This window comes from Adiantum capillus-veneris, chromosome 2, assembly GCF_014529385.1.
Source record: "Adiantum capillus-veneris isolate H3 chromosome 2, ASM1452938v2, whole genome shotgun sequence".
In the NCBI taxonomy this organism is placed as follows: domain Eukaryota; kingdom Viridiplantae; phylum Streptophyta; class Polypodiopsida; order Polypodiales; family Pteridaceae; genus Adiantum; species Adiantum capillus-veneris.
In genome coordinates, this window is record NC_140932.1 from 77,040,548 (window position 1) to 77,112,636 (window position 72,089).

The following is a 72,089-nucleotide window of genomic DNA, read 5'->3' on the forward strand; positions in this document are numbered from 1 at the left end:
ATCATCTCTTGTTTTAGCCGATTCTCCTATTTTCAACAACATTGAAAACTGGTACTAGTGCCTCCAAAAAATTATTTGAAAGCTGCTATCAATGGTTGGAAAAATTGATTCCAATGCATTTCAACAATGTAGGCCACAATATGGGTTGGTCTAAATTCAACAATGTTCAAATACTTGCTCTTGAGAGAGGTAAAGTTGTAATGTTTATATTGCAATCAAATTCACCTATGGATTTAAGAAACTCACATTGTATTTAGATTCTGATATTGTAGATCCATGTGTTCACTTTTGATCTGCAGAAGGTATAGTGCAAAAGTTAATAATGTGGAATTTCATGCCTACAATATTTGTAAACTCAAGCCCTAGTGAGATATATTTAGTCACTTTATGGCTCAATTGCAAACCAAGAACCAACCAAGCCAAGATGGACATTCAAGTGTGGAACCAAATCTCAACAATCAAGAATCTATTGAGAGTGTCTGCTAAACTTACAGTTGCAAAGAAAGGTGTTGCAAATGGAAGGCAAGACGAAGGGGCAAAAAGACGGAGCAATAGAGTGGTAGTGAGAGAGAGAGCCTAGCTCTGTTTCCCATGTACGAAACATTTAAGTACACCACTCATATGCTAAGCGAGTGGGCTCATGTAATTGATTAAGGAAATACAATTTTTACCATCTTATTGTGTCATCTCTTTACTTGCACTAAACTTTGTCATTGTTTTGACGTTACTTTATGTTGTCATTCAAATAGTGGTTAACCATGTGCACTTGTCTTGAACTACTATTGTTTCTCTCATTTTTTAGGCCCCACAAAATTTTGTGATGAGAATCAAGTTAGCCAATAACTTTTGTAGTTGATACATTCTTGTACATAATTGGATATCAATATCGGCTGGTGAAAGGATGGTCAAAAGGCACCATAAAACAAAGGAAAGATCATTATTCATATTTCTAAATAAAGGGCATCTAAATCTAAAATGTGAACATGAAACATATAGTTGCTAATAGTACAATCAACCTTTATAGAAATTAGGAAGAGAATGGGATATAGAAGGGCCTCTTATTTGGAATTTTAAGTAAGTACTTAAAAGTTAATGAATCTTTGAACAAATTTCAGAATGGTGGGGGAGGTGATGGACTTTTAGGACATATGCACAGAAGTTCCTTGGATCAAGTTAGTGGCTTAGACCACGCAGGTCATGGTAGATTTTGGTAATCTCACCATACTTATGTATACAATATGAAATATTCATGAAAGTATAGTAAGTACTTAAAACTTAATGAATCTTTGACCAAATTTCAAAATGGTGGGGGAGGTGGTGGACTTTAGAACATATGCACAAAAGTTCCTTGGATCAAGTTAGTGGCTTAGACCACGCAGGTCATGGTAGATTTTGGTAATCTCACCATAACTTATGTATACGATATGAAATATTCATGGAAGTATAGTTTTAATATAAGACATATTTAGGAATTTTGGAAATTATTCAAGTCCCATTTTTTATATTGGTACTAAAAAACTTAGTATTTTTGTGTATTTGCAAGTACTCTCTATGTCCCATTTAAATATATCCCTTGGTACATATCTATAAGGGTGTGTGTATCTAAAGACATAGGTACAGACATCAGTTGTAGGGACATCAAAAGTATGGCACTAAACTTTATTTTTATTTTACAACATTCCTCATGTGAAAAAAGTGATGTAAATCAATAGCTCAGTTTTGAGACATTCAAGTTAAAGCTTTGGCTTTATCAACAACAAAAACACTTTAGAATACTAAAAAATGATTTTTAGAATTGAAGGACCTCAAAAGAGTGTGGTGTTTAGAAACACCAAGATATGAAATAAAACCTATTGGCATATTAACATGATATCCAGGTATTTTACAACTCATCCTTAAAAAAGATAAAATTCCATACGAAACATATGTCAAGCGGCTCAGACTGCAAATGAGAAAAAGATAAAATTCCATAAAAAATACTATGTCAAGAGGCTCAATGACTAAAAATGGGAAAAAGATAAAATTCCATTAAGAAATACTCTATCAAAAGGCTCAATGGCCACAAATACATCCTCAAACGTTGCGATTTCTCATTCATTGCTCCAATAAAATACTCTGTCAAGAGGCCTATTTATTAAACCTCTTAATTATGATATTTTCAAGGTATAATCCCTTATTCTTCATAATCTATAATTTTTGTTGTTATTTATAATACTTTTTTGTTACAATGCTCATGAGGCTAGCCTCACATGGTGGTGTTACACTAATATATGGAGGCAAGGATAAGACTTAAGTTTGAGCCTACAAATCAAATGTCAATCCCTTGTTATGTACAAAAACATTATGAGTCTCACCTAACATATGCCAAGTGGCTACACTAGAAAATGGAATTTTGAACGCCACTTGGAACTTCTTGGCTAGGAGTCCATGACAAGGACTTTAGTGGTTGAGGCATATACACTAATGTTTTACTAGCTGTCTTGGTTAGGCTTCAACTTATGTTTGAGCCTCAATGGTGTTTGTTGATAATGTTATTCTTGTCTCACCAAAACCAAAAAATTTAGCCCTTAATATATTTCTATAATAGCTACATCATTAATCTAGCCATGATCTATGGATGGCACTCTAAATAGAAAATCCATGATTTGTGATAACTTTACCCTAATTAATGAGGCTCAAACTCAAGTTTGATCCTCCCATTTGTGTTAATGGTAGATGTGGATAGATGACACCTCATAAAAAATGATTGCAAGATAAAATCTTAGGAAAAAAACTCTTCGAATAATATCACCACATTAAAAAAATCACAAAATATTGTACAAAAATATATCTACAAAATTCCTTTAGAGAAAGGCACAAGATAGTTTAACTAAAATAGTCTTCCAAGGACCCTAAGTTTCACAATTGAACAATTCAATCCACTTTTCTACCTTTCACACTTTGAGAGTTTGTTGGTGCATGAGAATAACATGCATCATAAACATGGTATTACAAATACTCTCAAAAGCATTTCCACCTTTTTCATTAGCTACAATGTTTTGACGGGCTCTATCATCCTCTTGTGCATCCTCATCACCTACACCACGATCCTCATTAACTCTAACATTGTCTTTTTTTTGCACACTCAATCTCCACAATTGAACTAATTTCTCCAACATTGTCACCCCCTCCCGCCACCCCTCCCCGCATGGTCAAAATCGGAAGCTTCTTTGACGTTGCTATGATCAGTATTGTCTATATTATCATTGTATTCATTTTCATCACCATAACCTCCAGTTCTTTGTTGCTTGTTGATGTCAAGATGGCTCTGAGATCCACTTTTTCTACATCATCCAACTCCCTTGTTTGTCTTATAGTGATTCTTGACTTTCTCCACACCACCGTTGCAAGAACAAATCACTCTCCAAATGAACAACGCTCATTGAGATGCTAACTCCATTGCTTCAAAATCATCTTTACATAGAGCCATGGACCTTTTCTTCTTTAAAAGATTTTCTCCAACACAACTCCACCACAAAAAAACTAAATTAAATGTGGCTTTGGTTAGGACAAAACCGTGTAATAAGGCCATCATGAAGCTTTTATCAATAAATTCTTGATTCTTGCACTAGAGTCTGAGAAAAAGACTCTTTTTGTAAGAGCCTATTTAATCACCTCAATTGTACAACCTTGAAAATAAAAAGAGCAATCATTTAAATCTCCACATTTCCATCCATCAAAGAGCCATCTCTTGTTGTTTGCATATTCAATATGGACCTTAGTTGACTAGCTAGAAATCCTTTCCACAAACATTTTGATATTGATGAAATCAATGAAAAAGACTAACACATATTCATATTGTGCATTCAATGTGTTTAGATTGAATGCCAAGTTTGCAAGAATATTTTGTAAAGAGATGCTTTTTCATACCATGCAAATCCAAGACTACCAATTAAAACGGTACATGCTCTGCATTACAAAAGTCTTTGATCTCCCTCATATCAAAGCCCACCCCCTTGATTTTCCAAGAAATTATTCCCATATTAGCTCTATAAATGGTGATTGAAGAGAGTTACTAAACTTTTTGAAAGTGATGGAGTCTTCTTTGCTCTATTGAGGGAGTTCTTGGCATAGTACTGGCTATATGTCCTCATTTGATTGTCCTCATGCTCTATCATCTCGTACTTATCACAAACTTATTTCAAGGATAACTTTTACCTTGTTAGATCAAAAAATAATGAGAGTATTGCTTCTTTCAACTTGATCTATTTTTAGCTTCCAAGCCATCTCTCCATGTCCATTGTATGAGGGGTATGCTTGCCCTTATTTAGCGAGATGGTTTTTTCTAAGCTTCCATTTTTTAGTTCAAGAACTTCACTTCTCTCAAGGCTGAATAATGTAAGTGCTAGGAGGAAACTCATATGATACATCCTGAGGGTTATAACCAACCTAATTTTTTACGCTATGTAGAAAATCATATGACATGTCATAAAGGTTATAAGAATTCTTTTTCCAATAATGACTTTGAATGAATAAATTCATATGACACATCCTAAAGGTTATGAGCACCCTACTAGCATTATTGCACCAGTCGAATTTATCCACCCTTCATAGTTAGAAATTTATGATTTTCATTGGAACCTTCCTCAATGGTTTCTACATTTGTATTTGGTAGAAATCCTTGAGCATATTGTTTCAAGATCTTGACCCAATTTTTCCATACATCCTCATCACATAAAAGCAAATGAAAATTGGTTTTGAAAAATCTCTTTTGAACTATGTGCTTCATGGTCTCAACAAAGGCCTACAAAATTGCAAATTCCAACATTCATTATGACAAGGCATGCTATGATTTATCTTAGCTTCCTTTCAGTACATGAACTTGTGAAGTTGAGGCTAAAAGTTAGGGTCAGGTCTCAAAATTGATTTTTTTGTTGATATTCTCACATACATCTATGCAAAGTCCAAAATACACGGGCATATCTCAGTGAGGCTCAAACTTTAGTTCGAGCCTTGCTTGATAGTGTTAGAGCCTCGTATACAAGTGAGGCTCAAGCTTAAGCTCAAGCCCCGCTTTGAAGTTCTAAATGAGCTCATGGAGGGCATGCTTGAGCCTTTGTTACACTCCTTCTTACAAGTACATATTGCTGATTCATATTTTCAAAGAATTGAACAAGTACCTTCCAAGATTCAAAGTCCTTCGTGGTTTGGTTTGACATCAGGTGGTGGTTTAGAAGGATGACCATTTGCCTTCCATTGTGCTAATAGTTTCATCAGTTGTTGGTCAAGAAATGGATCCTTTTGCATTGACTTTGCAATAGATAGATTGACATGAGATATCTTTGGTGGGCAATTGAGAATAATCTTTAATCATCAATATTTGAATTGTTGAAGCGATTGAGGGTAACCTTCGCAACTTTTTTGGCCCTGCAAACATTTTGCAACACTAATGGAGTGATATATAGAGATGATCCAATAGTATAACATTGTGAACATCCTCTTTGGCAAGTTTGTGAAAGGAAAATTTGGTAGATGGATCAATGGATTTTGACTTGGTAGCATCAAAATGTAGCATTTTTTACTTGGTTCTTGAATGAAATATTAAGTCAACCAAGTCAAGAACCAACATCTCTTGATGTTGCAAGTGCAATCCTACTATGACTTTCCTTGTCTTCTCCACAAATTTCCCCTATTGATTTCTTTCCATATACAACCTTTGATGGTAAGCTCAAGGCCCGCTTTGCATGTTTCAGTGCCTTCACTAGGTCATCCACATAATCCACACATGAGGATTCTTGATTAGTAAAGTTGGAGATCTTCAATCCTAAATTTACAATAGAATTTTCTTTTCCTAGTTTTCTACCATTCATGTCTACTACATGAAAACTCCCACCAATGATTAACAAAACTTGTTTGCCTTTGTGGTCTCTTCAACACAAGTAGTACATTACATGCAATCATGGAATTGATATTGCATCCACATCATCTTTGACACCCACAAAAATCCCCATTTCTCCATATTTCCTATCACCTTCCATCAAATTCAGATGGATGTCACCTTTGTAGTTTGCATCCATATCGTAGGTATCCGAAACCACCTCACTCCTTCTTTTGTTAATTCAAATGTCTTATTAACCTTTATTTTTGAAGCATTCCAAGAGCATCATGTGTGAAGAATTGGGCACCCTACTCTAGTATAGTTGGTACATTGAAAGCATGCATTCCTAAAATTTAAAAAAAAAATAAAAACTAAGCAAGAAGAACGCGTTTAAATTTAAACAATACTAATAAACTAGCATATGCAAGCAAGGCTCAAACTTAAGTTTGAGCCAATAGGTGTTGTGTTATGCCCTTGCTAGCCACAAGGATGCCAGAAGGGTAGCCTTGCAAGATAGTTCTACAATATCATATGCAGGCGAGGCTCCAACTTGAGTTTGAGCTTAAAAGTGAAGCTTTATGCCCTTGGTAGCCAGAAGGATGTCATGACTCATGAGGCTAGCCTTGCATGATAGTGCTACAATAGCATATGGAGTGGAAACTCAAAATTATATTTGAGCTTGAAGGTGATGTTCTATATGCCCTTTGTAGCCATAAGAATGCCTTGAGGCCACCCTTAGATGCTACTGCCACACTAGCATATGTAGTTTGAGCATAAAGATGTTGTTCTATGCCCTTGATAGCCACAAGGATGCCATAAGGTTAGCCTTGCATGATAGTGATACACTAGCATATGAAGGTGATGCTCTTGCCGTTGGTAGCCACAAGGGTGTCATGAGGCTAGCCTTGCACCCTAGTGCTACACTAGCATATGTCAATGAGGCTCAAACTTAAGTTTGAGCTTAAAGGTGTTGTTCCATGCCCTTTAGGTTTGATTCTCGTGCCCTTGGTAGCCACAAGGATATCATGAGGCCCTCCTCTTAGATGCTAGCCATACAATAGCATATGCACTTGAGGCTCAAACTTACAGGTGTGGTTCTATGCCCTTGGTAGCCACAATGATTTCATGAGGCTAGCTTTACATGATAGTGTTGTACTAGCATATTCCCTTGGTAGCCACAAGGATATCATAGCAACTATTGAGGCTTAAACTTAAGTTCAAACCCAAAGGTGTTGTTCCATGCCCTTGTTGGTAGCCAGAAGGATGCCGCGAGGCTATGTCCTTGCATATTATTGCTACACTAATATATACATATAAGGATCATTCTTAAGTTTGAGTCTCTTGCCCTTGGTAGTCACAAGGACACCATGAGGCCCTTGCTTTGAATGCCAGCCATATAATAGCATATGCACTTGAGGCTCAAAATTAAAGGTGTTGTTCTATGACCCTGGTAGCCACAACACTTTCATGAGACTAGCCTTACATGATATTGTTGTACTAGCATATTTCCCTTGGTAGCCACAAGGATATCATGAGGCTAGCTTTGCACCCTAGTGATACACTAGCATATGCAATCGAGGCTTGAACTTACATTTGAGCCTAAAGGTGTTTGTCTATGCCCTTGGTAGCCACACGGGTGTCCTGAGGCTGGTCTTACACCCTAGTACTACACTCGCATATACCTTGGTAGCCACAACGATGTCAGGAGACTAGCCTTACATGATAGTGTTGTACTAGCATTTTTCCCTTGGTAGCAACAAGGAGATCATGAGGCTAGATTTGCACCCTAGTGCTAGAATAGCATATGTAGTTGAGGCTCAAACTTAAGTTCGAGCTTAAAGGTGTTTTTCTATGCCCTTGGTAGCCACACGGGTGTCATGAGGCTAGCCTTGCACCCTAGTGCTACCCTCGCATATGCCGACGATGAGGCTCAAACTTAAGTTTGAGCCTAAAGATGTTGTTCTATGCGCTTGGTAGCCACAAGGATTCCATGAGGCTATGGAATTGCACAATAGTGCTACACCTCGTGCTACACTAACATATACATATCAGGCTCGAGCTTAAGTTCGAGTCTCTTGCCCCAGGTAGCCACACGGATATCATGAGGCCCTTGCCTTAGATGCTACCATATAATAGCATATGCACTTGAGGCTCAAAATTATAGGTTTTTTTCTATGAACTTGGTAGCCACAACGATGTCATGAGGCTAGCTTTACATGATAGTGTTGTACTCGCATACTGCCCTTGGTAGCCACAAGGATATAATGAGACTAGCTTTGCACCCTAGTGCTACACTAGCATATTCACACGAGGCTTGAAATTAAGTTTGAGCCTAACGGTGTTCTTCTATGGCCTTGGTAACCACAAGTGTTTATGAGGCTAGCCTAGCACCCTATTGCTACACTAGCAACAACTAATGAAGCTTAAAATTTAAGTTTGAGCCTAAAGGTGTTGTTCCATGCCCTTGGTAGCCACAAAAATGCCATGAGGCTATGGCCTTGCACATCGTATGTAGGCAAGGCTCAAACTTAAGTTCGAGCCTCTTTCCATTGATAGCCACAAGGATGTCATGAGGCTGTGGCGGCTGTGGCCTTGCATATAGTAGTGCTACACTAGCATACGTAGGAAAGGCTCGAACTTAAGCTCAAGCCTCTTTCCATTGGTAGCCACAAGGATTAATGTGGCTAGCGTTGCACAGTGTTGTTACACTAGCATATGCAGTTGAGACTCGAACTAAAGTTCGATCATGAAGGTGTTAATCTATACCCTCAATAACCCGAAGGATGTCATGAGGCTAGCCTTGCACCTCAATGCTATACTAGCATATGTAGGCAAGGCTTGAACTTAAGTTTCACCCTAAAGGTGTTGTTCTATGCCCTTAGTAGTAGCCACAAGAATGTCATGAGGTTAGCCTTGCATGGTAGCCTCTTGACATTGATAGCCAGGTGTTGCTTTGTGTCCTTAGTAGTAGCCTGAACGATGTCATGAAGTTAGCCTTGCACGATAGTGCTACAGGCAAATTCCAAACTTAGTTCGAGTCTCTTGCCATTTGTAACCACAAGAATGTCATGAGGCTAGCCTACACTAGCATATGCAGTTGAGGCTCGAAATAAAGTTCGAGTCTAAATATATTATTTTATGCCCTTGGTATCCACAAGGATGTCATGAAGCTAGTCTTGCACCCTAGTTCTATAGTAGCATATTCAAAAGAGGCTCGAACTTAAGTTCCAGCCTAAAGGTCCGGTTGCCCTTGGTAGCCACATGCAAGTGAAGCTCAAGCTTATGTTTGGGCCTAAAAGAGAAGTCTCAAGCATGTGCTGGTGTTCACAATGAGTTGAAGAGGCTTGCCTCCTAGACTACACTATTATATGGAGGTGGGGCTTAAAACTAAAGATTAAGTCTCAACCTTTTGCTAGCTACAAGAAGCTCAAGAGACTAGCTACACAGGGGGGGAGAAGAAATATTTGGGAATTTGAGCAAATATGCACAAAAAAGGGAAAAAAAATCTTGTTTCAACACCGATGTAGGATGCATTTTGTGTTTCCCTAAATCTCTTGAATGAAGTTTGGTGTTAAAATAATGTACCCAGAGGTACCTAGTTTGGTTTTTGAAAAACGTACTCAGATACAAGAAGGTTGGTGGTTGAATGATGTACCCATATTTTTCGTTGAAGGGTTGTCTTTATAAATGTATGTGCACCAATGATGCACAAATGTATTTCAAACTCTACTTTGTATTTTCAAGGTCGTAGGTTGAAGGAGTATGAGCGGAAGTGCGACGCGAGAGAGAGTGCGAGAAGAAGAGTACGACGATATGGTGAACTCTCTCTACTGTAATGTGTAGAGCATAGTGAGTTCTTATTAGGTTTTTACAAAAGAATATGTGTACATACCTGGCGGCCCGCCCACTCACCTGGGCGACCACATTGGGCTTTATACCCCAACAACCTCCCACTTAAAGTCCAATGTGGTACTTTAAGTGTGAGAGAAGCTACTATACAAGCTAATATACAAGAGATGTAGAGAAGTGATGTACTACCCTACACCTAACTGCTTGCGAAAATGCGCAAAGCTCTCTGAGGGAAGTCCTTTTGTAAGTAGATCAGTAGGATTTTCTATGGTGTGAACTTTGACAAGCTGAAGTTGCTTATCCTCAAGCATTTCCCCGATGAAATGATACTTCACATCCACATGCTTTGTCTTTGAGTGATAAACTGGATTGCGAGCCAATTGTATAGCACTTTGACTATCACAATATAACACAGGCATCTCTTCTTTGATTCCCAAATCTGTTACTAGTCGATTAAGCCAAATTGATTCTTTGCATGCCTCTGATGTTGCAACATATTCAGCCTCTATAGTAGACTGAGTAACACAATCTTGTAATATAGAACGCCATGATACTGCTCCACCAGCCAATGTAAAGACATACCCTGACGTAGACCTTCGGTTGTCTAAGTCACCTGCATAATCTGAGTCTGTAAAACCCTTTACACTTAGCTCCTGACTCCCATAGCATATACGCATACTCTTTGTAGCTTTCAGGTATCTCAATATTCCTTTCATTGCCTCCCAATGTTTCTTGCCTGGGTTTGACATGTATCTACTTACTACTCCCACTGAAAATGCAATGTCTAGGCGAGTAGCAATAATTGCATACATCAAAGTACCCACTGGAGATGCATACAGAATCTTATCCATTTCAGCCTGTTCTTCCTCAGACAGAGGGCAATCTTGTTTGCTAAGTTTCACATATGGTGGCAATGGAACACTCAATGCCTTTCCCTTCTCCATATTGAAACGTTGCAAAACCTTGTCAATATACTCTGTTTGAGACAACCAAATCAACTTCTTTGATCTGTCTCTTTCAATGCGCATACCAAGTATATGACTTGCCTCACCCATGTCTTTCATGTCAAACGATTTTGCCATCTTTGACTTCAAAGCTGAAATTTCTTCCAAGTGCTTGCCAGCAATCAACATATCATCCACATACAAAATAAGGATCAGCCAACTGCCATCCTTAGCCTTCTTTGTATATAGACAGTGATCGAACTCACTACGTTTGTAGCCTTGAGAAAGCATAAACTTGTGGAACTTATGGTACCATGCCCTCTGTGATTGTTTTAAGCCATAAAGACTCTTTAACAACTGGCATACCCAATCTTCCTTGCCTTTCTCAACAAACCCTTCTGGCTGTTGCATGTAAATTTCCACATCTAAATCACCATGCAAGAACGTTGTCTTGACATCCATTTGGTGCAACACCAAATGTAATATGGCAACCAATGCAAGAAAGCATCTCAATGTAGTCATCTTGACCACCGGAGAGAAGACTTCATCAAAGTCAATGCCTTGTTCTTGCTTAAAGCCCTTGGCAACAAGACTTGCTTTGTACTTTGGCTGACTATCATGAGTGGTGATCTTATACCTGTAAACCCATTTACAAGGTAGAGTCTTTTTGCCCTGTGGTAATTTAACTAGCTTCCATGTCTGGTTTTTATGCAGAGCCGTCATCTCTGACTGCATGGCCAATTGCCAATTCCCGGAGTCCTTCATTTGCACTGCTTCCTTGTAACATGAAGGCTGATTGCAATCAGTCAACATGACATAGTTCATAGATGGAACAAACCTATGAGGAGGTCGCGTGATACGTCCAGATCTACGCACAATAGGTGGCTCAGGCTCAAGCCACAACCTGTGGTTCCACTCTATCCTGCCCTTGCTCCTCTTGAGCCCTGACATTTTGTCTTGCACGTGCAGGTCCATCTTCTTGGAAGACAACTCTTCTAATCTCCTCAACCCTCTCTGGTTTAGAATGATATTTGGATTCATTAAAATGAACATCATTGCTACGGACAACCTTTCTGGATTCGGGATCCCAAAGTCTGTACCCCATCTCACCAGAATTACGATAGCCTAGAAAGATCCACTTTCTACTCTTTGGCTCAAGTTTGTTCCTAAATTTCTTTGGAACGTGAGTATATGCCTCACAGCCAAAGACTCTGAGATGCTTGTATGAGGGCATTTTGTCTGACCATACCATCTCTGGCACTGAATCCTTCTGCAAAACCTTGCTAGGAGATCTATTTACAAGATGAAAAGCTGTTGATACAGCTTCAACCCAAAACCCATTTGGCAGCTGTGCATTAGACAACATACTTCTGACCTTCTCTTGTATGGTCCTATTCATCCTCTTAGCAACACCATTTTGAGGAGGATTGTAAGGAGCAGTAAGTTCACGTTTTATACCTTTTGACTCACAAAAGTCCTGAAAGGCCTTTGAAACATACTCTCCACCATTGTCAATGCATAAGCATTTAAGCTTCTTGCTACTCTGATTCTCCACAAGTGTCACAAACGTTTTGACCACACTAAACGCTTCATCCTTGTGCTTGAGAAATTAAACCCATACTTTCCTCGAGTAATCATCTATAAATGTCATAAAGTAAGAAGCTCCCCCTAGAGATAGGTTAGGCATAGGTCCACACAAATCACTATGAACAAGTGCCAACTGTGTATCTCTTCTACTGCTTCTATGCTTATGTGGCTGCTGTGTTTGCTTACCATACAGGCAATGTTCACAGAATTCAAAATCATTAAATGAAAAGCCAGGTAAATAACCAGAACGAGACAAGATTTCCATTCCCTTCTTGGACATATGTCCTAACCGTCTATGCCACAAAGAAACGTTCGGTTGCTCGGTTACATTGATTACATTTTTAGAGACATTTGATACATAAATCATGTAAAGTCCTCCAGACTTTACTCCATGTGCTACTGTCATAGAACCCTTGGATATCTTCCACATGTTTTGTCCAAAAGTGGTGACGTAGCTAGCATCATCAAGTAAACCTGTGTTGATCAAGCTCTTTGTAATTGCGGGAACATGTCTCACATTCTTCAGCGTGAAAGAAGAGCGATTCTGAAACTTCAATTGAACATCCACAACACCTAAGATCTTACATGTCTGCCCATTGCCTAGGGGAACATGATCTTTAGTGGTCACATAAGAGGTAAACCACTCCTTGTTTGGAGACACATGAAGTGATGCCCTTGAGTCTATAATCCAGTCACTCAGTGCATTTCCATCAGATGCTGTAAGAAGAGCTGAGTCCATTATATTCTTCAAAAAATAGATGTCTCCTGACACTAGACTGTCATCCTCTGCAACAGTGTTTGTCACATTTATTTCTTGAATCTTCACTGAGGACTTGTTCTTCTCACCATGGTCTTCAGCTCTCTCTTTGATTTTTTCTGCTTTTAATTCTCTGTAGTCTCTTTTCATGTGACCCTTCTTGCCACAATGGTAGCATTCTATGTCACTCTTGCCTTTAGCACTGTGGCACTTGCTACGAGACTGATTCCTCTTTCCACCTTTGTACTTTTCTTTGGTCCTTCCCCTAACAACTAAGGCTGTTCCTTTGCCTTTGTCCATTGTCTTTCTATTGGTTTCTTCAGTAAGCAGACTTCCTTCTACACCTGCTATGTTCAAACCATCTGGAGGTGCAGAATTACTCAAAGCTGTGCGAAAAGTGTCCCAACTTTCCGGCAATGTGATCAACAGGAACATAGCTCTAACAGGTTCATCAAACTTGACACCTTGAGCTGACAACTGACTATAGATTGTGTTGAATTCATTCAGATGATTGGACATAGGTGTCCCTTCTTTCATCTTCAAGTCAACAAGCTTCTTAAGCCAGTATACCTATGAGTTGCTCTCATAAAGATCACTCAGCTTTAACCATGCTTGATAAGCCGACATCTCGTCTGCTACATTGAAGTAAACGCTTTCTGCCAAAGTCAGCATAATGGTAGAAAGTGTCAATTCATCCATTTCGCTCCATTCATCTTCGTCCATATCTTCTGGTTTTATCCCCTTGAGCTTTATAGGTTTTATATGCTTCTTCCACAATGGGAAATTGGTTCCATCCAGCTTCTTGATATTGTAAATAGCAGTGTCCTGTGATCCAGCCATAGCTACGCTTCACAGTAGTTTACTTTCCTGGGAAAAATTCGGCAGAGTTTCCCCTGTAAACTGACCTTTGAACCAATATCAACCTGTCAAATGAACCAAGAAAGCTTCAGATTCTGCAGAAATTTTGCCAGAGTCTCCTTTGTAAAATGGCTCTGGTGTACTAAAAAACAAACCAAAAACAGCTCAAAAAACACTGTCTCTCTAACACTATAAGCTGTGGGTAAACCTGTCCTGCACCTGTACTGTCTCTCACTATCCTGCACTGTCCTGTCACTGTCCTGTAAGCATAGACTGCGACAATGCCTCAACGGCAGTAAAGCAAAGATGCAATCCCAACTGTCTAACTCACAATCAATACATCCTAGCTGCCTATCTAAGGGTGCTCGAGGGATCGCTCCAAGACCTGTATCACCGAAAGGATCTCAACATTCGAGAATCCCCCAGCTTAATAAAACCTCACTCGACCCTCAACAAAGGCTGCAATAAATCTGACAGTACATAGACTTCCCACAAAGTCATACATCCACAAATTTCTCACTATATGCTGTAACCACTGCGGCGGTTGTTTGCTGCGTGACTCACAGCCAGCAAACCCTCAACAGACATACATCATCTCTGACTATACATCCCATGTGACATCCCATGTGGAAGTACCTGCAATGTCAGGATGAAATTTGGAATATCAAGCAGCAAACACAAGCTACCTAATGAACTAGTGAATGTCGCCTACCGTCTATGTGTAGATGCGCCCGTGACGTATGTGACACGCCTCCAAGAACTGTGAGCCATCCTTCGATGTGTAGACAGCCACAAATCAACACTCTGGGAGTGTCGATATCCTCAGCACCTGCAGTCGTAGGCCGAAAACCCCAAATTTGCAGAGTCGGATCTGCACCCGCTGAGACCACGTAGTCGAAAATGGCCTGCGCAGAACTTTGTCGAAGCCGAACGGTGGCCGAGGCTCGGGGCCGTGTCTTTGCCTATCGAATTTCACAGCAATCTGAGCTGGTGACTCTAGCCTCCTGCAGTGCTGCCCCGAGCCTCGATCTGAGCTCTAATACCAGTTGAAGGAGTACGAGCGGAAGTGCGACGCGAGAGAGAGTGCGAGAAGAAGAGTACGACGATATGGTGAACTCGCTCTACTGTAATGTGTAGAGCATAGTGAGTTCTTATTAGGTTTTTACAAAAGAATATGTGTACATAACTGGCGGCCCGCCCACTCACCTGGGCGACCACATTGGGCTTTATACCCCAACATAGGTTGTTCTAGACTGTGATAACCTTCTGGCCCTAGGAACTACACATTTTACCTAGCTACTCTTTGATCTTGAGCATTCTTGAAACTAACATTGCACTTGCTTGTCAATCATGCATAGTTTCCCACCATGTGGCTAGTCTTCCCATTCTACAAAAACAGTACAAGAATTGTGAGTATCGAGTTTACACAAACTTACAGAACCAGGCTATATATTTGTAGACATCTTTATCCATGACGGCCTTGAAATCCAAATTTTGATTCTCTTGCTCGAGCTGGAGGCTAAGGTTGAGGTTCAAGTCCAATGATGTATGCTTTAGCTTGAACTCAAGGTTGATGTTCGCGTTCAGCTTGACTCTAGCTCAAACTTGTTAATTGAGGTTCAACTATCACGTTCCAATTCCAAGGCTTCAAGTGGGAATCCAAAGCTACCGCAGCAGTGAGGCCAATCCTGAATTCAAGTGACTTCTATTCTAACTTAAACTAAACTTCAAACAGAAGGTATTGAACGATAAGAACCATGCCATGCTGGCAAAAGTGCACTTTAATTTGAAATTCAAACATAACTCGCGTCAAAGAAGACGGCAGGGGAATGGGGCATGCCGTCCGTTGATCCATGGCTCTGCACTCAACTCCATCTCTCCAAGCGTACATCCGTCCGCACACAGCTCGATGCATGCCCTAGTATCACTCATAGCGATCATCTCCTCCTTCAATCTCCCTCACATGCAAGTGTTGCCAACCTTCTCCCTTTCTCAGTCGAAATGCTGAAATCCTTTTTTCCATACCCGTATGCAATGGAGATGGGTAGTTTGGAACCCCTTCTGAACCGGCACGCAAGAGAAGAGTGTGCGATCAAAGAACTTTTGAGGTTGTGAAAACGGAAAGAAATCTCCATTTTCTTGCTTTGCTCATAGACGGTTAACCGTACACAGGGCATACTGATCTTGGAAAAGCCGAATCATCTGCTCAGCTTGCCGCTTCAGCTCACCGCTAGAGGACCACAGAGACTGGAGAAAGGATCAGCAGGAGGAAGAAAAAAGATAAGAGCTGAACGGGGTGGGGACGTCAAAGTGAAAGGGGAACTACTACTGAGAGCCAAGTTGTATGTTGGAAAAGAGAAGGCCTTGGTTGCAGACAGGGAATAATCACCAAAAGCAAGTCGGGGTGATGATTTAGAAGGTTGTTTGCAGGCTTATATTTATATGAAGTGCATGAAGGAGAAACCGCTAGTGGGTACCATGAGCTGGTGTGCATGAAGGCCAGTATCAAGGGCCGCAGGCTTCAAGGGCGGAGGAGTGCTAGAATAGAAGTCTTGCACTTGTGGAATGCCTCAACACTGGTTTCTCTCTGTCGCCCTTCTTTGCCTACATGCACAAGGGACTTGATCCAAAAACTTGATCCAAAAAAATCTTGGTGAGAACTTAAAAGCTTGACCCCGGCCGATTGGCTCTAAGCTATTGTGCATGGCACTAGGTGTGACTCGTGAGCACTGTGAGGAGCAGGATATCTTTCACAAATTTCTTGACATTGGTGAGGGCACTCAGCTGGGTGAGCAAGGCTATCTTTATCTACCTATAGCAACCCAATCTTAAGTTCAAGCTCCATGTCAATACCTAGCAGCTAAACATAAGTTTAAGCTCTATGCATATATCTAGGTCTAGTAGCTCAATCGAGCAGGCTTCAATCTACCTTGAAGCCCAAGCTCCATGCCTTTATCTACCCTGCATGTTTGAGCTCCATCATCTATGGCTTGAGGTTGTGGTGCATTTGGCGAGTCTGCTGTTTTCACATCTTCGAGACTCAACCAGTGGAGACTCTTCACCGTGACATCTGGCTGGAAATGGTTTGTACATCGAGGGGTCAGTTTGAGACACTTTACAAAAAATCTCACCGCACGCGAGAGTGCCATGAGGCCTTCTTGCAACTATGGCACCTAGGACCTTTCTTCACCATTATTCATGTTGTGCCTGGTTGGAAGTACCGTCCACTTGAGTGGATTTTTCCTCCTCCCGTCTCTTGATGTTGCCATCATTGTACATATTTTTTTCCCCATTGGGAGAGTCTCCCCACATGTTGATGTAGCCCTCTCTAGTAGGGGCAGATTGTAGCCCATTGGGCAGTGTTTCAACTAATGGAAGGATCTTTTTCTTGGATAGGAATACCCAAACTTCCCTGAAGGTGTTCCAAAAGTATTTCCACGCTTTGAGTACGTTAAAGACAATAAGAAAGCTTTGGAGGGATTAAAGAAGTATGGTAGTTGGTGAAAAGAGCACTTGGAGGAGAAATGAGACAAAAGTAAGTATTCTAGGTGTGTCGACCCAATCCTCATGTAATCGGAGAATCTTATGCAAGCTATGCAAACCCTTGGTGCAATCAAAGAAACTTTCTTTGATGAATTTTGGTCAAGGAGTATATGTGAATAAGCTCATCCTCTTGACCGTCCATTCAAAGATAATACATATGTAGGACTTGATGTAAATGAGGGCCATTATTGTGGTCCAATGCGCAAGAAAGATGTTGAGGAGTTCAACCCAACTACTAATGTGGAAAAGGGAGACTTTGTACTTACAACCTTGTATACAAATTATCTAATTTGGCTAAGAGTGACAACAAGTGATGTTAAGCATGTGTGGGTGGAGACTTGATTTTGTGTGTGTGTGTGTGTGTGTGTGTGTGTGTGTAAACTATCATGTGCAAACATGCCCTAGTGTATAGTATGGTTGTTGAAAACACACATTATTAGATATTGCATACTCATTAGCATTCACTAAACATTGTACCACAATTGTATTGTGTTCAACAACCTAACACAACACAACCTGGCCTCAAGTCCATGTAACACAAAGAATTGTTCCAAACTTGCGAATTTTTTCCCATTTTTCTAAATATGTGTTATATGTTAAAAATATGATAAGACTCATATTTTGATTTCAAAGGACCCAAAATTTTTATTTTTGAAAAATAGAAGTTTATGCAATAGTTGTCGTTTATTGCTCAGCTTAAATGAATATTGAATTCCATCAATCTTTATTGACATATCGTAGAAGCTTCACATTTGTACTACATACCTGAAAATGGTATTTTCAAAAAAAAAAAGAGCCAACTTAAGAAATACCTAACCTATATTCATGACTTAGTGAAAATTCTTGCGATTTAACTAATTATTCCATTGAAGATGGACATGGGAATGCATTAAATATGGACCTTGATTTACCCTTGTAATTTTTATTTTTAAAAATCACATTTGTAAGACCCCCATAATGAGGAGAAGCCGTCGTACATGAGAAAATTCACCCACCGAAAAACTAAAATAACTCGTCAAAAAACCAAAAAAGCTCACTGAAATATTCCCATTTGTAAGAATATATTTGTTGGATTGTGGCTGAAAGAACGAAACTTTCCATGCGAGGTCATGTTCCGTTGTAGATTACGGCCAAATCACGTCTATTTTGCACCGGTCAAACATGTCATTTTTGTGTCCTGGTGCACGGGGCTAGATCTGGGCCCCTCAGGTCTCGAAAACCCACCTGGTCGGGTTCTTTGGTGCAAAATAGGCGTGATTTGGCCGTAATCTACCCCAGGAACATGACCTCGCATGGATAGTTCCATTCTTTCTCTCCAAAAATGCGAGGTCATGTTTCCAAGGTAGATTACGGTCAAATCATGCCTATTTTGCACCAAAGAACCTGGTCGGGTGGGTTTTCGAGACCCGAGGGGCCCAAATCTAGTCCCGTGCACCACGACGCAAAAATGACATGTTTGACCTGGATCGTAATCTACCCTGGGAACATGACCTCGCATAGAAAGTTCCATTCTTTCTCTCCAAAAATGTACCAACTACCTTGATCGTGGTGCCAAAAAAGATCATACTTTGATGGACCCAACAAGTCTCCATTGCAATGCAACACATACTTTTCAAATCTTTTTCAAGCGACCCCATTTTCTCATATAAGTAGACTCCTTACAAAGAGGGTACACAAGATTAAACCCTTAGTGAACATGCCAAAGAAATTTTAAAAGAGGAAGTGTAATACTGCTCAAACCATACAGGAACAAACAGTTGTAGAGAGTGAAGGGAAAAAAAGTAAAAGAACGATGTCCTTGCATGGAAACAACAATCACCTCCTCCCACACCACCATTGAATAAGAAGAATAGGAAATGGAGAGTCATCATAGTGGCTTTGCATGATATACAAAAATAAGAGCATGGATCCCATAATACCCAAAGCTCCATACTAAAGGCTGCAATAATTAAGAACTTTTCTATACTACTATAGTCCAACAGTCTTTTGAATCTCATTGACAAAAAGAAATTGATGACCCTTTATCACCATTGCATACAAAGTGAGTAGATGAAAGTGTGTAACCTCCTCCATCACCTCTCTTTATCTAGTACTTAAGTTATGTGTCCGTCACGTTAGAGTCATGTAGGAGCGCAAGCTTCATTGAGGCCTCTTCATGCTCATTTATATCTTCAACCTCCCTATCTCTCTTCATGCTCTTTCCTTTTTTCTTATTTCTCTCAGTGTCCTCAAGCACTAGCAAAGCTAGGTCCATGTCCAAATTCGGAAATTGGATACCTATACACCCCATGCCCAAGTCAATGAGGCCATTGTGATCATCTACCTTGCAGTCTCTCTTAGAAATCCCTTTGACAAATTTCAACATGCAGTAGAAAAAATTCTTGTGAGATTTGTACATATGCTTTAGAAAATCAATCAATAATTATATGGTGTAATCCCTTTAAAACGATTCATATTCACACCTGTGTGCCTCCATGTAGTACAAATTAGAATTCACTTGATTACTAAAATTGAGTTTAAAAATATTTTTTTGTGGAGAAGATAAATAGAGAACTAAACTTGTGTACTTACACAATAATACAACTCTTGGATGTCATTTTCTAAGACTTAATTACTTTTAAAGTTGAAACACTTAGAACTTGAAAAATTCATGAAATACCAAAATAATCACACCTAAATTGAATTAAAGATTAAAAGAACTTAAATTAAACTTTACAAATAGTTATGCACAGAGTTGGGATGTAATGCAAGTTTTCATTAAGATAATGCCTTGTGGTTGAGCTTGTACAATGATACATCATGGGAATGAGATGTCCTCACAAGTACAAACCTTCTCTTCTCTTGACCTTACAATTTTTCTATTCACACAAAAGGAATATTATTCAAGGACTGAGTTACTTGCAAAAATTGTAAAGATGTCAGTCATCATTGACACAACTATTGGGCACAAGCTCTTCAAAAACAATATTGGAGTCGAGCGCCTCCCATACTCCCATTGTTCGCTTTCATTTTGAGTATGGAAATTTCATTGACAAGCCTTGATTTACAGATTGGTATCTACATACCAATTTTTGCCAATAATAGAGCATTTGATGTGGCATAAGCATGGCCATATAAGAATCTCTCTTGTGAGGGAATCTCTCAACATAAACACTCTGCATATAAAAACTTGCGAAAACCTGCATGGATAGATTCAAAGCCACCTGCAAAAGATTCCATTGGCTCCCACTCTGCAAAGTTAGATGGAAAATATATGAAGAAAAACACACCAAATTATGCATATATTGAAGCAACCTAGGAGGTAAAAGCATAAATGGTACAATCCAAAACATTTAAATAGAAGCAGAACATGTACACTTTTCAAGAAACCTAGGTTGAGGCAAAGACATGTCAAGTACCAAGAGAGAAGCTATATACACATGTTGTACCTTTGTAGATGCTTTCCATCTTGAGTTTCCTTGAAACCCGCAATCTTCCAGTTCTAATGATGTATCTGAGAAGCCATATATTTGCTTTACACCGTGTGTAAAGTCCATGAACTTGGCTGCATTTTCACCCACATAAATCATTTGTAGTCATGATAGCAAGTAAAGAACCACTATCATCTTGCATATTGCTGCAACTTATTGAGTCAATAAAACTCCCACATTGACGAGTGCCCCTCCTTCCCTTTAAAAAAAAAAAGAAGACTCAACTTTCCCTTTTTACGTTTTTTAAGAGGTTGCAGGTCATACGAGAGATCACAAAAACACATTTTTGTGTATTTTATGGCAAATTGCAATCTTGTGTATGAGAGTTTGGTTTGTTTGTGTTCAAGCTACTTGGACATGGCTACACTAATTAAGGATTGCATTGTCATCATGAAGGGCTACATTGATCAATACCTATGCCAAGGGTTGAAAGATAGATTAAGCTAGAGATGACAAGTTGTGGTTCTAAAATTGGTTCAAGGATTTGCATACAGCTTCCCTTTTCTTCATGTCTACAAAAACTTTGCCGTAGGAGGCGGCAAGGGTTCCATTCATGTTTTAAGAGTTGTTCCATACTATCCCCAACACGTCAGTTGGGCTTGGAACTTGAAAGTCCCCTTTCTATGTATTAACCATGTGTTAAGGCTGGGAGGGTGTCATGAAACCTTAGGCAACTATCTTGGGTGGCATTCCAAACTTGTAAGCAATCCCTTTTTTCCTTTAGGTAAGATAACAAGGACTCCAAGATCCATCTATAGTAGTCCTTGTAGAACCTGGTTTGTAGTGTGACTTTTGTGGTTGAAAATGAAAGATTTTGGTTGTAATATTAGTGGCCCTTAATTTTAAAGGTTTAAAACTGGGTGTCTAAATTATAAATCTAGGTTGTATCATTAGGCCTGACCTTAAAAATCAAGGCCAAGAAAATGGTTTTTTTCAAGCAGTGATAGGTCTATGATGATGCTCAAGAAGGTGGTGGTTCACTACCAAGTAGCCAAGCAACATCTCTCCATTATCGCTCCCTTCAAAAATTGCAAGCTCATTTGGGAACAAATGGGAGGCTTTGAATTTTGGCATGGTCAATGATGCAAACCATGTGGAGCCTAGTGGTTAAGGATATTGGGATTAAGGATGATTATATCTTTCTTTGTTTCTGGCAAAACTCACAAATTGTGTGTGAGAAATAGTTTTAAAGGATGATTAGATCTTACCAAGCAACCACCAAGAATAGAGTGTTACCATGCACCGAGCAATTTTTTCCTGCAAGGACAAACCCGAGCAACTGTTTGTACACGATATAGTAAATTTTATCGTCAACATAATACTTATTGTTTGTTATATATTCATGCACCACAACAAAAAGGTTTATCAATGGATATACTACCTCCTAAATTCCAAAAGATCAAAGTTTAGTTTTAAGAAAATAAACACAATATTTGAAAATATTATCTTCTCTCTTAGGCTCGCTTGGGCTTCACATGTTTTTAGCATAAAGTAAGATTAACAGACGAATAAGAAGTCTAGCCTTGTACTTAATGCTCAAGTCATCGTAAGTTTCTTTTTGTAAGGTCATTTGTAGTGCTCCTATGTCTAGTATGTTGGTGCAATAAATTGCTATCAATTTGATAGCAATTTAAAATTGATAGCAATTTATTGCACCTCATTAGTTCATTTATACATCAATCATCTTTTCCATGTCCTCTTGCCCTATCTATACTACAAGACTATGATCTTCATTCAAAGACACCCTTCTTACACGACACATTGCCAGCAAACACCATTAATTATGAAAGACTTCTTTTGTTACAATAAAATCACGTTTTTCCTTAATTGACCAATATAGGACTTTTTTAATCAATTTACAAAAATAACAACCAAAATTTATAGAGTTCTATGCCTAAAATTTTCTAGAAAGGCATCGTCATAACTGGGGGAAAAATTAGTTGTAAATAAATAAAATAATTAGGATCTTTTTACCGTACAATGTGACAACTTCAAAGCTTAGGGGCGTGAGTCTTCATACATTGGGGGACTATTTCGCGACCTACCTTGGCTAGAAGTCGACGCAGGCAAGCTGAGAGAGAGAGAGAGAGAGAGAGAGAGAGAGAGAGAGAGAGAGAGAGAGAGAGAGAGAGAGGTGCTCGCCTCTTCTCTCTTACCAAGCCATTGTAGCTTGAGCTTGAGCTCGCCAACCCGCTTTGGCTAGTAGGCGGGCAGAAGTAGACGCAGGCAAGCTGAGAGAGAGAGAGAGAGAGAGAGTTGTGGCTTGAAAGCGTATGGAGCCATCGCCCTCCGCCTCTGAAAGCAACTGCAATAGCCAAAGAGAAGGGCGGTTTCGACTTCGGGGACGATTCGGCGGATGCCACCTGCCTCAAAATCCTCCGGATAATAGGATATAGAGGGAGTCCTACGTCAAGAAGATACGCCTTAAATACACACACACACACATACGCCTGCCGAAAAACATGGGGAAATCTGAGGTGAGTCCCGCATGTCGTAATTCTAGAGAGAAGTCCAAGGGAAGGGGGGCCTTGCTCAAACTCTGGTAAGTCTGGAGATCGTACGTTTTCTTTTGCCCAATGGGTGTCTCTCAGCTTGCCTGCATCATCTCTAGGATGTCTCCGATTACTCTCTGCTGCAAGCCAAGGTCTTTATGCATGCCCTTGCAAGGTGTTTTCGTTGGATCAACCCTTGGCACTTTGACGCGCATGTATACTGCATAGTCGAAAACCTCATACACATACATAGTCAATGATACCTTCGCCTCCTCTGAACCCAACCTCTCACAGTTTTTAAAAAAAACTGTCTGAAAGAGCGCGCGCCGGCGCGCGCTCTTTCAGACAATTTTTAAAAAAAATACTGTGTGTGTGTGTGTGTGTGTGTGTGTGTGTGTGTGTGTGTGTGTGTGTGTGTGTGTGAGAGAGAGAGAGAGAGAGAGAGAGAGAGAGAGAGAGAGAGAGAGAGAGAGAGAGAGAGAGAGAGAGAGAGAGAGAGACGAGCGATGGCGTACATTGTGCGCTGTGAGGGCATGGTGAGGGCGTCCTCAGCATCCTCGTCCATCGCTCCCTTGCTACCTTCCGTCCAGTCAACTTTCTCACAGCAGTCGACGCGCGCTCTTTCAGACGAGCGATGGCGTACATTGTGCGCAGTGAGGGCGTCCTCAGCATCCTCGTCCATCACTCCCTTGCTACCTTCCCTCCATTCAACTTTCTCACAGCAGTCAAGAAGGAAATTAAGCTCCGCTTCTCATAGGGGTAGCAAGAGCAGGCCTTTGCGTCTTAGAGTGCATGCAGAAGGGCGGCATGGGGATGGCATAACTACAACAGAAAGGATTGTTTCTGCTTCTGCGTACCTTCTCCTTTCCTGGATGGTGTACAATATGGACGGTATTTTCTCACACAGTTCCCCCAAGCCCAAGTAGCCTTTAGACCTCTCTACCCACTCTAGCGTGTCTACTCCAGCACCCCTTTTTCAAGTGTTGCAGTTTTCTTTGGCCTCTATTTCCTGGTCGTCCGGAATCCAAAATTCAATCGCTATGTACGCTACAACACCATGCAAGCTGTCATGTTGGATATACTTCTGATTCTCCCGAGCCTTATAGAAGGCATTTATCATCCACAAAGCGGTGTTGGCTTGGAGATTCTGGTGGTGTTTTACAATACTGTTTTCTTTTATCTGGTTGCCTGCTTCCTTCTTGGAAGTGGATCATGAAAGACTCCACACCTTCCTCTTGTTGCAGATGCTGCAGATGCTCAGGTCATGTGAGGTGCACCATTCTTTCATGTAAGCTTACAAGAAATTGTGTAACACATTATGTAACAGCTTAAACTAGAAAATATAGTATCTGCAAGTGTAGTATATCTAGTTGCTTTCAAAAAGAGAGAGAGAGAGAGAGAGAGAGAGAGAGAGAGAGAGAGAGAGAGAGAGAGAGAGAGAGAGAGAGAGAGATAAGCCAATACTACTTGCTTGAGGCAGTTAGCGTTATAATCTTTGCTAGCAACCTGCTCACCATTTTGTGCTGTGTTTTTTTCAAGAGAAACCACACCGTCGAAGCCAATGGCATCTCGCGAGAAGCTTGACCAGACGGCCCGCGCTAGAGAGATGGTCGTTCCAGGAGGCACTAGAGGCAAGACCTTAGAAGCGCAGGAGCGGCTTGCGGAAGGGAGCAGCAAGGGCAGACACGAAAAGAGAAAATGGGGACAGAAGGATACCATGAAATGGGAAAGAAGGGTGGGCTCTCCAACCTGGAGCAGTCTGGCGGTGAGGTAGCTGCGGAGAAGGGAGTGCCATTCAATGAGTAAAAAATATAGGACTCAGTAGAAAAAATGTCCCCAGTTACGTCATCAGTGCATATTGTATCTTTTTGCTGTGCTCGATGGGAATTACAATCTTAGTCTACTACTAGAAGTAGTTTTTCGGCTGCAGATTAGCTTAATTAGTGTACATATTGTATCTTTTTGTTGTGCTTGGTGGGAATTGTGATCTTAGTCTTCTACTAGCATTAGTTTTTTGGCTGTGGATTAGCTTCTGTAAACCTAAAGCTCTTGCTTTTGTAATTAAAACTACCATCTGCTATTTAGCTTTGCAAGTCTTTTAGTTTGCTTTCCAAAAAAAAAAAAAGAGAGAGCTAAGTCAATCTCCATCGTTCTTTTTTTGACATCTCTCTCTCTCTCTCTCTCTCTCTCTCTCTTTGTGATCTCTACGTGCTTCGGCATAATTTTTCTTTGTCGAAAAAAAACGATGGAGATTGGCTTAGCTCTCTCTCTCTCTCTCTCTCTCTCTCTCTGAGAGTTTTTTTTTAAACTGAGAGAGAGAGAGACTGGCTTAGCTCTCTCTCTCTGTCTCTCGCTCTCTCTCTCCTCTCTCCTCTCTCGCTCTCTCTCTCTCTCTCTCTCTAGATTGAGAGAGAGAGAGAGAGGACTTCCAGCACCGACATCTTCAAATTGGTTGTTCGTGGTATCATCAAAAAGGATGTACAAGTGCATGTGCATGAAGATGGTACCTTGGAAATCAGTGGGGAGTTCAAGAATGTGAAAGAGAAAGGACCCGTGACATGGTATGCCGCAGAGAGATCGCTTGGCCGATTTGTTCGACAATTTCAACTTCCTGATAATGTCAAATTGGATGATGTGAAAGTTGTAGTTGAAGCTGGTGTGCTAACCGCCACTATCCCTAAGAGACACCAAGTGAAATCCGTCGCCAGAAATGTGCCTGTTATAAGCAAGATTTAACAAACCTTGCTACTTATTTAATGTGCTACTTGCTGTTGTTGCTTGCTTCATCAGAAAAAATGTAAAAAGGAAATGGTATAGTGGCCGTCAATGTGCGTCTTTCTTTGTTAGAAAAAGATGGAAAATGCAACATGCTAGTTGAGGATATGCCTGCAAAATGTTTTAAGGGTGTGTTGGTGCCGCTCATGCGCATATGTCCGCACCCAACAATTTCCAAGGAGAGGAATATCAACATGCCATTGTAATGGTTCTAAGTGTTCTAACCCATCAAAGGAAACACTCTACCCAAACCTTGTTCAAAGGGTTTTGTCGATCAAAAATTTGTGGTTGATTTACCATTAAAAATAGTTGCAATGTTGAATTAGTTTTTTATTGTTGTGCTTGAAGTCACCTAAGATATCATGTTTGGTTTTTTTTTTTTTTGTATATGTGCCTTGCCCTATATCGCTCGTTTTAGGGATTGCTCGGAAAATCTCGCTTGAGCTTAGAGATTCCTCCCAAGAATATTGTACTCGACACTCTTGTTGAAAGTGAGTGTAGACTAGGCTTTTCGAGGGAAGCTTTGTGGAGTGCTCCATTTTGTGAAGGGAAAGTCCCTTCTCAAGATACATATCTATAAAACATATGGTTCTCTTTAAATATTTTCTCTTATCAATAAAACAAATTCCATTCATGGACTCTATTTTTGGTTACGGTTACTGTCACATTTAGAATCATTCACATGAGCACGTAGTTGTAATCAATATAGGAAATAATAAGATGTAACATGGTTAGGCGTTATGAAGGCTTGTTAGAGTTAAAGAGGGATGAGAGTTATGGGGAGTAGGTCTGAATGAGTGTCTACAATCATGTCATTTTTTTTGTGCCTCAATATAAAATTGTATAGTCCATTATATACACACATAATCACAAATGCCTTACATCCATAATCTATACTTCTATACTTCTATTATGTAGCATAAAATTTCTGAGGAAGGAGAGACACTCCAAGTGTCGATCTCTCCTCATTCCTCAAAAAACACAGCAGCCAAAAAAAAACATTGCAGCCAATGTCTGAGCGCATTTATAAAAGAGGCCTTGACGAAGAGACTGCGCCTGCAAAGTCGAGGCGCACTGCAGGAGCTGTCACTTCCCATCCCATTCCATAGGGCTTGGCCCTTGCAACTTCTCCCAACCGGGCCTCTGGCCTTCACGAAGAGAGTGCGCCAAGAGACTGCGCTGCAAGTCGAGATGGAATGCTCACTGATGATCGACATCGTCATGCTCAACTAATTCCACTAATGCAACTCCTGTGCGTGATGTCCTTGCATGTGAGCACCCACCTTCAAACCACCTCTCCCTCTTAACTCTAGGACTCTCCCCTGAGCAAGGCTGGACGAAGCCCTAACTCTCTCTCTCTCTCTCTCTCTCTCTCTCTCTCTCTCTCTCTCTCTCTCTGTGTGTGTGTGTGCCTGCAGTTAAACATCCAGGTTCTATGTGCGTGCAACTACAAAAGGATAATCTAGCCTCTAGGACTCTTTCTATACTCACAGAGAGTCGTAGAGGTCCATAGTAGGCCGAGACTTTGAGTTCGAGTGCTTGCTAGAGAGAGAGAGAGAGAGAGAGAGAGAGAGAGAGAGAGAGAGAGAGAGAGAGAGAGAGAGAGAGAGAGGTGGGGAGGGACTCCTTGCCATTCCAGTCGGTAAATGGGCAAGACGCGAACATCACAAGCGGTGAAGGCAAGCGACGAAGACGAGCCGCAAAGAAGATCGACAAGCGATTAGCGAAGGCAAGCGGCAAGCGATTAGCATCGGCAAGCGGCAAGCGTGGGAGGCGAGACGAACGACGACGCTCAACTTAAACTTTAAGGTTTTCCTGATGCAATATTTGCGTTCGTGTTTCTGTTTGCGTTTGCTTGCCGTTGAAAAAGGCAAATTACCAAAACACCCCTCTGATTTGTGGAAATTTCCAAAATTCCCCTCAAATTTTCCAAATTCCCAAATTTCTCCCAAAAAATAGGTTTTCATAGGAAGACTAATTGTCTTCTGCTAGGTAGTTTGTGCCTTTTCAATTCTTAAGGTCAAAATGAAAAGTCATCATTGTCTTCTTCTGCGAGGTAATTTGTGCCTTTTCATTTCTAATTATGGTGTTCTTAAGGTTCAAACACCCCTCTGATTTGTGGAAATTTCCAAAATGCCCCTCAAATTTCCAAAACTCCCAAAATACCCCTGGTTATGAGAGTGAATTTCTCCCAAAATTACATGCTAAGCACTCCAAAACGGATCTCAATTGTCAAAAAGGAATTAAGACTAGGATGCAGGTCGAGTGCTTGAGACAAAGAGAGAGAGAGAGAGAGAGAGAGAGAGGTGGGGAGGGACTTCACGAGCGGCGAAGACAAAGGCAAGCGACAAGCGATGGTGGCAAGAGTGAGTGGATTTAGGGCGACGAACCCTCAAGTTGGATTTTGAGATTTTCGCGATGCATTTATATTTGCGTTTCGTGTTTGCGATTGCTCTAAACCCGGTCTTTTTGCCATTGCATTTTCCTTTGCGTTTCGTGCGTGCGATCACCTTGTGGTGTTCTTAAGGTCAACATGAAAAGGGAAAATTACCAAAACACCCCTCTAATATGTGGATATTCCCAAAATGCCCCTCAAATTTCCAAAATTCCCAAAATACCCCCGGTTGTGAGAGTGAATTTCTCCAAAAATTAGAAACTTTGTAGCTTTTCATAGAAAGACTAATTGTCTATCATACAAGATGCTATAACTAGAATTTTAGTCATAATTGCCTTCTTCTGCGAGGTAATTTGTGCCAAATTACATGTTAAGCACTCAAAAACGGATCTCAGTTGTTGTCAAAAAGGAATTAAGACTAGGAAATCTTCCAAAATATCCCCAATATTTTATCATAAATTCCCAAAATGTCCTTCAAATTTTCCAACCAAAATACCTCTGGTTGAGAGAGTAAATTTCTCCAACGATTGTTTTTTTGTAGCTTTTCATAAGAAGACTGATTGTCTATCATACAAGATGCTAAAACTAGAATTTGAGTTGGTTATGTACGCTTTGGAGATTCTTTATTTTTAGACATAAAAACCTTCTTATGCGAGCTAATTTGTGCCAAATTTTTTACATACTAAGCACTCAAAAACAGATCTCAATTGTCAGAAAGGAATTAAGACTAGGAAATCTTGAAGAAAATTACCAAAATGGATACAAGGGTATTTTTGAAATTTGAGGGATATTTCGGGAATTTCCACTAAACCGATCTTTTAGGGTGACAATGTTTTTTCCCAAAGCACTAATGACGAAGTACACAATGAAATAGGGCAACCCTTTGCTATATTTGGAGATTTTTACATTAGAGAGTTTCATGCGTGCTATCACCTTATGGTGTTCTCAAGGTGAAAATTAAAATCTCAAGGTAAATATTAAAATTTGTTAGGTGGGATTACACTAAATCGATCTTTCAGAGCAACAATGCTTTTTCTCAAAGCACTGATGACGAAGGACACGATCAATCAAGGCAACCCTTCGCTATATTTGGAGATTATTTTATATTAAATTCCTTTAAGTTTCATGCATTATATCACCTTGGGGTGAAATTTAGAGATAAAACTCAAGATTCATAGGTGGGATTGCACTAAAGTTAGGATACTTTCGTCCAAAACACGGGTGCTTTGAGTTTCATGGGTGCTATCACCTTTTGTGGGTGCTATCGCCTTGAGGTAAAATTTTAAAGGTGGATCTCGAAATTCATAAGTGGGAATTTCGACAAATTAGAGGGTTATTTTGGTAATTTCCCATATTAAAATTTGTTAGGCAAGAATACACTAAACCGATCTTTCAGGGTGACAATGCTTTTTCTCAAAGCACTGATGACATAGGGCACAATAAATTAGGGAAAACCTCCACTATATTTGACCACGACCTACCTCTCTACACCTTTGCACCACACCTTTGCACCATAGCCTTCGAGGCCATTTGGACTACTACACCTACGTTCTATCACGTTGCCATGATATCTAAATTGATTATACATATGAGCTTAGTGTTTTCTTTGTTGCTTGACAGAAGAATTTATGAGGACAAGGGACTCATTCCTTTGTCTTTGTGAATCTCCAAGTCATTCCTCTCATGTGCGTACACGCCAAAAGGTTGCACGAAATTATCGACGCCAACTCGCTATACAGCGTACGGTATACTTGACAAGTAATGCCTTGCCCTGCTTAACAAATGACCATGGTCGTGGTAGGAGTCCCTCCACATTTGTGGAGGGTTCTATCCATGGTGACGTTACAATTCCACAAGTCCCTCTGCAAACAGTCATGTAAGGACAAGAACGAAGACAACACACTCTTTTATGTTTGGATGCGACAAGAAGATATCATCAACAACGGGCAAGGCAACGTACCTCCAACATTAGAGAGCAGCGCCATCAACATGACGGACACTTTTGCCCTCTCATGGATGCTCAAAATGAGGAACAGGTCCCATATGTTCATGACACATCACTTGGAGGAATTGATTGCATTCCTCATGCTTATCCCTGTATACGAGGTGTTCACCCTTCCATGCTACCATTGATACATGTCTCATTGCCTACAGATCATACAGGAACCATGTCCTCCTTCTGTGAGTTTTTTGGTGCACGTCTTTGGCCGTGTGAAATGAAGAAGGAAGATACACCGTCAATGGGAAAATATTGTTGCAAAGGTGGAAAAGTATCCCTCTTTCCTCTTGCAAGACCGCCAGATGTATTGGAGAGGCTACTCAATAACAGTGATGCTATGAGTAGGTCCTTCAGAAAAAACATCAAGAGTTACAATAGTGTGATGGCATTTGCATCTCTTGGAGCTACCATTGATGAGACATTGATGGGTAGGTCTGGTGCATATTGCTTTCGTGTACATGGCGGTGTGTACCATAGAATTGGTTCTTTGCTACCACACAAAGCAGGGGTGCCAAAATTTGCACAGATATATGTATATGATACTGAGCATGAGGTTTGGAATCGTATGAGTGCCTTGGATGGTTTGAATTTTTCCACTCTTGAAGCATTATCAATGATGATGCGATCATGTAATCCATATGTGAATGCTTTCTACAATGTTGGTAGAATGTTACGTGACAGTCCTGGTGTGGAGATCAGAATGACAATTCGTGAGAATAGAAATACTTCCAGGCAGTACTTGATACCTATTGGCAATGAGGCTGCCGCAATTATGCCAGGTCAAACAACTGGCCATCGAAACATTGTGATACATTGTCAAAATGGAAGGCTGCAAAGGATTTCAAATCTACACAGGTCATACCTACCACTATTGTATGTTCTTCTCTTTCCACGGGGAGAAGATGGATGGTATATCAAGCTTCCTTATGCTCATGTGCATGGACCTTTGGATGCCTTGGCTAGTCGACAATGTGTCACTCAAAGAGAGTACTATGCATATCGACTACAGGTTCGTACTGATACGGAGTCATGCTTGCTTCGTGGGGGTCGTTTACTTCAACAATTTATGGTTGATGCATACTGTGCCATTGAGGAATGTCGTCTTGCATGGGTCCGTACAAATCAAAAGACACTGAGGGCAGAATTGTATGCAGGGTTGGCTGACATGGTGCATTTATCTGGGAGTGATGTTGTACTTGGGCGATCTGTAGGTCAAATAATTTTCTTACCCTCATCTTTTATAGGCGGCCCTCGGCACATGTACCAATTATATCAAGATGCAATGGCAATTGTGTGTGCAAAGGGAAAGCCAGACCTATTTATCACATTCACTTGTAACCCTAAAAGGCCAGAAATAAATGAGGCACTACTTACAGGACAGGTTTCCTCTTATCGACCAGACATAACCACCACGGTTTTCTTCTTGAAACACTCGAGCATGATGAAGTATATCTTAAAGAAAGATATCTTTGGGAAAGTGGTGCTTACATGTCTGTCGTGGAGTCCCAAAAGAGAGGCTTACCACATTCTCATACATTATTTATTTTAGATCCTCGATATAAGCCTCAATAGCATTTGACTATGACAAGATGGTTTGTGCAGAGCTGCCATATAAAAATCGATTTCCAGTGCTCCATGATATCATTGTTAGTTGTAACATTCATGGACCATGTGGTGAGTTCAATAGTTCATCTCCTTGCATGGTTGATGGCCGGTGTATTAGAAAATATCCACGTTCATTTTGTGAGCAAACAAGCATGGATAATAATGGCTACCCCATTTATGTGCGACAATACAATGGCTTCGCTGCCAAGGTTAGGGGTTCTACTATTGATAACCGACGGGTTGTGCCATATAATCCTATTTTGTCAACATTATTTAATGCACATATCAATGTTGAGGTATGCTCTACAATTTTAGATGTCAAGTATGTTTATAAGTACATCTACAAGGGGTATGATAGGGCAACTATAAGATTCCATACATCGGTACGTGATGCACAAAGGGAGAACATTGATGAGATAGACATGTACACAGATGGCCGCTATGTATCTGCATCTGAGGCTTGCTGGAGAATTTTTGAATATCCTTTGCACAATGACGCACTAGTTGTTCAGATATTGAGTGTGCATGTTCCGACTGGTCAAATGGTGACTTTTCGAGATAATGATAGACTTAATGATGTCTTGCAAAGGGACAATGCAGAGAAGACCACTTTGACAGAGTGGTTCACATGCAACTTGGAGAATCCTAATGCAAATGATAGTTTGTACATTGATTTTCCTCAAAAGTGGGTGTGGAATTCGGGTTCCAAAAAATGGACAAAGAGACGTCGTGGGGACACTATTGGGCGGATGTATTTTGTGCAGCCCTCTGCAGGTGAACGATATTATGTTCGTTTGCTTTTAACTATTTGTAAAGGATGTAAATCATTTGAGGATCTACGCTCCGCAAATGGTGTATTGTTTCCAACATTCAAGGCAGCATGCATTGCAGGGGTTATCTTGGAAGATGATGGGGAATGGTTCGGATGCATGGAGGAAGCTTGTAGTACACATACAGGCTTGTAATTGAGACATTTGTTTGTGACCATTCTACTATTTTGTGAACCCTCCCCCCTCATCTCTTGTGGAAAAGATTTCAATGTCTTTTGTCTAAGGACTACCAACACATGTTGGAGATGAGATATGAGTCGTTAGATGGATGTACACAAGTTGTTGAAGGGTATGCGTTGAGAGATTTGCATAACATTCTTGGTACTTTTGGACGAAGTCTAGCTAAATTTCTTGGAATTCCGATGCCTGATGAGCGCTTTGTGACACGTGATGAAAATAGCTTGCTTTTCCAAGATCAATGCCTTGACACGGTATAAGAACTATCCGTGTCACGTGAAATGGAGCAGACTCTAAATGAAGACCAAAGAATTGCTTTTGAGGCAGTCTTGCGTGGATTGACTATTGACGGTGGGGCTAATTTTTTCCTAGATGGCCCTGTAGGGACTGGGAAAACTTATTTGTATAATTGTTTGTTGTCACGCGTGCATGGAGAAGGAGGAGTTGCATTGGCCACAGCATCTTCTGGTATTTCAGCATTGCTATTGCGAAATGGACGCACTACACATTCTAGATTCAAGATACCCTTGGACCTTGATAGTTGCAGCACATGCAATATCCCTGTTCAGGGTCAACTTGCTGAATTGCTTAGAATGTGTAAATTGATTGTGTGGGATGAGGCTCCTATGATGCATCGATATTCCTTCGAAGCTTTGGACAACTCTTTGCAAGATATCATGTGCTCAAGAAATCCATTTGGTGGAAAAGTGTTGCTTCTTGGGAGAGATTTCAGACAGATCTTACCAGTCGTGTTCCAGGGAGCGCGTGCTGACATTGTTGATGCTACACTTTGTCGATCGCACTTATGGAATCATGTGAAGATTCTTAAATTGGCACATAATATGCGTGTGGGAGGTGGTGATGTTGCAAATTCTACCTACAAAGAATGGCTTATGGATGTAAGAAATGGGACTTTGACAATCGGTGATGAACAGATGATAAAAATACCCCGTCACATGGTGCTTTCTTCATCTTCATTGGATGATTTGATAGGTTGCATCTATTCAGAAATTGATAAAGATGTGGTCTATGCAGAATGCTTCAAAGAGCGGGTCATTCTTGATCCAAAAAACTCTGAAGTTGATATTCTCAATGCTAAGGCCCTGTACACAATGAAAGGTGATGTTGTGCAATACTTTAGTACTGACTCTGTGGTGGAAAAATCGATGCAAGATCCATTCTTATACTCTGTGGAGTTTTTAAATAGTCTCACCTTGGGTGGTGGATTTCCAACACATTGCTTGGAGTTGAAGATGAATGCCCCAATAATTCTACTACAGAACATTGATCCAAATCGAGGTCTATGTAATGGGACACACTTGGTGTGAAAGGCATTTCACGCAAGAGTTTTGGAGGCAGAAGTTATTATAGGTACACGGGTTGGCACTCGAGTTTTCATCCCTCGAATATCTTTTGCGCATTCTGGTACAAAGTTGCCATTTTTTCTTAGACGGTGACAATTTCCAATTAGATTGGCTTTTTGTATGACGATAAATAAGTCACAGGGCCAAAGCATTTCCATGTTGGGCCTATACCTGGTGACACTGGTCTTCACTCATGGACAATTGTATGTTGCATTGTCACGTGCACGTTCAGCCTCTGGAGTGAAGATTCTCCTACGTGACGTTGATGTAAACAAAACAACTGCACCAACAACAAACATTGTGTACCATGAGATATTAAACAATGCTATATGAAGGTTCCAATCCTTCTTTCTATATGATGATAAATAAGTCACAGGGCCAAAGCATTTCATTGTTGGGCCTATACCTGGTGACACCGATCTTCACTCATGGACAATTGTATGTTGCATTATCACGCGCACGTTCAATTGTTGGAGTGAAAATTCTCCTACATGACGTTGATGTAATTTACAAAACAATTGCAGTAACAATACCATGAGATAGTAATCAATGCCATATGAAGGCTCGAATCCTTCTCATCATTGTCTTCTTCTTTGTATATGTTTCAAATCATAGAATATTTCATGAATTAATTTTCTACCTCTCTCCATAACATTGTCTACTTTTTGGTTTCCATTTGGGTATAAAGATCATGGATCAGTTTTCTTACATCTCCGAGGTGTCCTTTCTATTAAATGTGGAAGATCATCCACATCCTAGTATGTTTTTGTCCACCATTAAGGCATTATGTGGAGACTTATTGTGTTATCTTTGGGACCTTGATTTTTTTTCCATTATTTTAAGCAGAGCCACATTTTTGGTGTGCGCCTTTGCCGCACGAAAAAATTGTTATGACCATCCGCAAGCACTACAAGACCAGGTGTGTGTGCGTGAAATTAGGAATTCCCTTTGCATAAAGTAAGACTCATGGTTTTTTTGTTTCCTTATGTGTTACGAACCTAAGGAAGTTGCCATCTATCGATATTTTTACATTGCGTATTTTGGCATACTCCTCCAACGTTGAGTACGGTGTCTACTCGGTAAGGAAGAAGTGTGTGTCTTACCAAGATGAAGATGATGCTCAGTGGTTTGCTAGATATGAAGGATACTCTATTCCCAATGATTGGGAGTACCTCCAGAGTTCTAGGTTTGTTGAGTTGATCTACCAAATCTACTTGCCTAAACAACTTGCATGTTTAGCAATACCATACATAGCAACAATAACTGGTACGTGTAAGTTGTTGTGTTTGGATATTTGATTGTATTATTCCAAAAAAAAGTCTCCCTTTTTACTAATTTTGTTTGTTAATCCAGGAGATAATCAACCTTGGGATGGAGAAACGGTCCTTAATTTAGGAATGGAGAAACTCCAAGCTGATTGCCAATTGCATGATGAAGCAAGCTACGTTAATGTTGCCAATTGCATGATGAAGCAAGCTACGTTAATGTTGCCTCTTAGATCATTTGTGGCACAATAGTGTCCTTGATTGTGTTTGTTTCTATGAAAAACATATCAACAACTTTGCCATGTTTGTGATCCATTTTAGGCAATTTTCTTTGAAGATATGGATACATTTCTAAATGTCTTGGTGTTTATTTTGACTTTATAACTCTATGCAGTAGAGTTTTTCACTTGCTATTTGAGTTTGAGGATCCAATATATTAGGTTCATATCTTAGAGATCTTTGTTTAAGCATAACAATTCTATGCATTAATCCTCACATTTGTGAGAGGATATGTAGGTTTCTATGTTGAGAGAGAGAGTGTGTGTGTGTGTGTGTGTGAGAGAGAGAGAGAGAGAGAGAGAGAGAGAGAGGTGCAATAAGGAAGAGACAAAATCATGCATATTGCATGAAGAAAACTCTAAAGTATCTTTGTGTCTTTTCTTGAACTTTCACCTCTTTTGCTTTGTATAGATTATGATTTTTTTGTATGATAAGATGTTATGTTCGTAATATTGTGCGAGGGATTGCTTCCTTTGTGGTAGTTGACACATAATTCAGCTTTATATGCATTGTGATGTACTTTTTAATGGTACAGCTATGGAAAACACTAATAACAACGCCATCATTGAGACTGAGTCTGATGGCATTGAGTCTACTCCTCCAAGGTTTGCCAATGTTCGAGCGGAAAAGAGAAGTGCTTGATGTGTGGGATCCTTTTCTGTTAATCCTATGGTAAATGATGGGAATCACGAACTCATGGCTGGATTAAGGGACTTGTTTACCCATAGTGAGTCTAGGCAGTTGGACTTTGAACGACACTTGGAAGCAGTTTTGGACGTGACTCAGCAAGTGAATGGCCAACAAATTGTAGAGCTTCGCAATGAGGTGCGTTGATGTGCACAACGCTTCAATGGAGGAATCGCCTAGGTTGAGGAGAACCAATTCAACATGTTGGTGTGCATGGAGCAACAATTTGAATCAATGCAAAGCTCACACATGCCCAATAGGGAAATCCAGATCCAAATTGATGCATTGAAGGACCAGGTCCTTGCTCTTGAAGGAGAGGTAACCCGGTTCAAGGTCCACCTGAATCGATTGAATGCGTTGATGACAAAGATGGCTCGATCTTCTGATGGCTGTGCCATATAGCAACGTTCAACCTTGGCTACTAGAAATAATAGAAGCACGTACTTCTGTGTGTTAATTTGATTCACTATCTTGATGTACTAAAGCATACCTTACTTTGAACTACGTTGGTAGGATAAATTAGTGAACATGTTGTTTTATTTGGTTTTATACTTGTGTTGCTTGATCTACATGGCATGAAGCCATAGAGTATACTTAAATTAAGTTTTGAGTCCTCGGTTGAGATGATATTTTTGTCAAAACAATATGAGATATTACCTTTGTGGCTTGGGGACATAAGGTAGCATGTTGTTAGACAAGAGGCTTCCATCATTACAACTATGCTTAGCTATGTGAGCTTCAAAGTTGCAATAAGGACCATTGAGACCCTGTTGTGATGTATATCCACAAAGTATGTATAATGTATCCTAACTGTGGAAGGTTCAAACAAGACGATAGAGTTTGTGGGATTGTTTTTACAAAAGGGTCATCGATGTATGATAGTGTAGGAAATTTGGATGTTATTATTATAATTATTATATATTACCAATTGAAACTCCACCAAAACATCCTTTGCCGCTAACTACTTTGTTTGTTTCCTAAGAGTTTTGACATTTTGCATGGAGTGGACAATGTAAATCATAAATAAAATCTTTCGGTGTTTGAAGGATTATTGGTATTGCATTTGGAGTTATTTCTTTTCAAAAAGGGCATCAAAATCTTAAAACTAAGTGTTGTCTCTGTTTTAAGTTGTTGCATATGTACAATATTTTTCATGTTTTTTCATCTCATTATGTGGAAAATGTTGAAATTTTGTCGCTTATGTACACATAAACGAGTAGATTTGTGCGGCTCTTTATGCATGTCTAGAGTGATTGAGAACTAAGATTTTGTTACAAATTTAAAAGTTTCAATGGTATTAATAGTGTACTCTTTTGGTTTGCACCAACATATGGATCACATATTATAGTTTCTATGTTGATTCAATTCTCTATACACTTCGATTGTCATGAAAAGCTGATGTTATGATGTTTCTTGAATGGGGTTGAAATATTGTATTTATAGATGCCACGTCAAAGAAGGCATTGGACAGTATCTACATTTAGCTAGATACTTCATCATCCGCCATTTCTTATCTATGGTAGGATCTAAGTATATCCTTTGTAAAATTTTCAGCTTGGTGTTCAAACTAACAATTTCCTCATTTAGATCCACCTGGTTGGAGAGTCCCACTTAGTACGCATGATGTAGTACACATTATTGAAAGCTTTGAAGTTGTTAGGTAAGGAACATCAATGAAGCACAATGCTTTTTTATATATTTTTTGGTTATTGAACTTATTGTAATTAACCAATTGGCTTGCAGGAATCACTATTATTGTAGTAACATTTTGATGGAAGTGCATTAGTTTTGCGGAGGACTCCAAGGATACTTTCATATCAGTGTGGCTTTGAATCGTAATGCAGGTTCAACTCGCATACGGGTTCGCGAGCTCGGAGATTGCTTGCCGGCCAATGCAGAATACTCTTATAGAGATAGATATGAGAATTGGAGGATTGTCTTATACACCATGTATGAGGGGCATCGTCGTTTTGGTAGGAGCGTTCGTTATGTGGGTCCATGGGTTCTATAAGTACCAAATACAACATCCCAAAGGCAAAGTTGTAGTTGTTCTGTTAGTTAAGACTTAGTGGCTTTCAAAAAACCTCTTCTTTAGAGACAAATATTAGGTTATGCTTACAACGACTACTTACAGTAATGGAAGTGGATTGTTTTTTTTTCTTTTAGTCTCTCTCTCTCTCTCTCTCTCTCTCTCTCTCTCTCTCTCTTTTGTGTAGTCTTTTAAACTTATGCTCTATAGTTGTTATGTTCATTTTATTCTCTATGCACTTTCTATTGCCGCATAAAGTCAATGTGATTTAAAGCATTATTGCACAAAGTCAATGTGCACAAAGCATTATTGCACATAATAAAGCATTTAAGATATGGTTCTCACTCCTTGAATTGAATGCATAAAGAATACTTACACATGTTCTCCTTTAAGGGAGAGGGGGGGTTACACAAAATTGAATGATACTCCTTCTAATCGGTCGCATTAACGCGTGGGTCACATACTAGTACTATATATAATGCAGCTTAAAATTTTCAAGCAAGGAGAGACCCTTCATGTGTCACTCACTGCTTCACTTCAAAGAAAACCTTATAAAAGAACCTTTTCAACCCTTCAATTTTTAACCTTTCAAAGCATAAAAAAAGGTTTGATTGTACTTTTCCAACTTTACTTTTCCTTAATTGGAGGATGGCTCAACTTTTCTTTGGGAAAGCCAAATAGCCATAAAATTTCAAAATTTAAAAAATTGTTCGTACGTACACTAGCAAAATTTTGTCCGTTTATTTCAAGGTAAACTTCAAATCTAGCTAGGAGTTTTTAATTAATACACTAAAGTCCAATTTTAATGGACATTGGTTTCGAATAACCGCAAAATGGAAGGACATGAGTATGTGTGTTTGTGTGTGTGTGTGTGTGTGTGTGTGTGTGTGTGTGTGTGTGAGAGAGAGAGAGAGAGAGAGAGAGAGGGGGGGGGGTTGGGTCTCAAAGAGAGTGCCAAAAAATAAAATTTGATTGAAACAATTTTAAAGTAAATCTATCTATACTATTCTTTCAATTTTAAACCTTTCAAAGCATTTAAAAAAGTTTTAATTGTACTTTTTCAACTTTACTTTTCCTTATTCGAAGGATGGCTCAACTTTTCTTTTGGAAAGCCAATAGCCAAAAAAAATTAAAATTTAAGAAATTGTTCGTATGTACACTAGCAAAATTTTGTCGGTTTACTTCAAGGTAAACTTGAAATCTATCTAGGATTTTTCAATTAAAACACTAAAGCCCAATTTTAATCGAACATTGGTTTTGAATAACCCCAAAATGGAAGGACGTGAGTATATGTGTGTGTGTGTGTGTGTGTGAGAGAGAGAGAGAGAGAGAGAGAGAGAGAGGGGGGGGGGGGGGGGGGGGGTCTCAAAGAGAGTGCCAAAAAGAAAATTCTTGATTGACATAATTTTAAAGTAAATCTATCTATACTATTCTTTATTGAGCTTGAGAAATTCTCAAGCGATGGAGACTCCCACGCGTTGTCAAATCACTTCACTCTTGAACGTGCATGTGCAACCCAATTTTGTGTGTGTGTGTGTGTGTGTGTGTGTGTGTGTGTGTGTGTGAGAGAGAGAGAGAGAGAGAGAGAGAGAGAACACCTCTACGCACCGTGTGTTGGGAGAGGAGCCTGTAGCATTTCACGGTGGCATTGAGCATGTAGTAGATGCTCGCGATTACGTGGCCTGTCGAGGACCAAAATGGCATTATCTTCCGCTCAATGTTCAGCTAGAAACGATAGCCCACATATATGATGTATCTATGAGCGCCAATCTTCTCTGCTTCTCTCTTAAATCTCCATGCACAACTCCCCCCGCTCTGCCCTTGTGTGTGTATGTGTGTGTGTGTGTGTGTGTGTGTGTGTGTGTGTGTGTGTGTGTGTGTGTGTTGAGTAGGTTTTGTGAAGATGCTCGAGTCGCTCTACTCCGCTCCTTTCATTCAAGGGAATTGTGTCAAGCCCTAATGTTGATGATCAATATGAGTAATGAGCCTAGAGACTGCATTTCAAACTATCTTCCATATGGCTATCAAGGTATGCTTCTGCTCTCTCTCTCTCTCTCTCTCTCTCTCTCTCACACACACACACACACACACACACACACACACACACACGCACGTTTGCGCGCACGCACACACAAAAAAGTGCTCATCTAGCACAAGAGAGAGAGCATGTGTGTTGCCATCTTTTATAAAGTGATGTGCAATCGATAAATTTGTTATTGCAAGATAGTATCTGCATGTTTTATTTTGTAACCTTCTAATATATTGTATATAGCATGTCATCATTTTTGTTTTCTTCATGCAAGAAGCTAAGAGTTTCCTTACATATGCTTATAATCACATTGGAGAACAATACTCCATTTCTATGTTGTGTTCAGTTTTTACAGGTCATCTATATGAGGTTTATCACTTGAAGAATTGGTTTTCCTTTACATGTTTAGCAAGGCCACAACGAACTTTTACAAATATACTTTAGATATACAAGTTTGTATGATGGTCCTTTCACATATAGAGTTTTTGTTACCCTTACCAATATAAAAGCAATTGTTAGATTTTCTTATTCAAGTTTCCTGAACTTTTTCATGAAGGCTATCCCTTTATCCCTATCTCATCTTTTGGTGTGGTTCATGTCCTCTCAATGTTTTTCCCCTTTGAAATGTTGTATTTAATGTTTTTTTACAACTTGAAGTTGTTATTGTTCCCGAATTGCACCTTGCACTCACACAAGATCTACAGGCACAATTTTGGCTCTTTTTTCATGAAAAAAGCAAGCACCTCAAGTGTCAATCATAACTTTATATCAATTCACAAGTTTCATATGCATACAGGGGCACTTGCACACATGTACACACAAGGTATTACTATAGCCTTGACGAGTAAATCATAGGACAAAGTCTAATCTATATAGGCAGTTGTAAAACAACATCTTGCTTCGTAGAGCTTTGGTTGTTGTGTCTTCCAAGTGTGGTGTATTCTTGAAGCACAACGAGCTCTCGATGACAATCTTGATTGACCTTGACATTGCTTTAGTTGAGATTTATGTTAGGTGTGGGAGACATGAAACAAGTTGTAGGTTGTTTTCATCTAATGCATAGGGATAGACTCTCTCCAAATGAAATTTCATTTTTGTGATGAGCGTCATGTCCAGGATGTTAGATCTTGAACTGCTCTTATTCCACGGTCCACCAACATGGGCATGCCAAGAAACTTTGGGTTATTTTAATCAAATATGTAGTTAGGGTCCCTCTCTTCATGCAGTCATCTACACTTGCATTTTGAAGGCACGTGACATAATGCAAGAAGATAAAATGGGTGAGCACATTCACAATGAAATGAGTAGTCAAGGGCTATTGGAAAGTAGCATCATCGTGCTTGGCGGAGCTTTGTTTTTCAAGTTTTTTGTAATGTTGAAAGCAAGAGATTTTGACACTGCACTACCATTCTGAAATGTTGCCTCTTGGACTAGATTGGTTGTTGTAGCATATGCTCTTGGAGTGCTCTTATGCCGAGTTAAGGAAAGGTGAGAAATCTTTGGGCTATTTTAGGGAAGACAACATGAAGGCTTCTCTCTAGACGATAACCTATGAATGATGATGAAGCTTTGGGATGCTTTTAGACGAGTTGAAGAAAGGGCTTCTTTGCAATGTTGCAACTCAAATGGAATTTTCCACTCTGCAAGAAGTTGACATGAGAGATAAATTTATAATGTGATGGTAAGTGGGACTCCTAGAAGAAAACATCATGTTTTGGAAATTATTTGGCCAACATGTACGTCAATTGTGGTGATCTTTTAAAAAGCCATTGATGAGGTCTTATTATGCAAAATGTTGTCTCTTGGATTGCATTGTTTGTTGCAATATATGATCTTGGTTGCCCTTATTTCAAGCAAGGGAAAGACGAGAGAACGGTGAGGAAGCTATGGGCTCTTTCTAGGGGAGGCAAAGATAGGGCTTCTCAATTAGCTTTGGGATGCTTTCAAAGGAGGAAAAGGAAGGGCTTCTTTCCGGATCTCATTCCAAATTTTGCCTCTATGATTGCATTGTTTGTTGTGCTATATGCTCTTGGACTGTGCTTATGTCCAATGAGGGAAACACTACAAAAAGGTGAGGAAGCTCTTCGCTATTTTTAGGGAAGGCAAATCAAGGGATTCTCTTAATATGCAATCAATTGCAAACAATGATATCCTAGGAAGCTGTGTGATGCTTTCAGAGGAGGTGAAGGGCACTATTGGCAAGACGGTTTTAAAAGTGTTTCATTCTTTTGAAAGTACAATAAGGCTTTGACTTACTTACAATTTGAGTATGAGCTAGCATCTATTGAACTACATTGAATGCAAGATATGCCCACTACAAGGGCAAGATGAGGAAGGTTTGGTCATAAGCAAATGCAAGAAGATATGCAACATCCAAATGCATTCACCTTTGCTTGTGTTTTAAAGAATCATTCAAATGTGTTTGGAATAGTACACGCTCTGTAGAGCTACAAATCTTCATACCTTAAACACCAAGTTTACCATGGCTATAGACCCTAAAACAATTATCACCCTAGGAGCTCCAAGTTGTATCTCATGTCCATATCACTACCAAACAACATTTAACAATATAAAGTTCCATGGGACAATGTAATTGCTTAAAAAATTAGCAATTACTTTTATATTTCAACAACAAAAGAAAAATAAGTTGAGCACATGGATGGCTCTTCATTGGATTGTCTTTTTGAGATGCCACCTCCTACCTCCTACACAAGATCACTATTTATTGATAACTAAATGGAGAACCTTATTAGAGCATTGGATAGGATAATTTATTTTGATAATGAAGCATTCAAGATATAATTGGCACTACCTTGTGGACGCATAGAGAATGTTTGCACATGTTTTCACCTTGAAGGGGGGAGGGGAAGAGGAGGGTTACCAAAATTGGGACTTGCTTTTTCTTGGCCACAGCAACGCGCGGTCTCATACTAGTACATATAATGGAGCTTAAAATTTTCAAGGAAGAAGAGTTTTCCATACTTCATTTAAAGAGAGACTCTACTTTTTCTTGGGAAGGCCATGAAGAAACTCTAGCCCTCAAATTTGAAGGGTGACTGCTTTTCTCTTTGAAGGACAGTTGGAGGGTGGATCTACTTTGCATTTTGAAGGCCAAAAAGAACCTCCCGTTTCTTTTTACACAAATGCACACTTGGCCCTCAGCTGATTCAATTAAGTACTTGAACATTAGAAAATGCCAAACTTGTAAACTTCAGGTACTTACAAGTTAGTTTTTTTATTCCAGCGACACCGAGCATCATGACGGGCACTTGGGACCATCCTTTGCCCTAAGATACCACCAAGGGCGCTTAGTGGGGGTTGAATTGCATGAGGGTTGGGGGGCCCAATGGTGCATCGTCTGGAGGTCCTTTGGGTTGCAATCACAGAGATATGCACGATCTGGAGGTGCAGAGTTTGCTAGGGAGGGGTGGCGTGGCCCGGGTACAGGAGAGAGTTTGGGATGGCTCTCTTGGCTGTCCCGACCGACCTGGCAAAGTGGGGAAGGGTCATATCTGGACGTTCTTTTTGGCCATCAGGCTTGTTGGCGGCAGCCTGCCCCCTTTCGGTGGGTGAAGCGCGCATCTTGGTTTGGAAGGACTTGCTGCGAGCGGTGATGTTTCTGATGTATGTTGCCCAGTTGCTAGGGGGGGCGTTTCAGATGTTTCCATGAGTGTTCTGGGTGCTGGGATATCAGGTGGAAGATGGTATGCATGAGGCTTGGCCCGCCGTCCGATGTGGCTTTGTGGGTAGGGCTCGAAGCCGGCGACAGAAGGTGGGATGGTGGTAGTATTCGTCTTTCCGGTGGTAGTCTTCGGTGTTGGGTCGCGACCAAGAAGGTGTATGGCTCACCTCAGTAGCCTGTATTCATGGGTTCTAGAGTGTGACTGACTTTGGTTTGATCTGGCACTCGGCCGTGACTCTCCCCGAGTGCTTTTGCAATGCTGGAATCTCGTTGGTGATGGAGTTTTTGGCTCCGCCCTTACTGCGACGGTATGCTCTCTTCTTCTCTAGCTTTGGCTGGTGTTTTGTGCCCGGTGTTTTGTAGTCATTCCAGTGTTTCGGGTATTTGTTTCACGTGGGAAATTATGAAGGTGGCAGGGTGGCTCCCTTGGTGAGCCGATGTATGAGGTCTTAAGGTGTTGTATTGATGCAGCCATGGCTCGGATTGAGCATGGTTATCTATGTAATTCTTTTTGTCTTTAATTCATTCACTCACAGTTTGTGAGTTTTGCAAAAAAACAAAAGGGGGTGGTTAATAAGCGTAATAAATAATAAAACGATTTAATGAATTGGACCTTTGTGAGGCCGAGAGGATGGGAGTGGGGCGGCGGGGGGGCGCCCCGCTGCAGGGGTGCTCCCGAGAGGGGGAGCCCTGTATGGGCAGCTCCTACGCTTCTTCATCATTGTCTTGAGCTTTGCTATTTTTGTACTCTGGCATTGTGGGGGCTTCTTGCCTTGCATAGGGAACTGCTAGCTCTCGTCGGCTTGGTGGGAGCCTTGGAACTTTGGACGAAGCTCATCGCGATCGGGGGCGAAGGACGTGGGGAGCAGGCAAAGCTTACTACATTCAAGGGATACCACCTCCTCGGCCTACGTTCGTCTTCAGTGGGGCAAGCTGGCAGTATGCAAGGTATGCTATATCATGGGGAAGGGATGATGGTCCCCCTTGCCATCATTGTTCGCGATTGTGTTGCGATGCTTGGGCCAAAGTAGGTCCAGGTTCTGTGATGGGCTACTGATCCGGTCACGACGATGGTGTCAATATTACTCCTTGTGTTGGCTGGCTCTTCTGCTCAAATGGGACATCTGGTATAATTTGTTTCGGTGGTGTTCGAGTCTATGCGAAGGCACTCTCCTGGCACATCAGGGGTGTCTATGCGGTGGCGCACCCTTTTAGTCGTCTTTCGGTGATGGGGACTAGGGCCCTGCCCTTGCAGCTTAATGCTAGTCGAGTTCATTTTGGTCTTGATTGCGTGGTGTCGATTCAGATGGCAGTGGGTGCGACTCCAATGACAACCGCTCATGTCTCTTCTTTCTCTATCAAGGGTGGCTCCCTGCCTAGCTAGATCTCTGTTATGTTATGTTGTGGGGTGGCTCTCCTTATTAGCTAATGTATCTGATGGTTATGGTTAAGATATGGGTTTGAGAAGCTATGGCCAGTATGGGGGTGTCGTGGCCCGATTTGGGCATGGCATGCTTATGTAAATTTTGGTTCTATAAATATATATTATACTCACAATTGTGAGTTCTTGAAAAATAAATAACTATATATTATACTCATAATTGTGAGTTTTGTTTTTAAAAAAGCCAAATTAGAGAAAATTTCAATTAATCAATACTTCGCATCATGGATCAAATTCCTATCAATGCACTCCTCCATCCTTATTCTCTAACATCTTTTTGAGCAAGCCAAAAACATTTTTCGTAAATAAGAGAATAAGGGAACTATTGAAACTTGCAAAATTTTGTTGGTTTTCTTCACGGGGCAAGCTCAGAACCTAATCGGGATTTTAAAATTTTAGCTACTCAAAAATACATTAAACCCCATTTTTCTACAAACACCGGAGGGGACTATGCATCTATCAACTCACCATGAGATATTGTTTTTTGCCATACTCACAAATTAATTGTGAGTGGAGTTATATTAACCCAGAAAGGCTTGCACAATAGAACATAAGTCCGATGGGTGCATAAACAATCCATGGAGATTTCCTCTCACGAAAAGTGCATTCTACATGAGACTACTACATAGTCACTCTATAGCGCTCTCATTAACACGAATCTCCCAAAATGCTCTCCGTGAGCTACCTCTCGAATTGCATTCCCACGACTTCCCTCTCCTTCCTCGTTGCATCTCAAGCTGCCACAGTGCTCGCACCATTGTTGCATAGTGTTTTGTTCACCCGGACGATGCTCCAAGGCCAGCACTCCTTCTCCAGCCTTCACAATCGTCACGTTTTTGGGCAAAAGAAAAAGTGGGACACTTCTATAACCCAAGAGCATTAAAACTTCAACCTCAACATAAAAAAGTATACCAAAACCACTCTTAATAAACCCCAACTAAAAAGCCTATGCTCCCTTGGGAATTTACCAGCACACGCCCACCCAAAGGACCATAGCACATAGGAGCAAAACCCTGTCAAAGCACGGATTTAGAGCACACGCCAACCAATGCATATGACGACAAGAGCCTCCCCTTTCACAATTCAACATCACAAACCCACAACTTGAACATCAATTTTACAATGCATAGATACATGCCCTCCCAATCTATATGCACACAATTTGCCACTAGGCTGCTATAGCCATAACCCTACAGAGAACTAGTCGTAACTTGAAGAGTACAACTCCAATTGGGGCACTTTAAAGCTTGAGAGAAATCTTGAAAAATGACTGGCAAGAAATCTGAACATGACAAAAATTGAATCTACACGTCGCTGCATGCAAAATTGACGTGAACAGAGAGCTATCCCGACACGACTACACGTAGAGCAGGCAAGGCGAGGCAAAAAACTGCATCCGAAACCATCAAGGAGTCACAACGATCCAAAACCTGCAAAATTCTGAACTTTTGTTGAACTTGTTTAAGTTTGTTTATGAGTTTTAGTTATATACTAGTCTCACTTCAAAAAACTTACTAACGGGCACATACAGTAACCCGACAGCTGGCGCTATGCTAGTGACTTGCTCTTCATGTACATGTGCTTGCTAAATCAAGCTAAAAAACTCAGAAAATCAATGCCCATACACCCTTTTGACAGCGGGCTTCATGTCCATATGTACAATTTTTACAAAAAATAGGGTGTCCACAATGCACGCAATGTAGTTTGCCAAATCCCCAGTCTGCTAGAGCATTCATGCTCAGCAGTAAACTATGCACAAGCTTATGTACAAAGATACACCATGTGCAAAGACTTTAGAACCATATACCCTTACCATGATCAAATGGAAAAGTATTATCCCTTGCATCCATCGGGCACACATAATGGCATCCTTTAAAGTCATAAGGACAACTATCAATCACTGGTGAGCTCCATCCATCAGCGTTCATGTCATATAAATCAAAAGACCATGGATCAACATTATCACCACCATGATATGTATCGCTCACATTAGGCCAAGACAGAACATCCATTGTATCCATGTCATCATCTCTATCCCAACTTTCCAAGCTACAATCTTCAACATCCACACATGCATGTGAGGTTTTCATGAGCCTCTTCACCCTTAATGCATGGCACACATTGACTTGCATCTCCTCATCCATCTCATCTTCCAATCATCCTCCTTGCTTCAAGAAATCAACAATTCTCTTCACACCCAACAAGTCAGTGCAAGCGACCTCAATGCCTAGACATCCTAGAAGAGTACCAATAAACAAGGATTTCTCTTCCTTTGCATCTAGAACAATATCCTCAAGAACCTCTAGCTCCTGATTTAGAGAGAAAATCCTCATGTAGTGCATGTCTAACTCTACTATGCTACTTAGCTTCAACTTACAAATCATATCATTCATCCTCAACAACGCATCGCTCACCTTGACCATGGCTGTACTTTTATGCATCACTAACCTTGACCATGGCTGTACTTTTATGTATGAACCACAACACTGAAGGTAACTCAAGCCAACAATCCAATCAAAACCATCACTTGAAGGTCACTTGAAGCAACTCCTCTATGGTGGGCACCAAAACATTGTTCGGCAAAAGAAAAAGTGGAACACCTCTATAGCTTTATAGCCCAAGAGCATTAAAACTTCAACCTCAGCATCAAAAAGTATACCAAAACAACTCTTAGTAAACCCCAACCAAAAGGCCTATGCTCCCTTGGGAGTTTACGAGCACACGCTCACCCAAAGGACCATAGCACATAGGAGCAAAACCCTGTAAAATCACGGATTTACAACACATGCCAACCAATGCATATGAAGATAAGAGCCTCCCCTTTCAATTCAGTGTCACAAACCCACAACTCCAACATCAATTTCGCAATTCATAGATACATGCCCTCCCAATCTGTCTGCACACAATTTGCTACTAGGTTGCCATAGCCATAACCCTGCAAAGAACTAGTCGTAACTTGAAGAGTGAAGGAGTACGAGCGGAAGTGTGACGCGAGAGAGAGTGCGAGAAGAAGAGCACGACGATATGGTGAACTCGCTCTACTGTAATGTGTAGAGCATAGTGAGTTCTTATTAGGTTTTAACAAAAGAATGTGTGTACATACCTGGTGGCCCGCCCACTTACCTGGGCGACCACATTGGGCTTTATACCCCAACAACCTCCCACTCAAAGTCCAATGTGGTACTTTAAGGGTGAGAGAAGCTACTATACAAGCTAATATACAAGAGATGTAGAGAAGTGATGTACTACCCTACACCTAACTGCTTGCGAAAATGCGCAAAGCTCTCTGATGGAAGTTCTTTTGCAAGTAGATCAGCAGGATTTTCTGTGGTGTGAACTTTGACAAGCTGAAGTTGCTTATCCTCGAGCATTTCCCTGATGAAATGATACTTCACATCCACATGCTTTGTCTTTGAGTGATAAACTCGATTGCGAGCCAATTGTATAGCACTTTGACTATCACAATATAACACAGGCATCTCTTCTTTGATTCCCAAATCTGTTACTAGTCGATTAAGCCAAATTGATTCTTTGCATGCCTCTGATGCTGCAACATATTCAGCCTCTGTAGTAGACTGAGTAACACAATCTTGTAATCTAGAACGCCATGATACTGCTCCACCAGCCAATGTAAAGACATACCTTGACGTAGACCTTCGGTTGCCTAAGTCACCTGCATAATCTGAGTCTGTAAAACCCTTTACGCTTAGCTCCTGACTCAGATAGCATATACACATACTCTTTGTAGCTTTCAGGTATCTCAATATTCCTTTCACTGCCTCCCAATGTTTCTTGCCTGGGTTTGACATGTGTCGACTTACAACTCCCACTGCAAATGCAATGTCTGGGCGAGTAGCAATCATTTCATACATCAAACTACCCACTGTAGACGCATATGGAATCTTATCCATTTCAGCCTGTTCTTCCTCAGACACGAGACAATCTTGTTTGCTAAGTTTCACATATGGTGGCAATGGAACACTCAATGCCTTTCCCTTCTCCATATTGAAACGTTGCAAAACATTGTCAATATACTCTGTTTGAGATAACCAAATCAACTTCTTTGATCTGTGTCTCTCAATGCGGATACCAAGTATATGACTTGCCTCCCCCATGTCTTTCATGTCAAACGATTTTGCCATCTTTGACTTCAAAGCTGTAATTTCTTCCAAGTGCTTGCCAGCAATCAACATGTCATCCACATACAAAATAAGGATCAGCCAGCTGCCATCCTTAGCCTTCTTTATATATAGACAGTGATCGAACTCACTACATTTGTAGCCTTGAGAAAGGATAAACTTGTGGAATTTATGATACCATGCCCTCGGTGATTGTTTTAAGCTATAAAGACTCTTTAACAACTGGCATACCAAATCTTCCTTGCCTTTCTCAACAAACCCTTCTGGCTGCTGCATGTAAATTTCCACATCTAAATCACCATGCAAGAACATTGTCTTGACATCCATTTGGTGCAACACCAAATCTAATATGGCAACCAATGCAAGAAAGCATCTCAATGTAGTCATCTTGACCACCGGAGAGAAGACTTCATCAAAGTCAATGCCTTGTTCTTGCTTAAAGCCCTTGGCAACAAGCCTTGCTTTGTACTTTGGTTGACTATCGTGAGCGGTGATCTTATACCTGTAAACCCATTTACAAGGTAGAGCCTTTTTGCCCTGTGGTAATTTAACTAGCTTCCATGTCTGGTTTTTATGTAGAGCTGTCATCTCTGACTGCATGGCCAATTGCCAATTCCCGGATTCCTTCATTTGCACTTCTTCCTTGTAACATGAAGGCTCATTGCAATCAATCAGCATGACATAGTTCATAGATGGAACAAACCGATCAGGAGGTCGCGGGATACGTCCAGATCTACGCAAAATAGGTGGCTCAGGCTCAGCCACAACCTGTGGTTCCAATCTATCCTGTCCTTGCTCCTCTTGAGCCCTGACAATTTGTCTTGCACGTGCAGGTCCATCTTCCTGGAAGACAACTCTTCTAATCTCCTCAACCCTCTCTGGTTTAGAATGATATTTGGCTTCATTAAAGTGAACATCATTGCTGCGGATAACTTTTTTGGATTCGGGATCCCAAAGTCTGTACCCCATCTCACCAGAATTACCATAGCCTAGAAAGATGCACTTTCTACTCTTTGCCTCAAGTTTGTTTCTAAATTCCTTCGGAACATGAGTATATGCCTCAGAGCCAAAGACTCTAAGATGCTTGTATGAGGGCATTTTGCCTGACCATACCATCTTTGCCACTGAATCCTTCTGCAAAACCTTGCTAGGAGATCTATTTATGAGATGAACAGCTGTTGATACAGCCTCAGCCCAAAACCCATTTGGCAATTGTGCATTAGACAACATACTTCTGACCTTCTCTTGTATGGTCCTATTCATCCTCTCAACAACACCATTTTGAGGAGGATTGTAAGGAGCAGTAAGTTCACGTTTTATACCTTTTGACTCAAAAAAGTCCTGAAAGGCCTTTGAAACATACTCTCCACCATTGTCAGTGCGTAAGCATTAAAGCTTCTTGCCACTCTGATTCTCCACAAGTGTCACAAACGTTTTGAAAACACTAAACGCTTCATCCTTGTGCTTGATAAAGTAAACCCATACTTTCCTCGAGTAATCATCTATAAATGTCATAAAGTAAGAAGCTCCCCCTAGAGATAGGTTAGGCATAGGTCCACACAAATCACTATGAACAAGTGCTAACTGTGTATCTCTTCTACTGCTTCTATGCTTATGTGGCTGCTGTGTTTGCTTACCATACAGACAAAGTTCACAGAATTCAAAATCATTAAATGAAAAGCCAGCCAAATAACCAGAAGGAGACAATATTTCCATTCCCTTCTTGGACATATGTCCTAACCGGCTATGCCACAAAGAAACGTTCGGCTGCTCGGTTACATTGATGACATTTTTAGAGACATTGGATACATAAATCATGTAAAGTCCTCCAGACTTTACTCCATGTGCTACTGTCATAGAACCCTTGGATATCTTCCACATGTTCTGTCCAAAAGTGGTGACGTAGCCTGCATCATCAAGTAAACCTGTGCTGATCAAGCTCTTTGTAATTGCGGGAACATGTCTCACATTCTTCAGCGTGAAAGAAGAGCCATTCTGAAACTTCAATTGAACATCTCCAACACCTAAGATCTCACATGTCTTCCCATTGCCTAGCCGAACATGATCTTTAGTGGTCACATAAGAGGTAAACCACTCCTTGTTTGGAGACACATGAAGTGATGCCCTTGAGTCTATAATCCAGTCACTCAGTGTATTTCCATCAGATGCTGTAAGAAGAGCTGAGTCCATTGTATTCTTCAAGAAGTAGATGTCTCCTGACACTACACTGTCATCCTCTGCAACATTGTTTGTCACATTTATTTCTTGAATCTTCACTGAGGACTTGTTCTTCTCACCATGGTCTTCAGCTTTCTCTTTGCCTTTTTCTGCTTTCCATTCTCTGCAGTCTCTTTTCATGTGACCATTCTTGCCACAACGGTAGCATTCTATGTCACTCTTGCCTTTAGCACTGCGGGACTTGCTACGAGACTGATCCCTCTTTCCACCTTTGTACTTTTCTTTGGTCCTTCCCCTGACAACTAAGGATGTTCCTTTGCCTTTGTCCATTGTCTTTCTGTTGGTTTCTTTAGTAAGCAGACTGCCTTCTACACCTGCTATGGTCAAACCATCTGGAGGTGCAGAATTACTCAAAGCTGTGCGAAAAGTGTCCCAACTTTCCGGCAATGTGATCAACAGGAACATAGCTCTAACAGGTTCATCAAACTTGACACCTTGAGCTGACAACTGACTGTAGATGGTGTTGAATTCATTCAGATGATTGGACATAGGGGTCCCTTCTTTCATCTTCAAGTCAACAAGCTTCTTAAGCCAGTATACCTGTGAAGCTGCACTCTGCTTCTCATAAAGATCACTCAGCTTTGTCCATGCTTGATAAGCCGACATCTTGTCTGCTACATTGAAGTAAACGCTTTCTTCCAAAGTGAGCATAATGGTAGAAAGTGCCAATTCATCCATTTCGCTCCATTCGTCTTCGTCCATATCTTCTGGTTTTATCCCCTTGAGCTTTATAGGTTTTATCTGCTTCTTTTATACCAACATGTGCCAAATCTGCTTCTTCCACAATGGGAAATTGGTTCCATCCAACTTCTTGATATTGTAAAGAGCAGTGTCCTGTGATCCAGCCATAGCTACGCTTCACAGTAGTTTACTTTCCTGGGAAAAATTCGGCAGAGTTTCCCCTGTAAACTGACCTCTGAACCAATATCAACCTGATGAACTAGTGGATGTCGCCTACAATCTGTGTGTAGATGCGTCCATGTCATATCTAACACGCCTCCAAGAACTATGAGCCGTCCTTCGTTGTGTAGACAGCCACAAATCAGCACTCTGGAAGTGCAGATATCCTCAGCACTTGCAGTCGTAGGCCAAAACCCCAAATTTGCAGAGTCGAATCTGCACTCGCCAAGACCACGTAGTCGAAAATGGCCTGCGTAGAACTTTGTCGAGGCCGAACGGTGGCCGAGATGACCTCATAATGAAATTCTGAGAACACCAAGCCCTTTGGCCTTCCCATAGAAATTGGGGCCATGTATTCGCCTGTCGAATCTCACTCCAATCTGAGCAGGTGACTCTGGCTACCTGCAAATGCTGCCCCGAGCCTCGATCTGAGCTCTGATACCAGTTGAAGGAGTACGAGCGGAAGTGCGACGCGAGAGAGAGTGCGAGAAGAAGAGCACGACGATATGGTGAACTTGCTCTACTGTAATGTGTAGAGCATAGTGAGTTCTTATTAGGTTTTAACAAAAGAATGTGTGTACATACCTGGTGGCCCGCCCACTTACCTGGGCGACCACATTGGGCTTTATACCCCAACAAAGAGTACAATTCCAATTGGGGCACTTTAAAGCTTGAGAGAAATCTTGGAAAATGACTGGCGAGAAAGCTGAAGATGACCAAAATTGAATCTATGCACCGCTACATGCAAAATTGATGCAAACAGAGAGTTGTCCCGACACGACTACACGTAGAGCAGGCAAGGCGAGGCAAAAAACTGCATCAGAAACCATCAAGGAGCCACAATGATCCAAAACCTGCAAAATTCTGAACTTTTGTTGAACTTGTTTAAGTTTGTTCATGAGTTTTTTTTTTTGGAAAAACTCACAATTGTGAGTGAATTATATTGAGCAACCCAAAAAATTACAAGGTTTTGTCATGCTCATGTTAAGCCATGACAACATCCAGGGATCATAATTACAACGGCTATGAGGGCAGCCACTCCTACCACCCCACCCCACATCCTTGATACCCAAGGTCCATACTCTTGTCATTTTGAGATCTTTTAATTACCAATGGCCAAGATTTGCCCCCATCCCAGGTATTCCATCTGCTGACAACAAGGCACAAGTAGTCCTAGACCAATCCTCCGAGTGATGCTTGCACCCAAGTGCCCATATTAGCACTTTGTTTCCTGTATAATTTTTGCGAAGCTTGCCACTTCAAATCCTCCTTCAAAAACACGGCGGTTACTTGCTTGCCATACATTATGAAAGAAGAAGTATCTGACGATCTGAGTGCTGATGAGGAGTGCAGGACTACCTGAGTTTTTACCTCCAAGGCATAGGTCAGTCTTGAAAACCCTAATTTTCCATGTTCTCTGGACCCACTTGCATACTTTCCCTGCGAGGACTTTTATAGCTGGGCAGTCCATGAAAAGGTGGGCTAGATCTTCACTAGCCAACCTGCACCCCAAGCGCCAGCTGTCGGGTCATTGTATATATGTCCGTTAGTAAGTTTTTTGAAGTGAGACTTGTATATAACTAAAAGTCATGAACAAACTCATGAACAAACTTGTTCATGAGTTTTAGTTATATACAAGTCTCACTTCAAAAAACTTACTAACGGGCACATATACATTTTGTTCATGAGTTTTAGTTATATACAAGTTTCACTTCAAAAAACTTACTAACGGGCACATATACAATGACCCGAACTTGTTCATGAGTTTTAGTTATATACAAGTCTCACTTCAAGAAACTTACTAACGGGCACATATACAGTGACCCGATAGCTGGCGCTATGCTAGTGACTTACTCTTCATGTACATGTTCTTGCTAAAGCAAGTTAGAAAACTCACAAAACCAATGCCCACACACCCTTTTGACATCGGGCTTCATGTCCATATGTACAATAATTTTTACAAAAAATGTGGTGTCCAAAATGCTTTAAAATCGTACCATACATATGTATCTATTAGCTCTGCTAACCCAAAACCTACTAGGTCTATTCGCATATCAATTAATTAATTTCCTAGCAAGACTCCGCATCTTAACTTTTAAACCTAGCACTCAATTGGAGGCGGTGTACACGCTCTGCATGTCTCCTCCTCCCCCGCTCCCATCCCGTCCTGTCCCGCCCAACCCAACCCTGCCCCGCCTCAATCTGCTCCGCTCTGGAGTCTTGCGACCTGTCCAAACACTCAACCCTTGTGTGAGAGTGGCCTCCTTCGGTGCATGCAAACATGCAGCAGAGAAAGAGACACACATCACGATTGTACTCCCCCCCTGCATCTTCGTCCTCATCCTCCTCTCCGTTGAGTGTAACTTCTCTCCTCCTCGTTTCTTTCGCACTCCCCCTGCTATGTCCTCATGACTGTCGGCTCATCATCGCGGCAATTGAATCCATTGTCTATTGTAGAGAGAGAGAGAGAGAGAGAGAGAGAGAGAGAGAGAGAGAGAGAGAGAGAGAGAGAGAGAGAGAGAGAGAGAGATCCCGTGCCCTGCACACCTATAGCAAGAAGCGCGCTTGCATACTCGGTCTACCACTGCGTGTCTGTGTGCACATGAGAGAGAGAGAGAGAGAGAGAGAGAGAGAGAGAGAGAAGAAGAAGAAGAAGAAGAGAATTTTTAATGTCTATGTGCACGCATGTGTGTGTGTGTGTGTGTGTGTGTGTGTGAGAGAGAGAGAGAGAGAGAGAAGAGAGAAAATATTCTTGCCGACTCGGAAGCAGTGCTTGAAATAAACTTATTTCCAAGAACTTAAGAAAACCTATAAGTGCTTGGCTTAATTTTTAAGGTATTTCAAAAAAAATACAGTAAAATCCCCCAAAATTTGTAATTTTTTCCACCTCCAAAGTTTATTTTTAAAGGTAAAATTCAAAATTTTGAAGGTGGGATTACACAAAACCTAGGTTTTTTTAGAGCACTGGTCGGAAGAGAAATCAGAGAGATTTTCCAAAAATTGGCCAAAAATGTATATTCTTGTGAAGGCAAAAGAGTTTGTAATTCTAAAGAGTTTCTACATTTTTGTTGGCCAAATTATCCGATAAAAGATTTATTTTTCACACGAGCGTCATTGTTTTTTCTTTTGTTGTTTTCCGTTCTTTTGAAGGGAGGGGACCAAGGCTTGCCAGAAACAAAATTCCTAACTAAGAGAATAAGGGCACTCTTAAAACTAGCAAAATTTTAAAATTTTGTTGGTTTTCTTCAGGGGCAAACTTAGAATCTAATCGGGATTTTAGAATTTTAGCTACTTAAAAATACATTAAATCCCAATTTTTCTACAAACACTGGAGCGGACTATGCATCTATCAACTCACCATGAGATTTGTTTTTGGCCATGCACACAATTAATTGTGAGTGGGAGAGTTATATTAACCCAGAAAGCATAAGCCCGATGGGTGCAGAGAGTGCATTCTAGATGAGACGACTACTACATCTGTTCGCTCTATAACACTCTCATTAACAGGAATCTCCCAAGATGCTCTCCCTATGCTACCTCTCGAATTGCATTCCCACGACTTCCCTCTCCTTCCTCGTTGCATCTCGCGTTGGCACGATGCTCGCTTCATTGTTGCACAGTGCTTCGCCCGTACAATGCTCCAAGGCCAGCGCTCCTTCTCTAGCCTTCATAGTCGTCACGTCAAGGCATTGAAACACACACACACACACACAAATAGAGAGAGAGAGAGGAACCCTCCCTCCTTGCCATCACGTCAATAAACAAAGAGAGCGAGCTTCTCGCACCGCTACCAAACTCCACATGTTGTGCATTGTTGTGTTCCGTCTGTGTATAACACCTGACCGCAAACAGGTCGCTTCATGTCACTCCCCACTTACGATGGTTTCTTCGTTAAAACAAGTGAAAGGGTCACAACGGCTTTCAAAAACAATAAAAAGTGATAAAATTGTTAGGTTGAGTTAAAGTGGTATCAGTGTTTGGGAAAGGATTGCCTCAGCTTAGTCTTGAGCCGATTGAAAATCGAGACTAGCTAGTTGCAAACCATGGTAAACGAAAGAAAAACCGGTGAAATATGTGAGAAAGTCATCCAAAAATTCTACAAATCTTTAAAAAAATTCTAGTATTTCCGATTTTCTTCTTTGTGAGGAGGAAACTCGATCAACAGCCGCCTAATAAAAGAGACTTTCTCGAACGTTAACACTGACTGGAATCAAGCTATAAAATGCAAAAATGTAAAGCCATGTGAGTTGTGAAATAAAATGTGAAAAAAAAGAACTAATTAATATATATGTGTGTGTGTATAGAATTATCTATACTCTTTATATTACAGTTTAAAATTTTCAAGGAAGGAGAGGGCATCCACGTGTCACTCCCTGGTTCATTTCAAAAAACACCTTACAAAACATCTATACTATATACAATGCAGCTTAAAAATTTGAAGGCCAAAGAAGGCTTCCACTTGTCACAGAAAGGATGACTCCACTTTCCTTTTGAAAGCTTAGAGCCGGGTCACACCCAAGGGTAGCAGGGAGAAGGCATGGTCTTATTCGCTGATATAGCTGGGTCACTGTGATTCTCGAAGTCCTGCAAGCGTTGCACTAATCCCCTCAATTTTGAGGGTCCTACACAAATCCACACATAGCATTTCAATTTGAAGGGAGGTATCTATACTTCTATTCTTCTATCTATACTAATAGATAATGGGGGAGGGGATTCTAGCTCCCCTCCCCCTTGACACGTTTCGTAAGGTGAATCATCCGACGCATGAGCTCTGTGCACATCGTCACACTGAGTGTGAGAGAGAGAGAGATAGAGAGAGAGAGCCGTACAGCTGTGGTGATTACGGGCGGTGATACAGAGAGAGAGAGTCTCAAAGAGAGAGAGAGATCGCAAGGACATCGCATTATGACAGAGAGACATCTGCAGCGCCGGTAGCACGAGGGGACATCGCAGTTATGACATTTCTAACTTCTGGCCCAAAAAGAGAGAGACTAGGCGACCGTCGAGCACTAGCAGAGCAGTAGCAGTCAGAGCTGGAGGCTGTCGACCTCTCTCTCTCTCTCTCATGCGCGCACACGATGCTAGTGCAGAGCTACAAGCGCTCGCCCTCCCAGCTTGGCAACCTATTCAAGCGGCATTTGATTATTAGGACCAAGGCTAGCCTATGAAAATTCCCAAAATACCCATAGTTGTGAGAGTAAATTTCTACAAACATAAAAAATGTTTGGAGCTTTGCAAAAGAAGACCGATTGTCTATCATCTATACTCTTTATAATGGAACTTAAAATTTTTGAGCAAGGAGAAGGCATCCACATGTCACACAGCTTCGTTTCAAAGGAAATCTTAAGAAATGCAAAAATGAAAGGTAGAAAATGAGAACACTTCCCAGTCCTGCAAATGTAAACTAGGAAACTTAGTACTTTGTTTATATTTATAATAGTTTTAGTTCTTGGGAAAGCCATGGAATTTCACTTCATGTAGTGACTACTTTTGCTTTTTAAAGTCATTTGAAGGGTGGGTTTACTTTGCATTTTGAAAGAACTTCCCTCTATGTGTCATCTAAGGCTATGGTCATGCAAAGCCTAGTGGTTCGTTACATCAGTCTAAAATTTTCGTTAGCGTGAAGATTTTGATCGGCTTACTATGCCTAAAAGAGCATACTTTTCAAACTACATTGGTTTTTTGCTGATCAGTCCTCTTTCTCTCTCTCTATTGTTTGTGTCTCACTCTCCCTCACTACTTGCTGCTACCCGTGACATTTTGGACTGTCGAGCAAGTCTTAGTTAAAATTTTCGAGGCTTATAAACAACTAAGCTTTGTGTGGCCATGTCCTAATGAATCTCCCTTTGTAGGATTGCACAAACCTTCCATGTCGTAAATGATCTCGCTCTAGCCTTACTGCTCAAAGCTCAATAGTTGCACCCATGTATCCGTGTTTTGTCTGTGTGTGTGTGTGTGTGTGTGAGTGTGTGTTTGAGAGAGAGAGAGAGAGAGAGAGAGAGAGAGAGAGAGAGAGAGAGAGAGAGACCCGTTGCCTTTGTGTGTGTGTGTGTGTGTGTGTGTGTGTGTGTGTGTGTGTGTGTGAGAGAGAGAGAGAGAGAGAGACAGAGTTGACATGCCATTTCGTTGAGGTGTTGGAGCGTTGTAAGAAGGCCTTCCACATTTGCATTGCAATACTGAAGTGCAACGAGCTCAATGATTCAACAATAGGAGACCAATGATTTTTTGTGGATGCCCTGCACGCATTGTGTGTGTGTGTGTGTGTGTGTATGAAGGAGAGAGAGAGAGAGAGAGAGAGAGAGAGAGAGAGAGAGAATGTGACGTTATTGATTGCAAGATTTTGTGTGTGCTGAGAAATAGAGAATGGTCCATGTGATTCATCATGTGTGTGTGTGTGTGTGTGTGTGTGTGTGTGTGTGTGTGAGAGAGAGAGAGAGAGAGAGAGAGAGAGAGAGAGAGGGGGGGCTATCACACCAGCATGAGAGAGAGAGGCAGAGGGAGAATAAGCATTGGTCTTACAATCAGCAATCAACAAAGCGACGATCAATAGAATCCACAATCAAGAATCAAGAATCAACATTGACATCTCAAAATCGAGAATTAACGTAATTGAAAAATTTTGATCCGACAAATCCAAGGCAGAAGGCGTGTAAGCCCAAGGCAAGAGCGGACCTCAAAAGATAGCAAAGGCGGACGACAAAAGGCAACTCTGGAAAATCTTGGCTATTTTTTAGGTCTTTATGCTAGATTTTTTGCTCTTGCCTTGAGTTGACTCAGAATTCAAAGGTGAATCTCAAAAGTCATAGGTGGGATTGCAGTAAGCCTAGGTTTTTGCAAGCGCTTAAAGACAAATTAGATTTTTTGAGGCAAATCTCAAAAATTTGTAAGGGGGGTTGCACTAAATCAACGTGAGACACAATACTTTCTCCCAAAAACTCAAAAAGCTTACATATGAGAAATTTTAGGGGCTACTTTATTATATTTGAAGGCTATTACACTCAATTTCTTTACTTTGTAGGTTTTCTCACTTTCAAATCTAAAATTTAGAGATAAATTTCAAAATCTGTACGTGGGATTACACTAAAGCAAGGACTTTTCAATCATTCAACTATACTATGTTTTTTTCAAAAACTTTAAAAGCAACTTTACTATATTTTAAGGCTATTGCACTAAACTTCTTTGTGAGGGTCTCCACATGTCCCTGCTGGTTGTCCTCCTTTCTATAGACATATTAAAGAGCCTTTAAGAATTACATGAAGTACTCCAAATTCAATGCAAATCAATTCTTTCCCAATGCCTTGAAATAGTCAATGCTCAAAAATGGCTGAAATGAGCGTTGCAATAGAGAGTCCACATCGTGGTTGGGAGAGGAAGGTATGTAGGGAGAGATCATGGCTAAATATATGGGGAAAAGAGGACCTAATGTGGTCAAAAGCTGAGCACTCAAGTAGTGTGTGGTACTCACTCTCTCGCACTTGACGAGGGCATAATGTGCAAAGTCGATGACACTCCTCGCCAGTGCCCCAACGTCCTGTCTCGCAGCGTAGAGAATGGGAGCTAATACGAATGGAGGCAATGGTGCGGATCGCACTCAACGGGATGGGCTCAAGGATGTAGGAATAGGTTTGGTTACCTCGTTCCGAGAAGAAGAGAGATTTGTAGTTTGGGGCAACGTGTGTGGTATAATGGCTGAAGCGAGAACCTCCCGATTTCTCCCAAGCCGTGATACATTGGCGTTATAAGAATGCCTCATTAACTTGGGAGTCAATGGACGCATCCTTGACCAAGTGACATGCATCCCATCTACCAAACCATTTCTTGATATCAAGCATCCACCCCGAACTTAGTATTTTGCTCTTGCATGTCTTTTGAACCATTTGACTCGCTTCATATGCGATTCTAAGAAGTCGATGCAAAGGGCTACGTTGTGTCTTACGCATGTACTCCACAACCCTTTGCATGCCCAAGACCTCAATGGAAAGCAATCCGGACTCAAGAAGTAAGAGCATGTAGGGTGTTTGTGTCTTGACTTGGAGAAAGTTGGTGAGAAAACGCTTTTGGACATTCTCAAACTCTTTCCAAGTAGACTTCCCGATGCTTCCACCCCACACCTCCACTCCATAAAGAAGCACCGGTGTCACCAATGTGTCAAAGAGGTACTTTTTGAGAGCCCAACACTTGATCTCTCCTGCATTGCACATGTTCTCAAATGCATAATAGGCCCTCTTTCCGGCTTCCAAGCGACGCATTGCACAATCCTTCCATTTATGATTGCATGGAACCTCAAGGCTAAGGTACTTGAAGTGATCTACCACTTGAAGTTTCTCATTGTTATATACAATGCATGGATTTTCATCATTGAGGGTCTTTACAAGCATAACCTTGGTTTTGGATCCATTCACGATCAGCCCGCTATGTAGGCAAAAGCGTTCCAAGACACTCATAAGCTTTTGTGCATCTTCTAAGGTATGTGCCAAGAGCACTACATCATCGACATAAAGCAAAAGCATGATCACCGCATTTCCAATCTTAACCTCTTCTATGCCTTCTTGCTGCATAAAGTCAAGAACCATGCATTCCAATTCATCAATGAGTAGCCCAAAGAGGGTTGGGAAAAGTGGGCATCCTTGTTTGACACCAATAGTGCTTGCAAAAAATTCTGAAATTCCATCTCCCATACGTAATCAACATATCACTTTTTGGTAGAGGCGAAAGACTGCATGCATAAATTCTCTCGGCACTTGAAGGCTTTGCATATGTCTCCAAAGATTTCCTCGCGGTACCATATCAAAAGCTTTCTTGAAATCCACAAAGCAACAATACAACTTTTTTCCTTTCAATCGAGACGCTTCCATAAGAACTCGAAGAGTGACAAGGTGATCAATAGTGCTATGATGCTTTCGAAAACCTGCTTGGCCAAGTGCACGTTTGCCATTCTTTTCAGCCCATTCACTTATCTTCATCTCCATGATACATCCAAATAACTTTGCCATTAAAGAACCAACCATTATAGTGCGATAGTTGTTCACATTGTTTATATCTCCTCCTTTGTGCAAAGGTTTGATCCAATTTGCACTCCAATCATGAGGCATGCCATACTGAAGTACAAGGTTAAACATATCGCATATCCAATATCGTGTTTTCTTGCTTGTCCATTTAATCATTTCAGCCTTGACACCTTAAAGGTCACCTGCCTTACGAGTAGCAAGTTTCTCAAGCGCGCGGCATACATCTTCAATGGTAAAGAAGGGAGACATAAACGGAAGGGAGCTACAACACTCCATCTTATCAACATTGGGTTGCTCATAGAGGTTATTACAATGCATATACATATCCTCAAGAGTCAAGTCACCAAAGCTCTCAACGCGCTTGCCTTTTAGATTTTGCCAAAACTTGCCACATGCATGTGCTTTCTCTTGTGCTAAAAGAAGTTGTTTTTCGACTTCCCACCTTCTCCTCTTCTTTTGAACAAGTGCTTTGTATGTGTGTGAACATTCCAAGTAAACTTCCTTGTATTTGATTGCATCCAATCTTAGCAAGTGTTTTCGGGCTTGACTACATTCCATGTCAAACCATTTCTTCTTGGTGCTACCCTTCTTAGACCTTTTGCAAGACATGTGTTTCACCGAAAAGCATTCCTTCGCACAAGAGAAAATTACTTCTTTGAAAACTTTCCACTTGCATTCTAATGTTGGGCTCTCTTGATGCTCTATCATGCTTAACATTTGGTCCACCATATCAGCATATATAAGTGCTCGTTTGAAGTCTAGACGTAGGTACAAATGATTCACATCATGATTGGAGGCTACATGATCGGGCCGTTTACCACACTTGAGGTCAATACATAACATCCTATGATCCGATTCCGGATTCCATTCGCCAAGTGTAAAGCTTTGTATGCATTCTAGAGTGGCTTCCGAGAACAACATATAGTCAATCACGCTAGCACCGTTGTGCTTTCTACATGTAAAGTCATTGGTGCCTTGCCATAGAGATACACCATTTGCAATGAGCATTCCGGTACTATTGCACATATGTAGAAGTGACTTTCCATAGTGATCCACTTCTTTTGCATCATTAGAACTTCGATTATACATGTATGAGTCATCCATTCTTCTTGAGACATGCGGCATGTCTACTTGTTGTGTGTCGTGTTTTAACATATTTGTGCGAGCATTCATGTCTCCAAAAACAATGACTTCACTTTGATCCTTGTAATGAGCAATGTCTTCCTCTAGTTCAATAAAGGGCTGATCTCTATCCATATTCAAGCAAGCATAAAAGTTGGAGTCATAGTGAGGAATGTAGCAACCGGCCACAAACATGACTTGACCATTTGGTGGGCTGATTTTCAGCCATAAGTAGTGTTTATATTTATCTTCTTTGACAATGGAAACATCTTTCAAACCCTTTTTGGTCATTCATGCTATGCCTCCTTGGCCTCTTCGTTGCTTTGCATTTTTGGCCCACATCAAAGAATGCACATCGTTTTTGTCAAATCCAAGAATTCGTTGCGCATCATGCTCCCATGTTTCGACAAGAAGTATCACATCGGAGTCATTGGTAAGCTCATCAATGCCAATTCCCGCATTCCATGGATACCCGTTACAATTCCAAAAGCTTATTCGCAAGCGTGAGTTGGTCTCATAGATCATGTGTCCCTATTTGTTGGGTGGACTTGCATCCTCCTTAAGTGGCTTTTCTTCTTGAGGTGATACCTTAACCTTCTTGCTTCTTTCCTCATATGCTTTGCGACGTACATTTTGTTGCATAAGAGTGCGATCCTCATATACATTACAACTTGTTCCTTTGAGGTAGATCCAACCATTGTCAAGGATGATCTTTCTCTTTACCTCATCAGTCATGGTACATACAATAGGTCTTTCTCCTTAGCGAGGGACTCCTTGTTTTCCAACTCAATGTGCACCATAAGCCATGATTCCTGACATGCCAAAGTGTGTAGCAAAAAAATCTTCAATAGCAACTGCAAGAGATTGGGGTGTTTCCATGCTTTCCTCCTTGATTCCACGAATGACGATGTTCTTTGAGCGTTTTTGTCCTTCGTGCAATTCTTGAGTGTCCACATTCTCTACATTCTTTGCTTGGACAACGGATTGCGTGATAGGAGATGTAGAAACCACATTATCCTTACATATATCAGCCCATGATTTGGATGCATTTCTCATCTCACATACATCATGTCGTATTGTATCTATTGTTTTCTCTTTCAATACATGATCACTCTCAACTTTGCTCAAGCGCTCTTTCACTACATTCATGTCCACAAGAGAGCGTTTACATTCTTGAACTTCATTCTCAAGATGCATCAAGCGTGTTGTTTGCATTTCAAGAACCTTCTTGAGGTGCTCATTCTCCACAACGAGAACTCTTAAAGTACCATTCTCCATTGCAAGTGCGCGCAACTCTTCACCTTGCTTGTTGACGGTTTCTTGTAACGAGATCAAGTAAGCCATGATCATTGCTTCCGTTGTTGTAGACGATGTGGTTGGATTAGCATCCAAATTCCTTGGAGATTTTGCATCATTCTCCATGGCGAGTGTGGCTTTTCCACCCTTGCGAGTTTTGTCTGACATTGCCTTCAAGTCGGCAACAAAAACGCAAAGTTTTGACAGTTTTTTCAGTTCTGAGATGCTGTTACAGCAAAGCCTTCCATTACACAGAAAAATTCTGTCTTTACATCAATCCGTAGAGGGCTTTGTGCTCTTCGATTGAGGCTATAGATCACCTAAATCGGAGTTCGGATGAGCAAGTTATGGTCAAAAGAGTGAACTGTTGTCTACTAGGTCAAAAAACGGCTGAGAGAGAGAGAGAGAGGGGGGGGGGGGGGGGGGAGAGTTCTCTATTTTGGGGCAAAAATTCTCCTTTTCCCCTCACCCTCAACCGGCATTTCTAAAATTGAAAACAACATCTATACTATCTAAAAAGGAGGAGGGAATTCCGCCCCCTCCCCCCCGGCCACGCGTCACTGTCTGCTTAATTCGACGCCCTCGCGGTAGTGGCCTCTGAGCCAAACGACTGATTTCGCCACTGTTCACGCTAAAACCGGAGAGAGAGAGAGGGGACTGCGCGCAGCGCAAGAGAGAGGCGGGACGCGAGGCACTGCGCACTCCCACGTGCTCGCGTTACCAAACGGCCACAATTTTTCTCTATTCTGGGGCGGAATTTCTCCTTTTCCCCTCGCCCTCAACCGGCATTTTTGAAATTGAAAACGGCATGATGTTAAGCTGAGACACTTTTTTCCCGAAAATTGAGTACGTCGCACGAGAGCGAGAGAGAGAGAGAGAGAGAGAGAGAGAGAGAGAGAGAGAGAGAGAGAGAGAGAGAGAGAGAGAGAGAGAGAGAGAGTTCTTTATTTTGGGGCAAAATTTCTCCTTTTCCCCTCGCCCTCAACCGGCATTTCTAAAGAGGAAATTTTTGAAAATTAGGTTTTTTTTTTGGGAGGGATTTCCGGCTGCCAGGTGGCGCTACCTCCTTCAGCCGGCCAGTCTCGGTGGTGTGCACTGCAGCCGCGATCAGCGAGAGGACTGCACGCAGAGGTGGAGAGAGAGAGAGAGAGAGAGAGAGAGAGAGAGAGAGAGAGAGAGAGAGAGAGAGAGAGAGAGAGAGAGAGAGAGAGAGAGAGAGTTCTTTATTTTGGGGCAAAATTTCTCCTTTTCCCCTCGCCCTCAACCGGCATTTCTAAAGAGGAAATTTTTGAAAATTAGGTTTTTTTTTTGGGAGGGATTTCCGGCTGCCAGGTGGCGCTACCTCCTTCAGCCGGCCAGTCTCGGTGGTGTGCACTGCAGCCGCGATCAGCGAGAGGACTGCACGCAGAGGTGGAGAGAGAGAGAGAGAGAGAGAGAGAGAGAGAGAGAGAGAGAGAGAGAGAGAGAGAGAGAGAGAGAGATAGATAGATAGCTTTTATTATCGTCCTCGGAGGTCAAATATGACCTATGGGACCAAAGTTACATGTGATGTAGTATGTGTACGGCTGATGAGTGACTCTCGATGCTCCAAAATTGTAGTGATGAGAGTCGCAATGGAGAGCCCACACTTTGGCTGGGAGAGGAAAGTGTGTAGGTCTAAGTTATGGCTGAAAATGTGAGAGAAGCAAGTTCGGATGTGATCAAAAGCTGAGCACTCTAGTAGTGTGTGGTACTCAGACTCTCGAACTTGCAGTGAGCATAATGTGCACAATCGATTTGACTCTTCTCCATTGCCCCAACGCCCTATCTCGCATCGAAGGAAATGGGAGCTAAGCCGAATTGCTGCGATAGTGCGTATCGCGGACAAGGGAATAGGCTTAAGCATGTAAGTGTGAGTACGGTTTCCTCTCTCAGCGAAGAACATGGTTTTGTAGTTGGGGGCAATATAGGTGGTGTAATGTATGAAGCGTGACCCACCGGATTTCTCCCAAGCCGTAATACATTGGCGTTGTAGAAAAGCTTCATTCACTTGAGAGTCAATTGAAGCATCATGTAGCAAGTGTAATGCATCCCATCTCCCAAACCACTTCTTTATGTCTTGCATCCATCCCGTGCTCAAGATCTTGCTTTTATGCGTCTTTTGAACTTTTTTGCTTGCTTCCCATGCAATTGTAGGAAGTCGATGTGAGGGGTTTTGACGCATCTTTATCATGTACTCCACAACCCTTTCCATGCCCATAACCTCAATTGGAAGAGATCCCGACTCAAGAAGTAGGAGCATATATAGTGTTTGTGTCTTAACTTGGAGAAAGTTTGTAAGAAAACGCTTTTGGACATTCTCAAACTCTTTCCAAGTAGACTTTGAGATGCTCCCACCCACACTTCAACTCCATAAAGAAGAACCGGTGTCACCAATGCATCAAAAAGATACTTCTTGAGAACCCAACACTTGATGTTTCCCGCATTACACATGTTCTCAAATGCATAATATGCTCTCTTTCCCGCTTCCAAACGACGCATAGCACATTCATGCCACTTGTGATTGGATGGAACCTCAAGGCCAAGGTACTTAAAGCTCTCAACAACTTCAAGTGTCTCGTTGTTGTACACAATGCATGGCTTCTCCTTATGGTTGGTTTTCACAAGCATAACCTTTGTTTTGGATTCATTTACAATCAGCCCACTATGCAAGCAAAAGTTCTCAAGGACAACCATAAGCTTTTGTGCATCTTCTAAAGTGTGTGCTAGAAGCACTACATCATCCGCATACAACAAAAGCATGATTACCGCATTGCAAATAGTGACCTCTTCAATGCCTTCTTTTTGCATAAAGTCAAATACCATTTGTTCCAATTGATCGATGCATAGACCAAAGAGAGTTGGTGACAATGGACATCCTTGTTTAACCCCAATAGTGCTTACAAAAATTTCTGAAATTTCTCTTCCCATGCGCAATTGACAAATCACCTTCTCATAGATTCGAGAAACCGCAAGCATAAACTCACTTGGCACTTGGAGTTCTTCCATCCTTCTCCACAAATTGTTACATGGAATCATATCAAAGGCTTTCTTAAAGTCCACAAAACAACAATACAATCGCTTTCCTTTCAACCGACTTTCCTCCATGAGAACACGAAGAGTGACAAGATGATCAATGGTGCTATGGCATCGACGAAGACCCGCTTGTCCCTTTGCACGCTTGTCATTCTCTTCAGCCCAATCACTCAATTTCATCTCCATTATGCACCCAAATAACTTTGCCATAAGAGACCCAATCATTATAGTCCGGTAGTTGCTTACATTCTTTACATCCCCTCCTTTATGCAAAGGCTTAACCCAATTAGTACTCCAATCATAAGGCATACCATGTTGAAGTGTAAGGTTGAACATATCACACATCCACTCATGGGTAAAATCTCCCGTCCATTTGATCATCTCCGGCTTGATACCTTGAAGATCTCCCGCTTTGCGAGTGGCCAACTTTTCAAGCCCACCGCATACATCCTCAATAGTAAAAAAAGACGGCATACATGGGAGTGAACCATAAAATGGCATTTTTTCAGTATTTTCTTGCTCATATAATTGCCTACAATGTGTGTACATATCCACTAGACTCAAGTTACCAAAATTCTCAACCCGCTTGCCTCTCAAGTTTCTCCAAAATCTTCCACATGCATGTGCCTTTTCTTGGACTTGAAAGTCTTGTTGCTTTACTTCCCATCTTCTTCTCTTCTTTTGAATCAATGCCTTGTATGTATGCAAATGACTTTGATAGTTGTCTTTGTCCATAGTTGCATCAAGCTTTATCAAGGACTTTCAAGCATCTTGACATTCTTTATCAAACCACCTTTTGCGTGATCTATCTTTGTTGATACCATGGAGATGCTTTATGGCAAAGCATTCTTCCGCACAAGAACAAATAGCTTTCTTGAAAGCTTCCCATTTAGTTTCCAATGGTGCATCACATTGAAGCTTTGTCATCCATAATTTTTTCTCAACCATTTCAATGTACATTGGTGCCCGTTTGAAATCCATACATAGTGATAACTTCTCTTTCCTTTGGCTGAGATTATCATGCTTAGTTGCTTCTCCACATGAAAGGTCAATACATAAGGTGCGATGGTCGGATTCCGGGGTCCATTGACCAAACATAAAACTCTTTATGCGATACATGATGGCTTCAGAGAGTAGCATATAGTCAATCACACTATCCCCATTATGTCTTCTACATGTAAATTCATTGGTTCCACTCCACAAAGATACACCATTGGCAATGAGCATACCCGTGCTATTACACATGTGTAAAAGTAACTTTCCATAGTGATCCGGCTCTTTCTCATCCATTGAAGTACGATCATACAAGTGAACTTCCTCCAACTCCCTTGAAATGTATGGCATATCAAATTGTTGAGTATCATGTTGCAATGTTTTTGTGCGAGCATTCATATCCCCAAATACAATAACATCACCTTCACCTTTGAAATAAGCAATGTCCTCTTCCAAATCAGAAAATGGTTGATCTCTATCCATGCAAGCATAAAAGGGAGAATCATGATGAGGAATGTAGCAACCGGCTACAAAAATGGGTGCTCTTTTTGGTGTCATAATTTTCAGCCATACATAACGTTTGTACTTGTCATCTTTCACAATTGATACAAAATCTTCCAATCCTTTCTTAACCATACATGCTAACCCTCCTTGTCCTCTTCGTTGCTTGAGATTCTTTGACCACATCAATGAATGTACATTGTAATCCTCCAAGCCGTTAATCCTTTGTGTATCATGCTCCCAAGTTTCAACAAGAAGTACAACATCGGCTTTGCTTGTTAGTTCATCAATGCCAACCCCCGCATTCCATGGGTATCCATTACAATTCCAAAAGCATATTTTCAATTATAACTCGGTCTCATAGGTCACGCATCCCTATTTGCTTGAGAGACTTGCCTCCTCCTTGGGCACATTTTCTTCATGAGAGATTTCCTTGTTTTTATTATTCTTTTCCTCATATGCCTTGCGACGCATATTTTGTTGCTTAATAGTGCGATCTTCACATACAAAACATTTTGTATTCCTTAAATAGATCCAACTATTATCAAGGATAATCTTTCGCTTGGTCTCATCCGGCATGGTGCATACAATTGGCCGTTCTCCCGAGCGAGGAGCTCCTTGCTTCCCCACTCTATGTGCTCCATAGACCATAACTCCGGACATGCCAAAGTGGGTTTTGAAGAAATCTTCAATAACAATGGCAAGAGAAGGAGGTGTCTCTAACTTCTCTTCGGGAATTCCACGAATAACAATGTTCTTGGAACGTCGCTCCCGTTCCTTCAACTCCTCCACATCTACATTCTCAACATTCTTTGTTTGAACCATAGCTTGCATGAGTGAGGAATTAGAAACCACATTGCTACCACATACATCAGCCCAAGACTTGTTTGTGCATACATTTTTCATGTCGCATACACCCCGGCTCATAGTGTCAAATTTCTCCTCTTTCAATACATGGTCATGCTCTACTTTGCTCATCCGCTCCTTCAAAGCATTCAAGTCCACAAGAGAGCGTTTACATTCCTTGACTTCCTCTTCAAGTTGCATCAAACGTGTTGTTTGCATCTCAAGTGTCCTCTTGAGATTCTCATTCTCAACCACAAGTACCCTTAGTGTGCCATTCTCCATTGCAAGTGCTCGTAAGTCTTCCCCTTGTTTGTTTACGGTCTCTTGCAATGATACCAAGTACGCCATGATCATGGTTTCCGATGTCGTTGGTTGGGTGGTTATGTTGCTATCTCCACACTTAGGAGATTTTGGATCATTTTCCACAATGGTTGTGGACCTTGTTGAAGAAGAAGAACCCTTGCGAGTGCCTGAAGACATTGTATGTAAAATAGGAGATGAGAATCAATTTTGTTGAACCTGTTCACTTCGGAAATGCTGCTACAGAAACGCCTTCCATAACTCTGAAAATTTCTTTCTTTACATCAATGCGTAGAGGACTTCGTGCTCTTCGATTGAGGCTATAGATCACCCAAATCGGAGTTCGGATGAAGAAGTTATGATCAAAAGAGTGGACTGTTGTCTACTAGGTCAAAAAACGGCTGCACTGAGAGAGAGAGAGAGAGAGAGAGAGAGAGAGAGAGAGAGAGAGAGAGAGAGAGAGAGAGAGAGAGAGAGAGAGAGAGACGGCCGTCAAATTTAAATGCTTGCGAGCTCTGGAGACTGGATCTCTGATCGCGGTCATGGTGGCGCAAGACTCCATGGACATTGATGATTGGACTCCTGAGTCGGAATCCTCAATGCTCAGGTTGCACGGTGACGAGGACCTGCACCCTGTCTGACTCGCATGCGATTCTCTCTCTCTCTCTCTCTCTCTCTCTCTCTCTCTCTCTCTCTCTCTCTCTCACACACACACACACACACACACACACACACAGTGTCGCCGTGACGGAGTCCTCAGTGCTCACTGCTCAACTTGCACAATGACAGGAACTGAAGGAAGGGAGCACGAGGGGAGGGCTAAGTGTTCGGGATGTGGCACCGATGATCAGCAAGGCGTTGGACGGGCCTGCACCCTGTCTGACTCGCAGGCGATTCTCTCTCTCTCTCTCTCTCTCTCTCTCTCTCACACACACACACACACAGCCGTTTTTTGACCTAGTAGGCAGCAGTTCACTCTTTTGACCATAACTTGCTCATCCGAACTCCGATTTAGGTGATCTATAGCCTCAATCGAAGAGCACGAAGCCCTCTACGCATTGATGTAAAGACAGAATTTTTCTGTGTAATGGAAGGCTTTGCTGTAACAGCATCTCAGAACTGAAAAAACTGTCAAAACTTTGCGTTTTTGTTGCCGACTTGAAGGCAATGTCAGACAAAACTCGCAAGGGTGGAAAAGCCACACTCGCCATGGAGAATGATGCAAAATCTCCAAGGAATTTGGATGCTAATCCAACCACATCGTCTACAACAACGGAAGCAATGATCATGGCTTACTTGATCTCGTTACAAGAAACCGTCAACAAGCAAGGTGAAGAGTTGCGCGCACTTGCAATGGAGAATGGTACTTTAAGAGTTCTCGTTGTGGAGAATGAGCACCTCAAGAAGGTTCTTGAAATGCAAACAACACGCTTGATGCATCTTGAGAATGAAGTTCAAGAATGTAAACGCTCTCTTGTGGACATGAATGTAGTGAAAGAGCGCTTGAGCAAAGTTGAGAGTGATCATGTATTGAAAGAGGAAACGATAGATACAATACGACATGATGTATGTGAGATGAGAAATGCATCCAAATCATGGGCTGATATATGTAAGGATAATGTGGTTTCTACATCTCCTATCACGCAAGCCGTTGTCCAAGCAAAGAATGTAGAGAATGTGGACACTCAAGAATTGCAAGAACGACAAAAACGCTCAAAGAACATCGTCATTCGTGGAATCAAGGAGGAAAGCATGGAAACACCCCAATCTCTTGCAGT

At 41.1% G+C, this 72,089-nt stretch overlaps 3 protein-coding genes and 2 pseudogenes across 3 annotated transcripts; all 5 read left to right on the plus strand.

Annotated features, from left to right (window-relative positions):
• Positions 1-23,863: 23,863 nt before the first annotated feature.
• Positions 23,864-24,627, plus strand: LOC147463015 (protein TIC 20-v, chloroplastic-like; annotated as a pseudogene).
• Positions 24,628-24,918: 291 nt separating this feature from the next.
• Positions 24,919-25,182, plus strand: LOC147463016 (protein EMB-1 pseudogene; annotated as a pseudogene).
• A 5,357-nt stretch (positions 25,183-30,539) lies between these two features.
• On the plus strand, positions 30,540-32,075 carry LOC147463017 (uncharacterized). The gene has a single exon (XM_086495124.1). The coding sequence runs from the start codon at positions 30,540-30,542 to the stop codon at positions 32,073-32,075; it is 1,536 nt and encodes a 511-aa protein (XP_086351250.1).
• A 208-nt stretch (positions 32,076-32,283) lies between these two features.
• LOC147463018 (uncharacterized) lies at positions 32,284-33,096 on the plus strand. The gene has a single exon (XM_086495129.1). It carries the CDS (start codon positions 32,284-32,286, stop codon positions 33,094-33,096), a length of 813 nt encoding a protein of 270 aa, XP_086351255.1.
• Positions 33,097-33,419: 323 nt separating this feature from the next.
• Positions 33,420-34,466, plus strand: LOC147463019 (uncharacterized). The gene has a single exon (XM_086495135.1). The coding sequence runs from the start codon at positions 33,420-33,422 to the stop codon at positions 34,464-34,466; it is 1,047 nt and encodes a 348-aa protein (XP_086351261.1).
• Positions 34,467-72,089: the final 37,623 nt, after the last annotated feature.

Bases quoted from the DNA above. Each gene is read 5' to 3' on its own strand.
- LOC147463017 (XM_086495124.1), top strand. From the start codon at position 30,540: ATGGATGCTCAAAATGAGGAACAGGTCCCATATGTTCATGACACATCA.
- LOC147463018 (XM_086495129.1), top strand. From the start codon at position 32,284: ATGGATAATAATGGCTACCCCATTTATGTGCGACAATACAATGGCTTC.
- LOC147463019 (XM_086495135.1), top strand. From the start codon at position 33,420: ATGGAGCAGACTCTAAATGAAGACCAAAGAATTGCTTTTGAGGCAGTC.